The following is a 72089-nucleotide window of genomic DNA, read 5'->3' on the forward strand; positions in this document are numbered from 1 at the left end:
TTCAAAGTCACCCCAATTAGTAACGAGGGTGCCTTGTATTTGAAGCATAGGAGTTCTATTTTTGCTCCTCTTTTCTTTTGATGCATTTTTGCAAACTTTCTTTCACTTTTCATTTCATTGAACTCAAATCGATTTCTTTTTGTGCCCATTCCCTTTGATGACAAAAATGTGGTAGAACATGGATGAATGATGGAAGTATGCATGGTTTCAAGGGTCACCTTGGAATAAACGGTAGCCAAGGAGTTATCACACCACAAGGTACTCTTGACTAGGCTTTAATCCATGGGTCAAAGGATACTAGCATGACACATCCTAGGGTGTTTTACAAGTATTCTAACAAGCAAAGTCTTAAGAAGAAAAAGCATCTACTAGGGCCTATATACACTTGTCAAGCTTCCCAAGTAGACGGTTTCGCAAAATTTTCTAACATGCAACTACATGCCATGATGCAACTAACATATAAACATCCTAATGCATATGCTTCTACCAACTAATATGCCAAGTAAACTAAATGCAATCCTAAATTCACATTGTTTATACCGCATCAATCAAAATAAAGCCACATAGTCATTAACATAAAAAGGAAAAAGGAGATTGGAAAGATCATACCATGCGGTCTTCAATATCCTCATGTCTCGGATGTGGCGTAGTCGATCAATGTGAAAAAGGATGGACAAACACAATATATACAAAACAATATATACAAACCTATAATACAAAGGAAATGAACATGTTTTTGATTTTTTTCAATTTTTCAAATTTTTATGAGTTTTGTTTTTATGAAATTAAAAGACATGTTTTTGTATTTTTCAAAAATTTTCAATTTTTATCATTTTTGGAATATAAATTCCCATCCCCCACTTTATTTTGGACATTGTCCTCAATGTACATGTAGGAGTAGGAATAAAAGGAAATACATGTTTTTGGATTTTTGATTTTTTTGAAATTGAAGTACAAATGCAATATGATATGAATGAATGCATGCTCTAACTAAATGCAATTCTATATGAGATATATAACAAATGAATGCAATCTAAACTATATTATATGATGCATGATTAATGCTTAAGTCACCTATGATCAAACCTCCCCAAACCGATTTAAACACTATTTCTAGTGTAGAAAAGAATAGGATTGGTCATTAGTGACTATGCATGAATTCTAGTCTATATGCAACTATCTATATGAATCATGTGAGATATATTACAATGCAACTATATTATATGAACTAACTAATGTAAATGCAATATGATATATAATACAAATGCAAGCTACATGTTATACTAAATGCAATGTAAATATAAAAGAGAGAGGGAGAGATGGGTATCATACAAGTGGAAGTGGTGAAGTAGGCCTCTTTCACTCGTCATCCTCATCTTGGTCATAGCCATAACCATGAGAGCTTCTGGCTTGATCATGTCCCGGTGCTTGGCCCCAATATCCTCCTTGGTCAAAATCTCCTCCTTGACCCGAGTACCCTCCACCTTGGCTAGAATGCCTTCCATCGCCGCGACTCCTAGTTTGATCCCCATAATTTGGGAACAAGAGCTCCGGTTGTGCCCAAGAGGGCTTAGGACCATTGGGGTCAATATACCCTTGTTGAGCCATGTTATAGTATTGGGGGTAGAGGGCTAAGTAGTTGTCTTCCCTCCCTTTATGCACCCCAAGGTCCACTCTATTCATGAGTGCCATCAAATCATTAATACCCGGGGTGTTAGGGATTTCCGGTTGGAATGGGGTATGCGGAATAGGGTAAGGTGGGATAGGGACGTAGGAAGGTGGGCGCATTTGTATGCCCGGCCCTCCACGGGGTGGTTGACGGCGTGGCTCCTCCCTTTGAGGGGGATTTTCAAGAATTTGGATATCAAGGAGGTAGCTTGGTGGAGGAGAGTATGGACTCAATCTTGGGTCAATGCCCGGTATCTTCCATCCTTCAAGGATCATTGAAGTGCAACCCTTGGTGTACCATTCCACACTCCCATCTTGAGTGTAGTTGCACCATCGGTGACTATAGAAGATGGTGTGCTCATCAATCAAAGTCCTCCCTTCAAGAGGAATATAGGTCCCTCGGGCATTGAACCCGGGACAAAGGTGTTTAGCCAAAATTGTAATTAGACCTCCCATCACGAAGGTCTTAAGTTGAGATGTCCCTTGAGCAAAGTCATGGAACCTAGTGAGTATCTCAAGGGGCGCATTGAAGTTATAACGCCTCACCGCACGAACATTCAAATAAGACTCAAGAAAAGTCAAGTCGATGAGAGTACACCGATCTTGCTCGTACCTCCCATTGATGCACCCGGCTACAAAGCGTTCGGTGAATCGAATCACCGGATGTTGGATAGCAAATGTATAGCAACGCTTTATATGGGTAAAGTCCTTCTCGGAGATAGCTTTCCAAAGAAAATCCACATGAAAATTATCGGGCTTTTCGGTATAGGCGGTGGGTACTTGAAGACCAAAAACATAGGCAAATTCCTCAAGAGAAAGAACATGGTCTCGGTTGCATAACCTAAACTCCATGCCTAAATTGTTGCGGGCATCCGCTATAATGCGAAGGCTACTCAAGAACTCAAGGGTGAGACTAAGGTAAGTCTCTTCATGAGCATGAAAAAGGTCCCCAATGCCAAGGCCATTGAAGAACATCTCGGTAGGGTACCTTATCTTAAGGATTTCCAACACCCTAGTGTCAACAAATTGAGTAGGTTCGTATTTCTTACCTAGAAGCTCGACGAATTTTTCGCGTTGGTCGTCGGATAGGAAGATCACTTCTTGGAAGTTGTTGAGTTGTTCAATACCTCCCCTCATTATCACATCTCGTTGTGTTGAAGAGGATGATCCCTTGCGCTTCTTCGCGATCGATTCAATCAATTTCTTGGCCTTTCCCTTTGAACTCATGTTGGTGATTGGGGTGATGTGGGTGTTTTTGAGGATTTGGAGGTGATTTTGAGGATTGAAGAGAGTGTTTTAGGGTTTGATAAGATGAGGAAATGAGGGAGAAGGGGGGGTGTTTATATAGAAGAAGAAGGGAATCCGAACGGATAGGGTTGGACCTAACCCGTTTTTATCGCGTGAACAGTACAATCCGAGCGGATTGCAGACGGGACGGACGGATTCTCGATGGGGAAGACGGGCGTCTTCTGTAGAATCCGCACGGATTCTAGAACAGAGAAATCTGTTGGTTGAGAAGCAGGGAGAGGACGGGCGGATTTCGTTCGGGACGGACGTCTTGATCAGGACGGGCGGATTCTTGATAATCCGCACGGATTATAGCGCAGAATAAAATCTTGCTTCTGGACGTCATTTGGGACGGGCGTCCCGTGAAGAGGACGGACGGATTGTAAGCGACGGGCGGATTTCTTTGAATCCGCTCGGATTCTTTCTCAGTTTCAGCTTTTTCTTTTCCGTGGGCCCTGGACGGGCGGATTTGCTTGGATCCGAGCGTCTCTGCTTCTTTCTCTTTCTTCTTTCTTCTTTCGTGAAATGATAAACCCCTTTTTCACTGATTTTCTCCTTTTTCCTTATCTTTTTCTGAAATTTGCTCATAAATCATGTAAGATGACTCTCTCTCTCTTCTCTCTCATGCAAGAAATTAAATGCAACAATAAAATGTACAATATTATACAAAATAAAAAGGTTCAAGAAATATCTTACAAATGGTGGTTTGAGGTAGGACTCCACCAAACTAGTTCAATTTGTAGAAGTTCTTATCCATAGAGCTTAAGGCTCTTAGTAGAAGATCAAAAGCTTGTGAGCAAGCTCCAAACAAGCATAAGTATGGGTTGCTCCACTTGAACGCGAAATTTGGCCAAGGAAGCTTGTAAAATGCTCTTTTTCTTGTCTCCTCCTTAGCGTTAGAGCTTTCCCAATGTTTCAAGTAAAAATATTCATGATTCTTGTTAAGATTGAGCGTGAAGTGTGGTTCATTTTCATCCGTGGACTTCCACTTACCAACTTCTTCTTCAATTTTGGTGATGATGATAGCATTTTGATTCTTCAATCCTTCCAAGGTGGAAGGAGAGTTTTCATGACTTTGATGGTCGGATACCATAGGAGTTGAGATTATGGGTGCCAAATCTTCACAAGTAGCCTCACGAGCAATTTTCTCTTTGAGCTTTTTCACCAAATAACTCTTGTAAGACACTTTGGCTTTTTGAAGAAGATCTAACATATCCTCTTCAATGATCATTGGCTCCATGATAGGTGCCAAGTGGTCTTTATGAAGGACAAAGGAAGGACGTTCTTCTTCATGATAAGGTATCTCAAATGTCTCAAGGATAGGCTCCTCAAGCAAGGTGATATTGTGAATCCCTCCTCTAGGTTCATCATCATTGTCGCTATCTTCACGAGAATCATAAATGGGGGCTTCACTCTTCTTCACCAACTCATTCTCCAACACCTCAACATCTACTTCAAATGACACACCCTCATACTCACAGAGGTTAAGAACATTTGGTTTGCTCAACCTCATGTCTTCATCGTCAAACACAATACTCTCATAGTCACAAGAGCTCAAGGAACTTGGCTCCTCCCACTTTTCGTCTTCCATGTCAAATGTCACTACTTCAAACTCGCATTTATGCTCAATATCCAAAGAGCGGTGGTGAGGGGTTGCTTGGAATTCTTTTAATTGGGCAATTTGATTCCCCAATTCCTTTCTTTGGATAGCGATGTTTTTAAGAACATCTTCTTCTTTTCGGCTCTCTTCTAGCATTTGTTTGAAGAAGTTTTGTTGGTCTCCCATCATTTGGAGGATCATGTTTTGAATGGGTTCATTTCTTTGTTGTGGGTGGGTGTGAAAATGGTTGTATTGTGGCAATTGAAGTTCATTGTGAAATGGGTATTGAGTGGGTGGTTGTTGTTGATATTGGGTGTGGTAATTTTGGTGAGAAAAATTGGGGTAGTGGTTAGGATTTTCATTGTACAAATAGTAAGGCAGGTTTGTGTTGACTTGCTCCTCAAACTCCCCATACCCATAGTCATACTCAAAGAATCTACCACATACTCCATGTGTCAAGTCTTGAGTCATCATAACTAAGACAAGGAGATAACTACAAACATGGAAACTACACAAAAATGGTAAGAACAATCCTTGAGGAACAAGTTCCCCAAGGTGAAAGCACAATTAAAATAGACAAACAAGTAAGAACTTAATCACATAGCACCATCCCCGGCAACGGCGCCATTTTGATCCGGACGATGTCGTCACTCATCCAATCAAACACATTTATAATACTCAACAAACTACTAGTTAGCGGTAAGTCGAGGTCGATCCATGGGACGGTGTGCTTTGGGTTCTAAGTCTATCTATCTCAATTTATGCTAGTGTCACAATTTGGTTGGGTTTGTAGTTGTGTCTAAACTAATGAAAGTAACAAAGTAGAGCAAACAATGAACTAAGAAATGTAAACAATTGATTAAAGGTGCTAGGATGTCATGGGTTCATAGGGGATTCATGGTTTTGATCATACAAACATGTTTACAAGGTTGCAAGCAATTAATGTTGTGGAGGAACCGAGTTGGGTTATATCTTACGGTTCTTAGGAAGAGTTGGGTCCCGGAGCCGAATCGATTAGATTGTACAACACCTACAAGTCGACTTACTTTCCTCCTAATCAACTTCTATGCATGGTCTAACAAGACTCGAGTTGGTTTATATCTTACAAGTCAAGTTGAGTAGATAAGAGATGGTTGTAAATGCAAGGATTCATAGGCTTAGCATTTCATCAAACATAACATGTGCATAAAGTTGACATCACAACAAGCAAGCAATTTAATCATGTGAACATATTAGATTAAGCATGAATCAATCCCATGTTGGTTTCCCTTAATTACCCACTAATCCTAGCTAAAGAAACTACTCACTCATTATCATGGGAAACATGTCATTAATGGTGTCAATCATCACAACAAGTATAAACATGATAATAGAATGAAGAAATGAACAATAAAGATTAAAGAGTAAAGGAATTATACCAAACTTGAGATGATCCAAATAATAAAGCAAAGAATAATAGAAGAAACTTGATGATTGATGGAAGGTTGTCAATCTCCCAATAATAACCCAATAATCTTCAATTACCCAATAATAAACTTGAATGATAAACTTGAACAATAATTAAGGAGAGATTAATGTGTAATTTATGGAAAGATTAAAGAGTAATCTATTCTAATCTACTCCTAATCTAATCTAAAGAAGGATTTTCTACCCAAAAACAACATATATGAGATGCCCCTTAATTATTTACAAATGAGGTATTTATAGTGGAAATTAGGTGGATGCATTAGGGTTAACTAAGGGCTAAACTAGTAATTACACTTTTGAGATTTGAGCAAGGAGACTCCGGTATTTTTCGGAGGAAGGGAGTCTTTCTTTGAAGCTTTGAGAAGACGAAATCATGCTGTGAAGGAATCCGTGCGTATTGGGGTCGGGACGGACGGAATCTGGCAAAGGAATCCGAGCGGATTCAAGAGAATCCGGGCGGATTCTGGTGAATGAATCCGAGCGGATTCTGAGCAGGACGCTCGGATTGTTCAGTGGAGACGGGCGGATTTGGTACAATCCGCTCGGATTGTTCTTCAAAGATGGTTCTTCTTCTTTTCTTCCCTTTTTGCTCATTTCCATTTTATTCTTGCGAGATTGGTCTTTAGTCTTTGCTTCCTCTTCATACTAGTCCGTCTAATATCATCAATAAGCTTCCAAATATGCACGAAAGACGGGAATTTCCGCCTTATTATCTTCTTTTCTACAAAACATATGAAATGCGATAGAAAAGCAAATAGGAAGGTTTTGACGGATAAAATGGCCATAGAATGTTATAATAGTATGCAAAATAGGCTCAATTAGGGGACTAAATGTGCGCTAATTATGGTCACATCATTGCTCCGGCGTTGATGAGGCCGAAAGGCATGACCGTGTAGCAATATGTACCCCACTGTGTAGTAAACGCAGTTTTGTGCATGTCTTCCTCAGCCATTTTAATCTGGTTGTACCCGGCATACCCGTCCATGAATGATAGGAGAGCATGTTCGGCGGTGTTGTCTACCAGAATGTCAACATGTGGCAAAGGGAAGTCATCTTTTAGACTTGCCTTGTTCAGATCCCTGAAGTCGACGCAAACCTGAATCCTTCCGTCTTTCTTTGGTACCGGCACAATGTTGGCCACCTAGTCAGAGTATTCCGACACTTTGATGAACCCAGCCTTGAACTGTTTGTCCACTTCTTCCTTGATTTTTAGGGCCCACTCCGGACGCATCCGGCGTAGCTTCTTTTTTACAGGTTTAGCTCCGGTTTAATGGGTATCCGGTGCTCTACAATTTCTCTGTCAATCCCAGGCATGTCTTTGTAAGACCAAGCGAACACGCCCTTGTATTCGTGGAGGAGGTCAATGAACTGTTGTCTTTCCGAGGGGTCCAGGGTTGTCCCTATCCTAAGTTCTTGAGGTGTATTATCGGTTCCTACGTTAATAGGTTCGGTCTCCTCAATGATGGGGGTTCTGGTTTCCCGTTTGTCAATTTCTTTGGCTAAGTGAGGTGGGTAGTCATTCAAGTCAAATTCCTCATAGTCATTCAGAATTGCATTGCAGTTAAATTGAGACGAGTCATAAGCAAACTTAGCGTTCATTAAGTTGACACGAGCGAAAAGCTCGGAGAGGACAGACATCTCGTGGTCAGTCAGAGGCGACACAACAGAGGTAGTGGCCCCTGGAACAGGCTCCAGGTTGTCACCTTTCATGGGAGTGGGGGTGACCCTAATAGACTCAGCCTCTGAATTAGCCACGACTTTGTGATAAAACAGTGAGAAGGGGACCTTGACCGGGACATTAGGAGCGTTAGAAGCTATGACAGACTCTGACTCCGACTCAAACTCGGACTCAGATCCTTCTTCACTTCCCTCTTTGAACATAGGGCCTTCTCCAGTTGTTATCTTGAGAATGCAGCCTTGGCGATCGGTCCCCTTGACTGTCTTCCTCCAGCCTTGGGTAGCTTTCTCCGGGTCAGTATCGAAGATCAAGGAGGTTGGATCAAAGTGATTGTCTTTCAGGGCGATGTTGATGATGTCCTCAGAGTCGAGGTGTTTGACGTTATCTTCCCCAAAGAGGAGTGTGACAGCTTGTCCGTCAAGGCATGGTGACGGCTTGGACTCAGTAGATGCGGCTTCGATGTAGTCGGGGATAAAGTAGCAGTCCTGGAAGACTTCCACTCCCGGGTACCTAGCCTTGGCCACAGAGTCATAGATCGGTTCCGGAAAGCCGTGGTAGAGCTCGGACTCTCCCTCGGGGACAAAGTATCCGTTGAGAGTCAGGTGGTAGGGACGGAGGATAACTCCGTGCTTCTTGCGTTTTCGGATTAGGAGGTTCATCTCCCGGATATCTTGGTCAATAGGTTCGTACCACAGCCTAAAGGGAATGTTGGGGACCTTAGCCTGTTTCAAGGGAGGCAATGGGTCCTTTAGTGGATTGAGCGGCAAACCCGGGAAGTAACCCTGACGCATCGTAATATGGTTGACCGTGAGGTTGGTGAACGGGTCACACTCAGAGGTTGCCGATTCATCAGTTATGGCGTTTACGTCTTGGAAACCCCACATTTCATTGTCGTCCTCCTCAATGGCTTGGGAGGCTATCCCCCTTCTCATAACTGCTTTGATTGGGGAAACGGGAATCGTGATCGTTTTCCTGTTGAAGGGGACCCTGTTCTTTTGGTGGAGCGTTGATGTGATCGCTTTGACGGCGTGAATCCAGGGACGTCCCAGGAGCATGTTGAAGGACGCGTCGATGTCGACCACTTGAAAACTGGTTTGTCTTTCTAAGGGTCCGGTTGCGACGATCAAAGTGACTAGCCCAGCGACCTTGCGACGAGTGTCGTCGTAGGCGCGTACTCCTTGATTCATTGGGATCAAAGCAGATTCCTTGACACCCAGCCTGTGGGCAGTTTTGAGAGGAATGACATTCACGGCGGAACCGTCATCCACGAGGACCATTGGTATATTTTTCTGGAGGCATTGTACGGTGATGTACAGGGCCAGGTTATGATTGGCTCTGAACGGAGGGATATCCTCGTCGGAGAAGACGACCGGGTTACTCAGATCAGGGGCGTCTCTCGTCATGTGCGCCACTATTTCTTCTGGGGAAGAGGTGGAGGGCACGGTTAATTTTCCCAAGGCCTGCAGCAAGGACTGTCGGTGCTCAAAAGACATTTCAATCAGTTGCCAAATTTAGATTTCGGCTTTTGCTTTCTGGAGCTGTTTCAGGATTGAGTTCTCGGGGGCCTTTGGTTGAGTGTCCACCTCTGGGACGATTTGGCCATTCGTTGTTAGAACGACCGTTGGATTGTTCGGATTTTGATAGGGACGTCCGGATCGGGTGAGATGTCCGATTTCCTTCGTCCGCTTCCCTTTCCCTGGGAGGATATAGACATCCTCAACATCATCCCTCCATATGCCGTTAATTTCAGAGTCTCGAGGATACTTTGGAGGGGTATTCCTCGGTGGGTAGTTCTTGTGGGGAATATTTTTGTGAGGGCGATTTTTATGGGGGTAGTTATTTTGAGGGTAGTTATTTTGAAGGTGATTTTCGTGAGGTCTATGCCAGAATGGTCGCGGGAGCAATCCATCCTGGGGTGGGTAGTTTTGAATGCTTGGGGAATTCTCCCTTGGGCGCGGTGTTGGGGGATTGAAGATGAGTCAACGGTAGGCGTCGTCGAGTCGGGTGATTCTTTCAGAGAGGCTGGCTATGGCCTCTTCAACTTGTTGAAACATAGTGAGCATGGTGGCAGCATTAAACACAAACACTCCGTCTGAAGGATCCTTTTCCAGAACATTCACCTCGTCGTCAATCGGCAAGATGAGGCGAGAGTAGTCTAGGGTCGGCTCATCGTCAGAGATGGCGTGAATCCCCAAAGGATTCGTCTTGTTGTTTGGCTTAGTTGGTGGGGGTATAGGCAAATATCCCTTCTCAATCATGTCTTGAATGAGGTGCTTGAGTTTGAAGCAATTTTCGGTATCATGCCCCTTCCCTCGATGATACTGGCAGTAGGGGTTGGAGTTCCAAAATCGGGACTTCCTGGCGTCGGTCGGATCCGGGGTGGGTCTGATCGGTTGTAGCTTCCCTTGGTCCATGAGCCTTTTCAGGGCACTTGCATAAGTCGACCCTATGTTGGTGAACACTCTCTGGGGGCGCTCGGTCTTCTTGGCAGATGGTTCAACGAGGTTGACCTCATCAATCTTGTTTGTCTAACCGTAAGGGCGAGAACCGGTTGAGGTGGATCCCTGGTAACCCCTGCCAGGGGTCTTTGCTAAGACACCCTTTCGGAGGTCGTCCTCAATACGCGTCCCCAGAATCTGCAGATCTTGAAAATTTTTGATATTCTGATACCTCAGTAGGGTGGCATAAACCGGGCGGAGATTGTTAACAAATTTTTCCACCAGAGTTGATTCACTCGGCTTACTGACCAATTAAGTACTCACCCTCCTCCAGCGGGTTAGGAACTCAGTGAACCCTTCCTTGTCGTTTTGGGTTAACACCTCGAGAGTACGGGTGTTGGCCTGGATTTCGACGTTGTCGGCATACTGCTTGGCAAACTCAACTGCGATCTCATCCCAAGTAGTAAGGTTTTTCGGGTCCAAGGAGTAGTACTATTGGCGAGGAATCGGCTCCAAAGAGGATGGGAAGATCCGGTTAAAGAGCTCCTGTTTGACCCCCTTAATGGCCATGTAGTCTTTGAAAGCACGGATATGGTTGAGTGGGTCCTCCACTCCCTTGAACTTAGGCACATCAGTCAGGGTGAAATTGTCAGGTAACTGGTCCCCAACAGGCTCGAACCTTCGGTTGTTCTCAAGATGGATATTGTTACCCCGGGCTAGGAGCTGTTCTTCTAAGAGTTTCAGCCTCTTCTCAGTTTCAGTCAGAGGTGGGGTATTATGTTCCCCAGTTTCCTTGTTCTCCAGGGCGTCGATACGGGTCTCGACGCGATCCAGGGTGACCTTAAGAGCGGTAAGCAGGCTGGCTAGCTGATCAGTTGTGACATCTCTGTTGTTATCATTGTTGTTGCTGGACGAAGCTGAAGACGGGGCCATGGCTCTGAGGCAGAAAAACGGCTCACATTACAACTCAATCCGACATGGTTCCAAGACTGAACGCAGACAACAGAAAGGACGAGACAAAGATCCGACTCGACAAGACGGGGTAACCGAGTGTGGTCCCTCGGTGCTGACTCGATTTACGACGTGACGGTGTTTGACCGAACCTTTGACAGGAGTCCAATCATGACGGCGCGACGCCATTGGACGGGTCTCGTGGTGAGACGACTCATAAGTAAAGACTCATAAGTACGTTTGCTTTGACTCGATAGACACGAGGCGGAATTGGAAAGGTGGACCGAAGTTTTTGAAAATAGAAATTTTCAAAAAGATTCATTTGTCGCTTTTAATGGGCGGCTTCCGAAGATAGAAATCTCCGCAAGTCAATCAGTTGAAAAGGGTTGTCTTAAGTTTATTTTCAAAAGACGGTTTGAGTTTGAGTCGGCTCGGAAAACAGTGCATTGTTTCCCAAGACGGTTTTGAAATTCAAAATTGTATGTTTTGAAAATCGAGTTTGAAATGTTTGAAGAGGTCTTATGGTCCTCGAGATCTCGAAAGTGTCTCGAGAAAAGGGTGTGTGCTTTTCTCCGGTTTTGAAAGAGCCATTGTCGGCGCGAAACGGGTTAAAATCCGTGTCTTGACGCGGCGATTATAACGGCGTAAAAAGGTGATTTTGAAATGGTTATACAAAACCGGGTTTGAAAATCGTCATTACGACGGCCTAGAAAGGCGTGTTGAAATGGTTGTAAAAACCGGGTTTGAAAATCGTCATTACGACGGCCTAGAAAGGCGTGTTGAAATGGTTATACAAAACCGGGTTTGAAAATCGTCATTACGACGGCCTAGAAAGGCCTGTTGAAATGGTTATACAAAACCGGGTTTGAAAATCGTCATTACGACGGCCTAGAAAGGCGTGTTGAAATGGTTACACAAAACCGGGTTTGAAAATCGTCATTACGACGGCCTAGAAAGGCGTGTTGAAATGGTTATATAAAACCGGGTTTGAAAATCGTCATTACGACGGCCTAGAAAGGCGTGTTGAAATGGTTATAAAAAACCGGGTTTGAAAATCGTCATTACGACGGCCTAGAAAGGCGTGCAACGGTCGGCGAAAGACCGAGGTTTGAAATGGCCATTATAACGGCGCAAAGTGGTGTTTTTGAAAATGACACGGAAGGACTTATGATCAGATAGCACATAAGCACTCACAGTTTCATTATATTATGCATTATGCTGACACGGGTTTTGGCTTAAAAGGGTGGGTTACACACCAAGCAATCAAACCCCGATTTGCGAGAGGGATACCAATCCAAACAAAATGTGTAAGGAGGGTGCCCTAGCCTCATGCTCGAAAGTGATGAAAGCTCTTTGACGAAACAGAAATGTGTAACGTCAACGGTATGCTTGACTCAATCGGGATTCGAAACGCGGGGATGAAAAAACTCACGCCGACGAAGCGAGCCAATTGCTCGAAAAGGGTTAGGTTGTGGGCCCGGATAAGGAAACCCGACAGTGACCGTAATATCAATTAATTCATTCCAACCAAGACCTCGTTCGAGTCTCACCATCTAGGGATCACAAAGACGTAAGTGTCCTAGTTTTCCCCAGCGGAGTCGCCAATCTGTGGACATGGGCCACGTCTCGGTCTGTGGATTTGGGCCACCTACCGGTCCGTAGTCACGGGCCACCTGCACGCCAAGCCAATCTGTGGACATGCAGCGGTCTTTTGAAAGCCACGCTCGGCGGCGTAAAAATGCTTTCGACCGGATCGTTTTAGATTGGTCAGTTTCGTCTCGGTAAGTGTCTCGAAATGATTAGAGATGTTCGGAGTCGCCACCAAGCATTTGTGGGATGCCTGGAACCCGTTCGAATTCCACTTTATACCTCGGTCAAATCGAAGCACAAAGCAGCGTTTGACATAGGTACTAAAGATAAGTAAATCGTCCCTCTTTAGCATCCTATCTCTAGAATGACTCTCGTACGCCCTGGATAAGGTCGTCCACTATCCAAAGTTTCTGAGTAAGAGGTGAAGGTACGTATTGGGAAGCCCTTTAATCAGACACCCAATCCCGCACGCGTTTAGCGGCCTCTACTGATCGATCTTGGTTGGTTGAATGCAAAAGTTGATAAAATGGTTTAAATGCATGAATGCGCATCCAATGATTTAAACCTAACATGTGTGAGCTTTCTAAGTCGGTTGATTTAATCCAAGTATCAAGTATAAGATGTCGAGTTGGATTAAAGGTTAATTTGCATGCAAGACGGAAATTAAACATCCATTTATCGTATTAGGTTTAGGGTGCATAACATGATCCATTTGTCTTAGTAAGGCATTTTGCAAATATGGTTTTGGATAATCAAATAGTCATCTGATCCGTCCTATATCCGGGTTAACCGGAGTCGGGATCGTCCTAGACTAATGCTGGAAGGGAACAGGCCCTGTACCAGACGGCTATATGAGGCGCGAGCCAGCCGGCGGTGTAAGGGGCCTCCCTCTGGTTTTGAAAATGAGAAATCCGGAACCTGTTTAGGCGCGGGTTAGCCCACGGTTTATGTGCCGTGTTCTGACCTTTTAGAAAACGTTATAAAACGTGTTGAAAATGGGTATTTGAACCCGGTTTGATTTGAAGGGGTCGTTTAGACCGCATTTGTTGATTTGAAGAACTCGACTCGAATAATCATCATTATTTTGATAATATTCGGTGTCGGGTTCGATTTGACAAACTTGACATGAATAGTTTTGAAAATGATTATGGACTAATTGTTTTAAGTCCATTTGAATGTAATTAGTCGGTACTCATCATCATACCCGGGTTAAAATCCGGCATGGTATGTAGAACCAAGGATGACTTTGTGTTGGTGACTAATATGTTTGTTTGAAAATGTAAAGAAATGAAATAAAAGGCTTTAAAATACCTTTTAAATGTCATTAACCAAATATTATCACCGAAACACGGATTTAACCGTCATGGTATGAAGAACCAAGGGTGAAAAATGCTTTATGTTTAAAACATGTGAAATAAAACAACAAAGGTTCGAAAATACTTGAAATGGTGAAAACCGATTACAAATATGAAAAATGGATTAAGGGAAATGACGAGAACAAACACGGTTGATCTCTGGTCTGAATACCCCATTTAGGCGCGGCCTAGTTGGCGACCTAAGGGGCTTCTGCCTCAGACCAAAAATCAGTTTTGGCTCGTTTATTCCATGTTTTGGTTCATGTTATGCATGTTTTAGCATGTTAGAGTCATGAAACAAATTAAAACACAATAAAAGAGGATTTTTACACCCTCATACTTACATGTTTGGTTATGGCGAGTGACCGACGTAAGTGTAACAACTCGTTTGATCGGAAAAAACTCGGTTTAAAACCGTTTTGGTAAGTAAAAGAGTGTTTTAAAAGTTTAGTGATGGTGTAGTGGTCGAAGTGGTCGGTCAAGTGGTTTAATGCACGATGACGGTACCAAACAATGTGTAAGGCTCATGTTTACGATCGGTAGGTCGTAAATACGCGTCAGATTGTGACTTAAGAAGTCGAGTCAAGAATTTTAAGGGAGAAAAGAGGGGGAGGACACTCGCGTAAGTCTCAAAGGGGTGGCATTTGAGGGGTATTTATAGGAGAATGAGTGGTTGTGTGAGTTTTGAGCGACGTGGCCACCTGGGCTGCTCAAAGAGGCGCGAGCCACGTCGCGGGTCTTCGAGCTGTGTTGTCAGTTTCACAACAAACGCAATCATGATTTGTTCTATCCTAGGTTTTGTAGTCACATGTTTGAAATGTTTGGTTTTTTGTGGTTGACTCGGTTTGACTCGTTGTTGGAGTCGGGATTTTGAATTTTCGAGTCGGTTTTTGGTCCGGTGCCGATTTTGACTCTAGTTAGTGTCATTGTGACCCCGTCGCCGTGCATTAAACACTCCAGGTATTTTTGAAATGTTTTGAGATGTTTTATTTTCGAAATTGTTTTAAGTTTTCCGACATAAAGTTGTACACAAACTGTCGATCAAATGCCGCGATTCCAAAACATGTTGTAGTCCGATAATCATCGGGTGTTTGTTGGAGTCTCAGCAGATACTGGGTATCTAAAGAGGTAAGCCTAACAACATTCAGAATCCTCTTTTAGTTCTGATGATTACAAGTGATGAATCTACCTTAGATTGCTCACATCTTATCTCCTGAAAAGAAGAGGTGATCAATGGGATATGGACGGATAGCGAGGAATATGTCTACCTCCAGGATCTTCCCTTAATCAAGAGCGCCGAAAGCATCATAGATGAGATCATTGCCACACTGGGCACAGAAACCAACGCCAATCAGCAGAAAGGATGGAGAAAGTCGATCACGTGGACAAACAATCAAGGAAGACTCTTCAAGCTCACCACTGGACAAGGAGAGATGTTCAAAGGAGAACCAAAAGACGATGAATTCGAGTCAGAGTCAGAGTCGGAGTCAGAGTCGGAGTCTAGAGAAGTTCCTAGAGAGTCTCCTCCTGTCGTCATTCCCACTCCCCTTGTTTCTTCTAGCTTAGTATCAGATAGTAACAGTAGTTCGGGAAATGTCCCAGCGGCTGCCCCTTTACCGCCACTGACTACAGATCAGATGGCTTCTTTGTTTCAACTTTTCTCAAATTTTAATATGAATAAATCAGGTTATGCTTACTCTTCGTGTTATTTTGAATGCAATTCTGTTTACGATGATACTGAGGATGACCCAGACTCGATCGAGATACCTCCCTACATAGCCAAAGAAATACTACAAGAGGGGAAGGGGGACCAGTAATAGAGAACATTGAACCCATCAATGTAGGAACCGAACTAGAACCCCAAGAACTTAGGATAGGGACGATCTTGAGCTCTACCGAAAGGGCCAGTTTCATAGACCTCCTACACGAGTTCAAAGACGTTTTTGCTTGGTCCTACAAAGACATGCCAGGGATCGACAGGGACATCGCAGAGCATAGAATCCCAATCAAACCGGGTTTCAAACCCGTGAAACAGAAGCTACGTCGAATAAGGACAGAATGGGCTCTCAAGATCAAAGAAGAAGTCGATAAACAGTTCAAAGCCAGGTTCATCAAAGTTTCCGAGTACTCAGACTGGGTAGCTAACATAGTACCCGTACCCAAAAAGGATGGGAGAATCCGTGTTTGTGTTGATTTTAGAGACTTAAACAAAGCGAGTCCTAAGGATGACTTTCCTCTACCACATATCGACATATTGGTGGACAATACAGCAGATCACGCGTTACTAACCTTCATGGATGGATATGCAGGATATAACCAGATCAAGATGGCCATAGAAGATATGCATAAGACCGCATTCGTCACTCAATGGGGAACATATTGCTACACAGTTATGCCGTTTGGGTTAATTAACGCCGGAGCTACATACCAACGCACCGCAACTACGCTCTTACATAACATGATGCATAAAGAAGTTGAGGTATACGTAGATGACATGATTGTCAAGTCCAAGGATAGAGAGGGGCACATTGCGACCTTCGCAAATTCTTCTCAAGGCTACGTAAGTACAACATGAGGCTCAATCCTCAGAAATGCGCATTCGGAGTAACATCTGGTAAACTCCTGGGATACGTTGTTAGCCAACGAGGAATAGAAATAGACCCTTCTAATCCTCAGAAATGCGCAACCTCAAACGGAGAAAGAAGTTAGAGGATTCCTAGGCAAGGTACAATACATAAGTCGATTCATATCGAAACTCACCATGATCTGCGAACCTATCTTCAAGAAGTTAAAGAAAACAGATCACACCATGTGGGATGATGACTGTCATAAGGCTTTCGACCGAATCAAGGAGATACTAGCCAAACCACCAATGCTCGTGCCACCTCAACGAGATCAACCTCTTGGTTTATATCTCACGGTAACTGAAACGGCCATGGGCGCCATGCTAGCTCAAACCGTAGGAAAAGAAGAAAGAGCTATCTACTACCTTAGTAAGAAGTTATTGGAGTACGAGTGCAAATACACACCACTCGAGAAGACATGCCTCGCTCTTGTGTGGCCAACGAAGAAGCTACGCCATTACATGCTTAGCTACTCCGTCAAAATATACTCCAAAATGGATCCTGTCAAATACCTCTTCGAGAAACCCATTCTCAATGGACGCTTAGCAAGATGGACTTTGATGCTCTCAGAGTTCGATCTCAAGTATGTACCTCTGAAAGTTATAAAAGGGCGCGCTATTGCCGAATTCTTCGCAGAAAATCCCATTAATGATACACAAACAATAGACACCTGGTCGTTTCCGGATGAGGATATACTCCAAACCGATGTAGACTCCTGGGACCTTTATTTTGATGGAGCATCGAACTTAAGAGGATTCTGAATAGGAGTGTTGCTCATTTCTCTTGAAGGCGAGCATACACCAATCTCTGTCAAACTCGACTTCGAGGTGACAAATAACGCTGCAGAATATGAGGCTTGTCTCATTGGATTACAAGCACCAGTAGGTTTAGGCATCAAGAATATTCGAGTGCATGGGAATTCATCTTTGATCATCAACCAAATTACACGATCTTGGAAAATCCGAAGTGAAAGCTTAGCACCTTATCAAGCCAGAATAGACCAAATTGCCTAATTTTTCGATCAAGTAACCTACCTACACCTACCTCGAGAGGAGAATCAATTTGCATATGCTCTTGCAAAACTTGCATCTTTGATTAATATGCCGGATAGCATGGTAGAAATGCCTTTATGCATCGAACGACGGTCAGAGCCAGATTATGTGCACCAAATCACCGATGAAGAGGAAATCACAGAAGATCCATGGTTCCAAGCGATCCTAAACTTCAAACTCAATGGCACCTATCCACCGGATATGGACAAAAGGGGACAATGCGCTATATGCTTACTAGCTTCCCAATACGTTCTCATGCAAGGAGAGTTATACAAAAGAACTCCTCTTGGTGTAATCCTACGCTGTCTTGATCATTCACAGGCACGGAAAGTGATGGAAGAAGTCCATGATGGAGAATGTGGCCTTCACATGAGTGGACCCATGATGGCAAAGAAAATCACACGTTAGGGTATTATTAGACCACAATGGAATCCGATTGCATCAAATATGTAAGACATTGCCACAATTGCCAAATCTTCGGGAATGTGCAACATGTCCCTCCTTCATTGCTTTACACCATGACATCTCCGTGGCCATTTTCTGCTTGGGGAATTGACATCATCGGCAAGATCACTCCAGCCGGAATAGGAGGTCACTGTTTCATCCTAGTAGCAATCGATTATTTCACAAAGTGGGTAGAAGCGGCTTCCTACACCAGTCTTACGGCCAAGAATGTGGCAAATTTCATACAAAGCAACATCATCTGTCGATATGGCTGCTCTCATGAGATCATCAGTGACAATGGATCACATTTCCAAGCTGAGACTGAGCAATTGCTAGCCAAGTACAAAATCAAGCATCACCACTCCTCGCCATATAGACCACAAACTAATGGCGCAGTAGAGGCGGCAAACAAAAACGTTGTCACAATTCTCAAGAAAATGATTGACAACTATCGAGATTGGCCAAACAAGATACCTTTTGCTTTATGGGGATACCGTACTGTTGGAATAAGTGTCCTCCGACAATAATGCGATCACAACTGTCGATCACGATGATCACATGTTTAAATCTCATATTTAAGAATACACGTGGGAAGTAATATTTTACTGTCAACTGGTCCACACATATCGGTAATGATTGGCTGACTAGAGTTTGACATTACTGTCGTGCGACGGTGGTGATCAGTTGATCCCCTTAGGTCATACCTAAAGGGTGACACTCTTAATTGATTATTTAATTAATCGTATGTCGATACGGGTTAATTAAATTGCTTAAAATTGACGGACGATTTTGTGAGTATAATTGACATGTCTTATTGTAATTCGATTAAATAAGATACGGTCTAAGTAATCAAATTGTTTTATTACTTAGATAAAATTATTGTTTACGAAACAAATTGAAACTGAATGAATAATTTATTATAAATACAAGACGTTGTGATTTATAATTGATAAACCGTTTTGGTACAAGTAATTATGAATTACTAAGTCGATTTTGTATATGACATATTTTATTAATGCGTTGATTTTAGTATGATAAAAATACATTACAATTACACATGACTTGTAACATGTGACAATTGACAAATGACAAATATAAAATGAACCTCCCATTTTATAAGTGCCGAAAAAAAAATGAAGGGAGTATTAGGTTTAAAATTATGTTAATTATTTTAAGTGGAGAACAAAATAATTAGCTACCTAATTGTAGCCATGCAAGCCTACTTTCTTGGGAAGAAAATGTTCACCATGCATTGGCTCACCACACCTCCTCCCCACCGGTTTTTCAAAAGAGAAAAACATAGAGTTTTTCTCTATTATTCACTTCTACATATGATAATTTCTAGTGTAAGAAATCATCTCTAATTCTCTCTACAACTTATGAAATATTAGAGAAATATAAATCTCCAAAATCTTTCCCTTCTCTTGGCCGAATAAACAAGAGAACAAACAAATATTTTGGGTCAATTTTAGTAAGATTAATATTGTTCTAGTACTAATAATATTAATCTTTTAAGAGGTCATCTTGGGTATAAGTCTTTGGGAGGGATTGTAAGCTTGAATCCTTGTTCATCCAATATTAGGAAGCTCAAGAACAAGTAAGAAGGAGATCTTACTTGTGCCCAAAATCCGAAACTATCATAGTAAGGATTGATGATTTCTTCTTTACTTCTATTTATGTTTGCATGCATAAGATTTGTAATTATTTTATGACTAAATAATTTCTCACATATATGAATATGTAAATTTATGAGATTAATAATTCTAACAAGCGGTATCATGAGCCTTAGGTTGTTTGCATGCAAATCGGTTATTGTTTTTCCGAGTTATAAGATTAACAAACAAAACTTATAAATTTGTGTTTATTATGAAATACCACAAAATTTATTTGCATGTTAAAGTTTCTGGTCCTAAAATGTATTTAGGATATTTTGGTTTATTTATGGATTTTATTGTTCATTTTACATAATAATGGCATTAAAATGTGATTTTTATGATAAAAATGTCATTTTAGGACTAAAAATAGCTAAACTTCGATTTTTTCAGTGGGTTTTGGATATGTTTTCACATATATTATCTACTGATGGCCTGTAAATTTTCATAATAAAATGAGTTATATTGCTCGAAATATGGATTTTTCAATTTAAAATCGTATTTAAATGGGTAAATGGGTTAATATGAGTTATATTTCGAATCTGGTCAAAGAAATTTAGTATGTTGTCACATGCAATGTTACAAGATGTGTGTAAAATATTTGGCTATAATGAAGTCTTTATGTATGATTTATGAATTTTTGATGAAAAATCACATAAATAGTGACTTTAATTAGTAAAAATGCTAAAACATACTTCATGACTAAAGAAAAACGTCACATGTTGCATTTTATCATATATTTCAGATCTAAAAGTAAAAAATTGATAAAAATAATTTTTCTCATATTTTTATGGTGATAATTGTTTTTTTTTTTTGGAAAAGGTTAAGTATATTAATCATCATCTCAAAAGGAGTACAAAAATGGAGTATAACTCAAAATGTATCTAAGGTATAAACTATACAAAGCAACCATGCACAAAACAGTGGATACAAAAGACTATCTAATGTTCTGCAACCAACTTTCTTCCTCTCTAGTCAACTTGGACGTATTCCTTGCAAAAAACCGAGTACAAACATCTGAAATCAAGTTCTTGATGAGCACAGTAGGGTGAAGTACTTTTGAGTATAGCCTTGCCTGATTTCTTACACGCCAGATCAAGTAAATCAAGTGAATGTGACAAGCACAAATGATCCTCCTAATTAGAATGCTTCTTCTTCTCCCTCTTCTGTTCCAGTCAAGCAACTCCCTAGGATTAAACTGGACATTAAGTTTCAGCTGCAGTAAAGTAACATATCTGGAACTAAACTCACAGTCATAATAAAGATGATCATGGCTCTCATCCTCAGTAGAACAGAGGAAACACTTCAGATCAGACACTCCTCCCATACGAACCAGGCGATCCTTAGTGAGAAGTCTACCAAGCTTATAAATCCAGAAGATGAACGATGTCTTTGGGATATTCAAAGAATTCCAGCAGAGTTTATACCAGCTAACAGTAGGGCCAGGGCATCTCAGCCAATTGTAGCCTTCAATCACAGTATAATCAGTATGAGTTCCAAGCCAAGAACCTGTAGTATACGCAGATTTAAAGATGCACATAAGGTGAGCGATTTTTTTCCAAGACCAACTACAATCAGTAGGAGGATTGTAGTTAGTCCAGTGAACACCTTTCAAATAGACATGAGAGATCCATTTGACCCACAAATGATCCTTCTTAGACGCAATCCACCAAATATATTTGCCTAACAGAGCCTTGTTCCAATTTTTTGAATGTTTGAGCCCTAATCCTCCCTCACTTTTTGGTACACAACATTGATCCCATCCCACAGCAGGGGCACGCCAATATGTATCTTTACCCCCCCATAGGAAGTTCCTGTAAATGCTATCAATTCTGTTCATGATACTATTAGGAATGAGAAAGATGGTAGACCAGTAGGAATGAAGTGGCTGTAGCACTGCAGTCACCAAAGTGAGCCTGCCAGCATAAGAAAGGTGGGTTGCCCCCCAGGATCTAATTCTGGCAGTAATTTTGTCAGTAAGTTTCCTTCCTTCATTCTTAGTGAGCTTCTTTGATGAGATGGGAATCCCCAGATATTTGAAGGGAAGGTTACCTTTCCTGAAGCCTGATACTTGAAGAATATCAGTCATAATCTGATCAGGTACACCATTGAAGTAGATTTCAGTCTTCTCCTTGTTCAAGTACAGACCAGAAGCAGCCGAGAATGTTGCAAAAGATCTCAACATCCACATGATAGAGGTTGCAGTCCCTTTGGAAAAGAGAAGAAGATCATCCGCAAAAAGTAAATGATTCAACTTCAGAGGCCCACACATAGGGTGAAATCTAAAATCATCCTGTTGACCCACTACATTGAGAATCCTAGACAAATAATCCATGCACAAGGTGAAGAGAAGAGGAGACAAGGGATCTCCTTGCCTGAGACCCCTTTTTCCTTTGAAAAAACCAAAAGAGTTGTCATTAAGAGTTAAAGAGTAGGTAGGAGTGGTTACACAACTCATAATCCATCCAATGAATTTTTTAGGAAACTTCAGATAGGTGAGCATTTGCAGAAGGAAGTCCCATTCAACACTATCATAGGCCTTCTTTAAATCAATTTTAAGAAGACACCGAGGAGAAGCAACTTTCCTATTGTAAAGTCTCACTATGTCCTGGCAGATGAGGACATTTTCAACAATGTTCCTCCCTTTGATGAAGCCTCCTTGGTTGACACTAACTACCTCAGGTAGCACATCCCCCAGTCTAGAACATAAAAGTTTGGCAATACATTTGTAGATTGTATTGCAACAAGCAATAGGTCTAAATTCAAGGACACTAGTAGGATTGTTGGTCTTGGGAATAAGAGTAATGTTGGTAGTGTTTAATTGGTTCAAAAGTTGGCCAGATATGAAGAAATCAGAGATAGCAGCACAAATTCCAGGCCCCACAATGTCCCACGAGTCTTTAAAAAATTGGCTAGAATAGCCGTCAGGGCCAGGACTCTTATTGGATGGGATAGAAAAGAAGCAGAGTTTGATCTCCTCAGGTGAGACAGGTCTCAGAAGCCTTTGGGCCATTTGATCATCAACAACACTCCCAGTTCTAACCGTAGCTTTGTGAACCTTAACAGTGGGAGCACTCGTCCCCAGTAACCCCTCATAATAATTCAAAAAAGCTTGCTCAATAGCCTAAGGATCCTGATGTAAGACACCTTGAACATCCTTTATCTGGAAAATTTTGTTACTAATCTGCCTTTGTTTGATCTGACTATGGAAAAATATGGAATTTTCATCACTCCCTTTAAGCCAATCAGCTTTAGCTTTCTGCTGCAAATAACTTGATTTTGCTTTCTGAAGCAAGGAATAAGAATCAGCAGCCTCTCTCTCAGCATGACTGATATGAGTATCATAAGGACTAAGATGCAGCTGAGTTTGTAAGTCATCTAAAATGACTCTGGCCATATCAGCAGTACGTTCCACATCAGAGAAAGTGTTCTTGTTCAGAGTCCTCAATGGTAACTTGAGATTCCTGAGCTTGGTAACTACCTGATACATTTTTACACCCTTGACCTCCTTAGCCCATTCCATCTGAATGATAGATTGAAAGTTAGGAGCAAGACTCCACATGTTGAAATACCTAAAAGAAGATTTCCTGGTAGGAGCATCAACTTTCCTATAGCAAATGCAAGGACAATGATCAAACGTGCCCTCATTCATGAAGTAAGCATAGCTATCAGGGTAAAGGAACATCCAATCAATAGAAACTAGAAATCTGTCAATTCTTGAGAATACTCTAGTATCAGGCTCGTGCTTATTGTTCCAAGTGAAGAACGATCCATGAGCTTGAATATAAGTTACTTCACAGTAATTCACACAATGCCTAAAGTCTCTGAGTTCATTCCCATTCACTTCACTACCAAGCCTCTCATTATAATTAAGTAAAGAATTGAAGTCCCCACACACACACCAGGGTTTAGTGCAAATATCTTTAAGCTGTTTCAGGCTATCCCAAAGACTGAGCCTTTTTCCTTCAGTATTGAAGCCATAGACTACAGTATACCAGAAAGAATCCCCAGTACCAGAATCAGTGACCTCCACAGTAATATGCTGATCAGAGCTAGCAATATTCCTAACAGAAAAAATTTGAGGTATCCAAATGATCCAAACCCTCCCTCCAGGATGATGATTATTATTGTTAACTCCCTCCCAATAATGCCCAAGCTTATGCAGAGTAGTAAGAAAGTCTAACTCTTTTATTTTAGTTTCTACTAGCCCAAATAAACCAATCTTATTCTGAAAAAGGAATATTTTAATCTCCAATTGTTTATTTGGGTTATTCATACCACGAACATTCCAAAAGCCTAATTTATCCATTATCACTAGTTGAGGTGGAATCTAACTCCCTAACATCTTGCACAACATTCTTCCCTTTGTCTCTTTTGGGTGAGACAGCTTCAGCATAGGACTTTGTAGGACTGGTAGAGCTACTAACCACATGCTCCTGCCTAGAGACTTGCATAATTGGACTAACAACTGGAATTAAGTCAGAGTTATGATGTGTAGGACCTCCAAAAGGAGTCTCAGGCACAGCACCATGTGTCAGAGGAGGTTCAGAGGAAGCAGTGCCTACACCTGAGGCAACTAGAGGTGCCACTGGACCAGTATTTGGTTGCACTGCCCCAGCTGGGATACTAGTTGTCACAGACGCTTTGACTACTGGCCTCCACACAAGAACTACCCTTTGAGGGACAACAGCTTTCTTCTTACAAGCTTCCTTGGTATGACCAATACCTCGACAAACACCACATTGTACCGGCTTCCACTCATATTCCACACTAACAGATACATCCTCCCCTTTTTCATCTTTAAAAAATATCCTATTAGGAAACTCTTGTCCCACTTGCACTTCCACCATGAGACGAGCATATCCAATCCTGGTTTTATCCATTGTTGCAGAATCAGCCCTCACATACTTCCCTACTAAAGATGCAATTTTCTCTAAGCACTTCCTACCCCAGAAATTAAGGCCAAGTCCACACAGACGCACCCAGATTGGCACAACCTTGACTGGTTCCTTTGCTAAAGAAGCAGTCTCAGTCCATGGTTTGACAACAAGGGGCTTGTTCTTAAACATTGGGAACCCCTGTTTTAAAACCAGATCCTTGCATTCCATGGTAGGAAAGTGAACCAAGAAGGCTCCATTTGGTAAGAACGACACCTTATCAAACTTATACTTCCCCCAGATATTATTAATAAAACCAGATAATTGTGCCCATGGAGGGTTTCCCCCCAACACATAACATATGACAGCTGTAGACCAATACTCAATTTCTGGCTTAACATCATCAATGGTAATTAGAATGGAAGCAGGAGTCTTAGAAGGAGAAGGACAACGACGCTTACCCGTGACTGTTGTCCATCCTGATTCAACAACAGACACAGCTGCTTCCTCCGTCCCATCAGCAGACTCATCTTCATCCTCCGTTTCGACGGTAACTTCAACCACCTCATCAAGATCAAGAACCGGAATCCCCACAATATCGCTGACCGGACGAGTAGCCTTCGCATCAGCAGAATTGGGAACAGTCAGAACTCCTGAAGTAGCTGGGGGTATCACCAAATCAGATGGTTTTTCCATATCGTCACTAGTATCTAACCGCAAATTCTCAGTATTGTTAAAGGATAGACGCAATTTAGCTTTAGATTGTAATTTTTGTTTATTAAGAGAAGATTTGGATCGAGATTTCTTTGCCATTTGCAACTGAAACCCTAAATGTCTAGAGAGGATTTTCTCTCTCTAGAATTCATTCTCTCTTTTTGTGATTTATTATTCCTTCATATGGTGATAATTGTAAAAATCGATAAACCGCAACATTGATTTTCTCGATAAATTTTCAAAATTTTTAACCTAAGTTTTTGAACATTATGAGTGTCATGGTATTTTCTCCAGAATGTTCATGAGTTTAAATTTCAAATTTTGAAATTATTTGAAATTTTTATGATTTAATTTGAAGTTTATGACGTAATTTTGTATTTTAGGTCCATTCATGAACAATATTAAGAAATCTAGGTTAATTATTGTCAAATGTTAGTGGAGACTAATTTTGAGTCCTAAGATGGTTAGGGTAATTAACTTGTACATAAATATGATTTTATGTAATTATTGTGATTTTAAAAGGTTAAATCACGCAAATCCGTAAAAACCGATTAATATACGATATTGGCTCCTTAAAGGCGATTTAACATAAAATTTGGCATGTTCATACATATTATAATGCTGCATTTTATTTATGATTGTCATATTTTAATTTTATGTAATTTTTGAATTATGTAATTTTACTTAGTATGGCCTTAGTTTTAATTGATATTACCCGAAATGTATGGGAATATCGATTCGGTTGTAATTATTGTGATCTCGTATCACCGTTTTATAATTTAATAGATTTATTTTTATTTTTAATTACAAATGTATAATAGGAAATTATGTAATTTATTATGTAATTTATTAATTCCGGAGTTCCTTGAAGACGGTGCCACTTGAGAAGGCGATCCATCAAAGAATGTTGCCTTGAAATGCGTGCCAAGACCGAAGTTCAAGGGATCAAAGGAGTTGGTTTCCGAATTTGTAATAGTTTATTAGATTTACTATTCTAGGAAGGCCATACTAGGAATTTATTTATGCTTTGCATTTTATTTATATGTTGCATGCATCGCTAAATCGCCATAACTAAAACATGCATTATCATTTAATCGAGTTAATCGATCGTGTCAATTACAATTATCGTAGTTCACCGCTTTAGTTCACTTAAAACGTGATAGATAATTAATTGACATGACCTCTCGCTAAAATAAACAATTGAGACTTAGCCTTACCAAAAAGTAGAAACCATGAAAACCTATTTCGTGAGGGAGTGCACTCGGCCTTACAGGGATACAAACCTTGTTACGTAGGGGAAGTGGGTGATAAATGTCTATCCACCGAATTTATGTTAATAAAGGGTATTTCGGCACACCGTGCCCTAAGTTAATATGAATTTGGATCATGGGCACATTTATTCAAAATTTGGATTGAACTCAACGAAAGTATTCACGACGATTTCCGGATGTGTTTCGGGCTAGAGATAAATATTAATGTAATTTTATCGACCAAGAGTTCTAAAAGTAGAATCGATTAAAGAGTTAATCCACCGAGTCATGTTAATAAAGGGTATTTCGGCACACTGTGCCCCAAGTTAATATGAATTTGGATCTTGGAATCATTTATTATAGTTGGGTAGAGGTCACTATATAAATGTTCATATCTTGTTAAATTATTTACAAGTATGATTTAAAATGACAAATGTTAATATTTCCTTTTCCTCGATACTTGTAGTTCATTACAATGAATCCATCAAACGCTACTACATCGATAACTATTAATTCTTACCACAATGTTTTTGACGACGTTTGCTTCAACAATGATTTCGACACTACTAGAGAACTTTCTTTTGGGATAGGTTCGGATGGAAACATAAACTTCATCACTTATTCTAAACCTCCTACTACTACAAGATCTCTTGTGAGCCGGTCTCAGGAAGACCGCCTCATAAAATCTATAGGATCTTTGTCTTTAGAAGAGAAAGATGCCAAAACTAGTGGGAGCTCAAGCAATCAAGTTCTTGCTTCTAAGGGCAAAAGGTTCAAGAAGAAGAGAAAGAAAGGGAAAAACTTCAAACAAGTTGAAGATGAGTGCCATTATTGCTATGGCATGGGACATTGGCTTAGGAATTGTCCCGTATATTTGCGAAATATAAGGGAAGGAATCATCGTTCCAAAAGGTAAAATTCCTAAGGAAATTTATGTTATTGATGTAAATTATACTTCCACTACGACATGGGTACTGGATACCGGTTGTGGTTCTCCCCTTTGTAATCGTTTACAGGGGTTAAGAGACGTGAAGAGGCTTAGCAATGGAGATGTGGATCTACGCCTTGGAAATGGAGCTCGAGTAGCGGTCGAATCCAAGGGAACTTATGTATTAGCTTTTCCTAATGGATTTGAGTTGTATTTACATAATTGTTTTTAAGTGCCTACACTTTCTAAAAACATTATTTCAATCGCTATGTTGGACATGGACGGTTTTTGTTTTGTTATTAAAAACAATCGTTGTACTATTTCAAGGAACGACTTGGTTATAGGCCAAGCTCCTTCCATTAATGGAATTTACATTTTAGAAACCTCGAATCCGACTAATGACATCTACAACATTCAATCAAAGAAACTCAAATCAAGTGATCCAAGTGAATCGTTCATTTGGCATTGTCGATTAGGTCACATAAACGAGAATCGCATCAAAAGATTAATTTCGACTAATGTGATTACACCATTTGATTATCAATCATATGGAACATGCGAATATTGCCTTCTTGGCAAAATGACTCGTAATCCTTTTAGCGGTAAAGGAACTCGAGCAAGTGAACTATTGGGACTCATACATACCGATGTGTGTGGACCAATGAGTATCACCGCTCGAGGAAATTATGACTACTTCATAACCTTCACCGATGACTTAAGTAGATATGGGTATATCTATTTAATGAAGCATAAGAGTGAAGCTTTTGAGAAATTCAAGGAATTTCAAAATGAAGTAGAGAACCAATTGAACAAAAAGATAAAAGCACTACGATCCGATCGTGGTGGAGAATATCTTAGCCATGAATTCGATTCACACTTGAAAGGTTGTGGTATTATATCACAATTTTCTCCACCAGGAACACCAACTCAATGGTGTTGCCGAAAGGAGAAATCGAACCCTACTTGATATGGTTCGATCTATGATGAGTCAAACCGAGTTACCTAACTCGTTTTGGGGATTTGCGATTCAAACCGCAATAAAATCTTTGAACGTTAGTCCAACCAAAGCAATTGAAAAGACTCCATATGAGATATGGAGAGAAAAAGTTCCAGTTCTATCCCATATGAAAATTTGGGATTGTGATGCTTATGTCAAAATTAAAAATGACAATAAGTTGGCACCACGATCCGAAAAATGCATTTTTGTAGGATATCCTATGGCCTCCCAAGGCTATTACTTCTATAAGCCTCAAGAAAACAAAGTGTTTGTGTCTCGAGATGCTGTCTTCCTAGAAAGTGACTTTCTTTCTAGAAGACAGAGTGGGAAAAATTTTGAACTTGATGAAGTTCAAGAGCCACAAACCGAGGTAGAGACGCAAGAAGATGTTCCTTCGTCGTCTAACGCGTTTGTCCCTCCTCCACTAAGAAGAACGGGCCGAGTTATTCGCCATCCCGATCGATATGTGGGACTTATCGAAGAAGATGGAACACTCGATGTGTTGCTTTTAGAAAGTGACGAGCCCGCCACCTACAAAGCCGCAATCTCTAGTCCAAATTCCTTCTTATGGCTTGAAGCCATGAAGTCCGAAATGGATTCTATGCATGAAAACCAAGTTTGGAACTTGGTGGATTTGCCTAAAGGGGCAAGACCTCTTCAATGAAAATGGATTTTCAAGGTCAAGAATGGCATAGAAGGACATGATGATGTCTACAAAGCTAGGCTAGTGGCAAAAGGATTTACCCAAGTCCAAGGTCTTCATTATGATGAAACCTTCGCCCCCGTAGCCATGCCAAGATCCATACGGATTTTGTTAGCGATTGCCGCATTTCATGATTATGAAATATGGCAAATGGATGTCAAAACCGCTTTTCTAAATGGGCATTTAGAAGAGGAGGTGTACATGATACAACCCGAAGGTTTTGTCGATCCTAAAAATCCTAACAAAGTGTGCAAACTTAAGAGATCCATTTATGGTCTTAAGCAAGCATCTAGAAGTTGGAATCATCGATTCGATCATGTGATAAAAGAGAATGGTTTCACTCGAAGTGTTGAGGAACCATGTTTATACATGAAATTCAGTGGGAGCAATGTTGTGTTCCTAATCTTGTATGTCGATGACATAATAGTCATTGGAAATGACATTCCAATGTTGTCTTCTGTTAAGAAGTGGTTAGGTAACCATTTCCAAATGAAGGATTTAGGAGAGGCACAACGCATATTAGGTATCCGGATCCATAGAGATAGATCCAAGAGGATATTGGCACTAAGTCAAGACAAGAATCTTATGTTGATAAGATTCTTCGACGGTTCAGCATGGATAAACCAAAAAGGGGATAGGTACCTATGGTAACTGGGACGATATTGAGCAAGTCTCAATCGCCCTCCGAACCCCATGATGTTGAACGCATGAAGTTGATCCCTTATGCTTCCGTTGTTGGATCAATCATGTACGCCATGATATGCACACGTCCTGATGTCTCGTATGCCTTGAGCATGACGAGTAGATATCAAGGAAATCCAGGTGAGAGTCACTGGATAGCCGTCAAGAACATCCTTAAGTACTTGAGAAGAACTAAGGATTCTATCTCAGTGTTTGGAGGAGACACCGAGCTCCATGTTAATGGTTACACGGACTCAAGTTTGCAAACGGATAGAGATGACATGAAATCACAAGCTGGTTTCGTTTTCATGCTCAATGGTGGTGCTGTTAGCTGGAGAAGCTTCAAGGAAGCTGTGACTGCGGATTCAACAACGGAGGCTGAGTACATTACAAAGATCGGAAGCGCCAAGGAAGTCGTATGGATCGAGCAAATCACGGAAGGTCTAAGAGTAGTACCTACCGCCAATGATCCCATCACTCTCTATTGTGATAATAGTGGGACGATCTTCCAAGCTAAAGAGCCAAAGTCTAGTAATAGATCTAGACATGTACTTAGAAAATATCATGTAATTAGAGATTTCATTGAAAGAAAGGAAATTGCGATATGTAAGGTTGGCAAGGATGACAACATAGCCGATCCGCTCACCAAGCCTTTATCGCAGGCTAAACACAATGGACATATGGTGTCCATGGGTCTTAAACGTGTACCAAGTTTGTGTTAGATTTTGAAATGAAATAAAAGTGCTATTTTTGTTCATGTTCATAATCGCATTTGTCTTTTATCTTTTCCTTATACATTGTTACATCCAAACGGGTTGTAAAGACAATTGAACCCCGTTAAAGTGAACATGATTAGTATTGTATTCGCCCATAGTCACTTACATGAGGTGACGTCTCGAAGTGACTAGAGTGTGATGCGATTGATGGCAAGTTCAAGTGCCATGGAGTCATGTGAGATGACTAGTCGATCACATAGGCAGACTGTTAGGAACACTTTGTCGGGCCTTATGACCGCTTATAGAGTTCTGGCAAATTTATATAGTCTAGTCGTGGCGAGAGCTACTATAGTATTCTAATGAGTCGATTCTTTTGACTAAAGATTGTTCGCCTAAGGTGGCACAGTTTCAGATTAACTTTGATTTATGTTACTACAACCTTCGTAAATGGGGTCAAATGGGCATATTTTGGGTTATGATGGCTGTGGCTAGTCGAAGGGAATAAGTGCGATAGGAATTGTCCAACCCTTGTCAGGGTTATAACAATATCTCAGGGCCACTCGAGGAGTAATGAACTGGAAATGCGTGGCCACGCTCGGAAGGTATCTATGGTAGATAATTCCGGTCAATCAGTTATTCTCCAGATCGAGGAAACCACTCTCGATATGATCAATTGCAAGTACGATCCGAAAGACACCTTGCATTGAGTGGGAGATAGTAATAGGACAAGAGAATTGGTGACGCACACTTGTCGAGGACAAGTGGGAGATTGTTGGAATAAGTGTCCTCCGACAATAATGCGATCACAACTGTCGATCATGATGATCACATGTTTAAATCTCATATTTAAGAATACACGTGGGAAGTAATATTTTACTGTCAACTGGTCCACACAAATTGGTAATGATTGGCTGACTAGAGTTTGACATTACTGTCGTGCGAAGGTGGTGATCAGTTGATCCCCTTAGGTCATACCTAAAGGGTGACACTCTTAATTGATTATTTAATTAATCGTATGTCGATACGGGTTAATTAAATTGCTTAAAATTGACGGATGATTTTGTGAGTATAATTGACATGTCTTATTGTAATTCGATTAAATAAGATACGGTCTAAGTAATCAAATTGTTTTATTACTTCGATAAAATTATTGTTTACGAAACAAATTGAAACTAAATGAATAATTTATTATAAATACAAGACGTTGTGATTTATAATTGATAAACCGTTTTGGTACAAGTAATTATGAATTACTAAGTCGATTTTGTATATGACGTATTTTATTAATGCGTTGATTTTAATATGATAAAAATACATTACAATTACACATGACTTGTAACATGTGACAATTGACAAATGACAAATATAAAATGGACCTCCCATTTTATAAGTGCCGAAAAAAATGAAGGGAGTATTAGGTTTAAAATTATGTTAATTATTTTAAGTGGAGAACAAAATAATTAGCTACCTAATTATAGCCATGCAAGCCTACTTTCTTGGGAAGAAAATGTGCACCATGCATTGGCTCACCACACCTCCTCCCCACCGGTTTTTCAAAAGTTAAAAACATAGAGTTTTTCTCTATTATTCACTTCTACATATGATAATTTCTAGTGTAAGAAATCATCTCTAATTCTCTCTACATCTTATGAAATATTAGAGAAATAAAAATCTCCAAAATCTTTGCCTTCTCTTGGCCGAATAAACAAGAGAACAAACACATATTTTGGGTCAATTTTAGTAAGATTAATATTGTTCTAGTACTAATAATATTAATCTTTTAAGAGGTCATCTTGGGTATAAGTCTTTGGGAGGGATTCTAAGCTTGAATCCTTGTTCATCCAATATTAGGAAGCTCAAGAACAAGTAAGAAGGAGATCTTACTTGTGCCCAAAATCCGAAACTATCATAGTAAGGATTGATGATTTCTTCTTTACTTCTATTTATGTTTGCATGCATAAGATTTGTAATTATTTTATGACTAAATAATTTCTCACATATATGAATATGTAAATTTATGAGATTAATAATTCTAACACGTACATCTGTTAGGACGCCCACTGGGGCCACCCCTTTCTATTTGACCTACGGCATGGAAGTTGTACAACCAGTCGAGCTAGAAATACCATCCTTGCGTATTTTACTCGAAAGTCAAATCCCAGAAGCCGATTAGAAGAGGGATAGATATGAAGAACTCATCCTCCTGGATGAACGGAGATTGCGTGCATTACATAATGTGCAAACATATCAGGCACGTATCAAACGAGCCTTCAACAAAAGGGTTAAGCCAAGGAACATCAAAGAAGGAGACTTGGTCCTCAAATCAATTAGAGCTCTTTTACCTGTCGATTCACGAGGAAAATTCAAACCCAATTGGGCCGGGCCATTTCTAGTCAAGTCCATACTTCCAGGGGGTGCGGTTAGGATCACAGACTTAGATGGGAATGAATTTGCCAACCCGACAAACCTCGACCAACTGAAACGTTACTATGCCTAGAATAGGAGCAAAAACGCGCCTCGCGTAACCTCACGTGTCGCTCTTGTGGTACAAAATAAACGGCCCCTGGCCAAGCTGAAATAAGCTAATGTCATCTTGCTCTTGCATTTTGACAATTTGTCATCCTCATATCATCAAATAAACTAAAATGCATTTTAGGAGTAAGTGAAAGCTCATGCTTATTTTCTAAGTTCATTACAAGCTCTTGCTTAGAACAATTATTCTTTTACATTTACTTGAACTACGCGCAAGGGTTTGATTTCATTTTTTTTAATGAATACGTAGGAAATCCTTCACAGGATACAACCCATTAATTATTTTAAATGTAAATAGAAGGACATTTGCAAATGCATTTGGAATTCGACAAGAATAATGATAGAAAATCGTAACGGTTTCATAACCAATCAACCTCTTTTATTCCATGCCTTTTAAATAATAATATGCCACAAAATATAAAAAATAAAAATAGGCTAGGATTCTAAAACCCCACCTTCTTATTACAACAATAATAATAATAAATAATAATAAAGACTTAGGTTATTCTTCCATTTTCCCTTTGCCTTTGTCATTTTTATCATATTTCTTGTCCCGACCTCGAGCCGGACGTTCTTGCGCCACTTCAGACCTAATCACCAACGGTCTCTCTTGTGGTCTAGCCTTGCCATTCTTGTCAACCACCATCTCGACGGCAGGAGAAGTCCTCGGTTTCTTCGAAGGATGAACAACTCGAAACCCGGCTTCTTCCTCTCCCTCAGTCAGATGCTTCTCTTTCTCCTTTTCTACATCACGAACCTTATAGTCAACAGGCTCTCGTTTCCTCAATCTCTCGCGCTCCTCCGGAGTAGTAGCTTTCCTCCACCGCAGATAGGAATCCGACACCCATAGAGCACTAACAGAAGAGTTCAAGAACCACATATTTCTTTGAGCCCATTTGATGGCCCATTATCTTCGACTCTCAGTAGTAAGCGCCACGGCAGTCTGCAGGACAGTGTCCAGCTTCGGAATTATCTGCTTCAATCCAACCTGCCTCATCAACCTCTCCGGGAAGATGCATATCATAAAATTCAAGCCAGGAATGTGTACAGACCGGGTAGGATCCAAGGATGATACTCCAGTGACAGATTTAAGATGCCACCATGGTACGATCCATCTAATCAAGGGGCCATCGTCACTCTTAAATTTTTTTTCCCAATAGTTGCAGACTCGAGTGAAGTCCACCATGTAGAGCCTGGTCCTCATCGCGATTGAGCGAGCATGATAGGCAGGAACATTAACTGGGGGCTCGATCAATCGAAGACGTTCCATAAGCCAGACCTACCAAAAGCAGGTATTAGAAAAAAAAAAAAAAAGAAAAAAAAAAGAAGAGAAAAAGAGTTCTTTTACCTGCAAAATAATGGGACTTCCCAGATAAGGAAGGTCACGGTTGGCTTTCCTGTTATCTAACCCCAAAAGGATCTCTCCTAGACACAGGCAAGCTGGGCTCCTGCGCAGCTCCATTTGCTCAATCAGGCTCAAATAACGAGGATCACCTCTCAAATCCTCATCAACATGCCCCTGAAGGACATATATATGTAGTAGGCAAAACCCGAATGCCCTTCGCCTGGCAACATAAGAGATAGTGGGATCTGCCCTATTGATGAATCGATCAATGAAGTCCAATATTCGCACTCCCTTAGAGGTCACAAGACGGTCCACCTCAGCTCTTGTCAACCCAAGCAAATCCCTAAACTTGTTCTTATATCCCTGAGAAGTACAGGGAATAGCAGGAAAATGTTCCGGGTCCCAACCACCAATCGCAGCAATTTCTTCGGGAAATGGGCAAATGTCGCCCCCGGGAAGGCAAATACGTGATAATTCGGGTCCCAATAATCAAGACAAGCATCTAGGAACGGTTTGACCACCTTGATCAACTTCAAGCTCAAAAGTGATCCAAAATTATAAGCACCCATGTCGTGTTTCTCCACATTGGAGAACTCATTTGTCCATTCTTTTAGACGAATTTCGAGAGTATTCATGATGTATGCTTATTTTGAGAGCTTTATGTAATAAGACGAAGGAAAGACGAAAGAATTATGTGAATAAAACCTCCCTCGACGTCTCTATTTATACTAAAAGCTGTTTCCTAAAATCCGTCAGGACGGATACACTGGGGAACAGGCGCAGCACTTGCTGCGCCTCTTCAAACGGACGCAGCTCTTGCTACGCCTCTTCCTCAGCCTTCTTTCTGTGTTTTTCCGCGTTGGATCTTTCCTAATTCTTCAAATAATAATTTCCTATTCATACGGGTTATTATTTTGGTAAATCCGTCAAATTTCCATGTTTCGTGTTTCCTAATTCCACGGGCACGCATTTCGAGGCGATATCGACATTTTCGTCATCTTAGCACGCTTATCCATTTCCTTTTTTTAATTTTCTTTTGGGGACTCATTTCACCAATTTAATTTATTCATTTTCAAACTTATACATTTCTTTTTAATTTTCTTTTTGGGGAATCATTTCACTCCGTTCCACATTACATTTCAAACTTATATGTTTCTATTTTTCCTTTTTTTAGGGGGTAGCCCTCCCTACCGTCCGGTCATTTCCGGCAAATTTTTTTGCATTTTTTGTTTTGCGCTAATTTAGGCCATGTGTACAAATGTATGTTCTATGTGATTTCTGTGTAAATTTCGGCAGCATGACGGCATAAACCGTCATCTACCAAACCTGTTCAAAGCTAACCTGCAGGTACAAACAAAGCAACCCAACAACAAAGGCACTCCAGCCATCATATATACAACCAAGAGGGGATATGTACACCAAACTGGGGGCTCGAGCCCCAAAACAAAGTCCGAATGTCCAAAATATAGGTCCTAAATATGTACAAAATGTGCAGAATACAGCCGAAGACGAAAAAAACAACAAGCAAACTACTGCTGGTCGCCACCTAGCTCAGCAACTCTCGCCTCGAGAGCAGCAACCTCGGCGTCACGGACCTCGAGCTCCCTCAGCAGACGAGCTGTCTCCTCCAGAGACTGGGCTAGCTCTCGCTCCAGATCGCGCTCCCTATGCAAACGCAAGAATTGGCTTATGTCAATCATTTCAAAAATAAGAAAAGTTAGAAAATTCGAAAATGAAGTAAACGGAAGGTTCATACCTGACGTCCTCGACCTCTAACAAGTGCCTCGATGGAAGTAGCTCGCAGCCGGTTGGCTACCCTCCACAAAGAAGAGATTCTTAACGATTGGACAGACTCAAGCAAATGAGTTCTTACACAAAATTATACAAGTTAGGAGACTCGCCCTCCGAATCAGATGCTGCCACTCGTCCAAACCAGCATCTCTCACCGCCGCATCAAAGTCGCGAAGCTCGAAGATCGTCGTCATCCCCGTCGCGTCAGTGTACTCAAGGGTCTCGGGGTACTCTCGGGGCTCGATGCCCGCCGCCTCGACCTCTTGCAAAGTCAAATGATTTCCATTAACCGATGCTCATTCATCGTGTTTTGAAAATGATCAAAGTAAGAGTAAAACACTTACCACAACCGGCCAGTACGCCAACCTTCCATAGAGGAATGCCGAGTAGTCCTCACCAGGAAGAAGGAGGGCGTCAGCACCAACGCCTGCCAGGTCAGCCTCCCTCTCAGCCTCAGAAGGCTCCCTGAACATCGTCCAAGGAGGATCGATGGGAACCGTCAAGACATCCTGAGAGCACTGACGAGCCAAACGCTCGCCCAAGTACCACACAGAACCCATCGACGTCCTAAGCAGCAACCGGCTCGAGCTCCTAGGTCGAAGGACCTCAGCCACAAAGGGAGGAGCACCAGCGTAGTCCACCAAAGGCCTGGGCACCCACTAAGAATAGCAAACGAAGGGTCATTCTTATGATCAGTTCTAAAAGGAAAATGAAGAAAGACAAACAACGCAAGGTGAAATACTCTTGCCGTCCAACTGAAGAGCGTTCACCTCCCGTCGACAGATGTCGTGAAAGGAACGTCGGCTCCTCGTACGGCACATCACCCAATCCCTCACAACGGGATAGGCCCTCTCCACCGGCTCCGTCCTCTTGGGCGCGAGGCTCGGAAAGTAGGAGTACACCCACGCCTGTAAAACAAGATAGTCAACAACGATCTTTCGTGATTCGATAAGAAAAAGAAATGATCTTTCATGAAATGAAATGAAGGTTCATACCTCCAACAACAGTCCAGGGCCAACAGCGGCAGGAGAAGTCCCCTTCTCCATCAACTCCGGACGAACCATGACCCTCATAAAGCGAATGAGGACCGCAAAACCAGCAGTGACCCAGTCCCAACGGCCTAGGTCGCTCAGGTCAGAAAGAAAGGGGAGGAGCTTCGTCGATAGCCTCTCTCCCTTGTCTCCGAGGTAGATCGAAGACATGAACCACCAGAGCCACAAGTGGACTCTCTGCTCTGTAGTACAGGGAGGAGGAGCCGTCTCCCTCCCCTCGATCACCACCGACGTCGGGGTCTTCCCCGCAAAATAGTCCCGGACGTAAGAACTAGGCACCAACCCGGGTACCGCAGCAGCCTTCGGCATCAAGTTCCAGCCGATCAATCTCCTAGCCTCAGCCGAGTCTACCCTCATGGCTGTCTCCGGCCACTCCACTACCTCAGTCCCACACGGCAAACCAGAAATCATGCCGTAATCCTCTAACGTGACCCCCACCTCGCCAAAAGGCATGTGAAATGTGGAGGTCGTGTCCCAAAACCGATCCAAGAAAGCTCGGACCAGGCTGAGGTTAGCCCGAAGCTTCCTCCTCGTGATATCCCTCCAAGCCTGCACCAAAGCACCAAACGCTCCCCGCTCGATGATGGCTCGCTCCTCAGCCGACAGCCTCTCGTAGCACTGTTAGAGCTTGTGTCCTCCACAGTTAGAGTGATAACATATATAAATCTCTTATAGGTTCACAAGGGTATACTTAGTATTTTATCAGTTGATTAACGTTTACTTAATAACGGTTGGCTTGCTAGAAGTTTGACGTTATTATCATACAGATGGCGGTGATCAACTGGTCCCTAAAAGTCACACCTAAAGGATGTGTGTGAGAGATGTGATTGTATGAAAATATAATCACATTGATGCCTGACTAAAAGGGCTAGTCTATGTATTTGACTAAACAGTTAATCAATGTGATGATGAGACGATTATTTAATACAATTAAATAATACCAGCTAAGACGAATTAATTGTTAAATTCGTAAATTGAATATAAAGTGTTATATTTAATTAATGTATATAATGTTAGCTCAAACGAATTAAGATGTTAATTCGTAATTAAACGTAACCAGTTATATTTAATTAGCGGATTATAAATATGTTATATTTATAGTTAATGTATATATTATGCGAGATTGTCATAATAAAATGTTGACAGACCGGTATTAATAAATCGACTACAAACTGTTGTGTATAGACTTATTAATACATGTCGACATAAATGGACAATTGAGAAAATAATACACATTTTATACATTAGAAAACAACCAAAAATAAGAAGATTTTTCTCCTTGATTTTGTGGTTGTTTAAACCGAAATAAGAGAAAAAAAAGGGAAGAAAAATATCTTCCCCATTTTGTCTCCTTGGCCGGTTTTTAAGAGATTAGAAGGAGAATTCATTTCTCTAATTCTCTTGACCTAATTCTCTCATCACTCACACAAAAACCCTAAAAATTTAATAACAATTTTGGGGATCTATTCTAGCAAGAACAAGGGCATTTCTCATAGCATCTTGGGTGCAACGATTAGGAGAATATCGATTTCGATATTGTTCTTAGGCCGAATTTGCTAGGACTAAAGGTTAATTCTAAATTTCTACTCTTTTTGTTTATGTAAATTCGTTTATGACTAGTTTTTCATAATTATAATTTCGTTATAATCCGATTTTTAGAGGAAGTATACCGATATTTCCCACAAGTTGTATCAGAGCATAGGCCACGAAATTATTTTATATGATTTTCATAAATGGATTTAAACAAAATCAATTTGACAAAACAAATTCATTTCGGCCGAAATTTTTTTATTTGCCGAGAGCTATTTTTTTGTTTTTGCCGAAATGATTTTTGCCTTTTGATGTTTTGTTTCCATTTGATTTATTCATATTGTTGTTTTAATTTGTTAAGATGATAATATGATAAATTTGTAGATGTTTTGATTTAATAAGAATTAAATTGAAATGTAAATGGGAATTGTTTTTGTTTTATGATGATAATTTGTTTTTGCTATATAGTTTTTGGCATACATGATGTTAAATTGTTGTTTAGGATCATGATTCATTAATTTAAATGTTGATGATTATGCCAATCTTATTCTAATAGCAACTTTAAACGAATTTGTTCATCTAAATGTTTTTTGTTAAGAAAAAAAAAAGGGGTTGTTCTCGGTTTTTTAATTCAGCCGAGAGCACACAAAAAAAAAACCTGTTTTTTTTTGGGCTGTTTACCGAGAGCAGGAAAAAGAAAAAAAACTGTTTTTCCTTGTTTTAGGGCTAAATGCCGAGTTAAAGAAAAAAAAAACTGTTTTTTTTTAAAATGCCGAGAGCATTAGAGAAAAGAAAAAAAAAATTTGTTTTTTTGTTTTTTTTTATTTGCCGAGAACAAAAGAAAAAAAAAGAGTTTTTTTTTGTTTTGTTGGTTTTGTTTTGGCCAATATTGATTATACATTAAATTTATAATGTATGATTATTTGTTGTGAAAAGGTTCACAAATTTTTAGATACCTAATTATTTTAAAGAGGTTTAAAATAATGTTGGATTAATTCATATTACAAGTTAATATGTATTAAGATTTGAATTAATGTGAGTAATTGAGGAATTGTCACATAATTTGATCATTTAAATAGGTGGTTTGGATAAATTACTCTACATAATTAAGGAATTATGTCTTGAATGATTAATTTTATAGTTGATGCATTTTTATTTAGTTGAATGTTTTGTTGAATGGTTTATTTACGTACTTTTGCAATCGGTTGTAATTTGTAATACCTAGTGTGGCCTTAGTTAATTATGTTTTCGTAATGATGGAAACATAATTTTAATGTAATTTTGAGATCTCGTATCTCCTTTTGGTTTTCTTTAGTATTATGGTTTTGAAATTAGAATGTAAATAGGTTTTTTTGTAATTTTTAATTGTAATTTTGAGAAGACTAAAGATGGAGATTGGATTGCTCACTCCCGCTACATGGACCAAGATGAAACATCAAGACAAGCTTCTCGGGTCCTAGGAAGGATTCCAAAGTTGTATTTATGTTCATGTTGGTAGATAGGCCACACTAGGACTTTATTTTGTTTTACGTTTTTCCATTCTTATTGCTTATCTTCGCTTCATAATTAGTGCATCATATTCCGCCTAAACCAAAACACCTAATATGCATGAAAATTGACTCATATAGATTGAATGTTAGTTTTCATGGACATAAAGATGTCACAAAATTTTTAAGCCATCACCTTAGTTTATTCATTCTCGCATGCTAGATATTAGTTCACTTAAAATGAATTAAAATAAAGTTGATGGGATCTTCCTCTAAAACTGAAATTGAGACTAGTCTTTATAGGCCAAACAGCTATGAATCCCTTCTTCGTCGGTAGGCATATGGGACCTTACTCTCCATATGACCCCTTCTACGTTGGGTAAGTAGTTTGTGTTGACTTAGTTTACCTCAACATTATAATCCGAAGAGTTTCTCGTGATTATGATGGACTATAGATAGAATTTACAGAAATTTATCGACCAAGAATTCTAATAGTAGAATTAGCCAAGAGGTTGGCTTATCAATTTACAGATAATTGAGTCTTGGGATCATTTATATAATTCTTGAGGGAGGTCAATTGTATAAATGCTTGAGTCTTCGCTTATAACAGTTTTGCATTAGACTTAAATCATAACGATGAGTATGCTTATTATATTTTTCTTCTTTCGCAGTGTAGAATTCGTTTTATATTGATAATACTGTTACAACAAACACTACAAAAAGAAGTGGTTTTAGCTACAACAAAATTCCGTCGCAAATACATTAAAATCCGTCGCTAAATGGGTATTTGCGACGGAAAATGCGACTACTTCAAGTAATTGCACAATTTAGTAGCAAATCTTGTACTTTGCGATGGAAATTTCGTAGCAAAACTCTTAGCGACGTATTTTGCAATGGATTCTAAATTAATCAATCTTGATTAAGGTTGCAATTTACTTTTGTTTTCCATCGCAAATCTTTACAATTCCGTCGCAAAATTTTATTTATTCCATCGCAACTCCTAAAATTTCCATCGCAGATTTTATTCATTCCATCGCAAAACCTAATTATTGCATCGCAAACTCTAATTATTCTGTCGCAAACTTTATTTTTACAATCCCCGCATTTATTTACAGGCACCCCCCACCACATATTTTCAGACCTGAATCTGTACCTGTACCAATTTCTGTCCAGTAATATGCTCCAAATTTCTTACGGAACTGCCACAGAACAACCTGCATAACCAAAAAAAGGCTTTTCATACATAAATTTCAGCCTACATTGTTTTACAAACCGAGTCTTCTTGACAATTCAACAAACAAACAAAAATACTAGATAAGTCTTATACATACTCCAAGTCTACTAATTATCTAAAACCAACTCAAGCATCTAACAACCTAATATTTGAGTTGCAAAGTCACCCCCATATCCTCCATTACCATCATTATCATTAGCACGCCTATCATTGTGAGGTTGAGAGTTGGGATTACATGATTGAGTAGTTATGTGAATACCTTGTGAAGCTAGAGTTTGCTCCAATTGCAACGTCCATTGTTGCATGCTATTCAACTGCTATTTTATAGCTTGATTCTCGACGGAAAGCTTACTAACGAATCCTGGAGTGTAGGAAGTTGCTGATCCATGAGTTTTTGAAAGTAAGGGCTTGTCATAGTAGTAGCTCGTCGCCTTCCCCATGCCCCAAACTTCTCCCTTTTTGTCTTGATTGTGTCCTGGAAGAAGTTTTAGCTAATTAACAAAAATTTCAAAAAACAAAAGTTGGTCAAGTACGATTAGAGAAGGATGTAGGATAGTATACTATACCTTCGTGGCTCTATAAGCCAGCATCTCTTCTTCCTTTACTGAACCTTCCATCCACGTATTTTCCTTGTGCCTGCTCGGCAAACTAAATCCCTCAACCTCTCGCTACAATATTCTTCAAATCCAGCCTTAATTTCAGGTTCGTTATAGTTCTGATACTTTAATTGAGTTTACAAGAAAAATTAAGAGACATTAGTTGTAATAATAAATTCAAAATTGTCAGATCTAAGCTACCATTTATCCGTCGACTACGTACTTCCTCCTCTGCGATCATAGAGCTGCCCCGCAATTTATTAACCTTGAACCTGGACCTACCATTTTTAATGACTTCAAAAAGAGAATCAAACTGACCTGAATAAGATATATCATGTATTTACCTGGACCAACGCATATGCAACTGACCTGAATTACATATATGCATAAAATCACCTCAAGAAAGAACAAAAAGAGAATCAAACTTACCTGAATAAGATATATCACGTATTTAGCTGAATTATACCAAGCTGTTAGCCTCTACCAGAAAAAAAATCTGCTCATCAACAAAAATCAACCAAACTGATTTCCAACAATGATCTTAGGTTAGGGAGAGACAACAGAAGACAACTCTTAACAATTGCGGATGACATGTTATCAAAAACTTCAATATCGAACTCAAAACTGAAATTCGGACAACTGAAATTCATAGGACATCTTATATTGGTGCCCATTGTTACAGTTTTTATCACTTGTTCCTTTCATAAGAGTCTTACTTTGACCACTTACTCCTATTGGATTGGAAATACTACTTGCATAGTTGATTGTGAGCCAGTCTGCAATAGTCCCATCAAACTAACAATATCATTCTCTTGTCTGCCTACAACCACCAAAGCTCTATAACAACTTAGTTCATCTAAACTTTACTTTAGAAAATAGTGTTTGTTAAAAGTAGACCGCCAAAACCAGTAAACATTGGCAGAAAATAGCCTGCTTGATCATCCCAGGTGAAAAGAAAATTCATGTTAGTGACACATTTGCCACCATAAACAAAAGAAATGTTGAAGACATGGACATCTTAAACTAGATTACTAAGGAAAACAACACATAAGTCTCAGCAGAGTAAAAAGAAAAAATCATTTATAATCTGTAGATTTACCCTAACAATGAACCATTGTATACTAAAATCAAAGAGCTTACTCTATCCTACAATACTAACCTATGACTAACAACAAACAAAAGGTAGACCTTATAGATCCACGTGATTTTATAAAAATGGATGAAAAACTTGCCATTTACTAATTAAAAGAAGAAGAGAAGATAAGCCATTTACTAATTCTAATACTATTACATCGTTTCATCTATAAATCTTTCAGAATATCGTCATTATTTTTGAAAAAAGCCACACAAAAAAGCAAAAAAACTAGCAAAGACTAAAGCTTTATGTTTGAGATCCCTTACTATATAAAAATACTAGCAAATGAACAAAGAGTAAGAAGAAGAGGCAATGATAATGCCACGAAAGAAGTGACATTATAATCGACCCAATCGACAGCATTATCAAAATCTCTACTCATAAACTCCACCATATTATTAGGTATTGCAACCATCACTTCAATATCACATCCAATTTACGCATTCAAAATAACATCATCAGCTTCAAAACCATTTCTGTTGATCAAACCCATTATTTTTCCAGACGAGAAAATCAAATTCGTCAGTTCATCCGAATGTTCTGCATATTACTCCATCCGTTCCAACTATTTTTTCACCTTTGATTAAAAACTCCGTCAACAAATGACTAAGACAAAGAACCAAACATCTGGTATGCATACTTCTATTGACGTATTGAACACTAGAGAAATGCAATCACCAAATACCATTAATTAAGTTAAAAGTTGGTGATATATCTAAGAAATCCAAATCATAATAATGAGTAATTAATGGTTCAAGATTTAGGGCATAAAATCATAAAATTTGTAAAAATGATTGATACCCAAATGCTGAAACAGTCATAAACATGAAAGAGTTGATTTGGTGAATTAAAAAATCAAAAAGAAGAAGATTTTTAATTAGGGAAAAGGGAGAAGGAAAACAAAGCAAAAAAAAAAGAGAAAGGGAAACAAAGAGCTACCGCAGCTAGGACGACGGCGAGGACGATGGTGGACCAGAGCTAGCCGGGGACGATGGTGGAGGACGATGGTGGAGCGGACGATTGATGGAGGAGCATACAAGGGATTGAGTGCTTAAATTGATTTGGGGATAAATTTGGGGATTGTATTATGTCGAGTTAGGGGTTTGGGTGTTTTAGTTTTCCATTGCGATGGATTGATTAATATTGCGATGGACTAAGAGATTTAATCACTCTGTTTAATTGGGGTAGAGAGTTAATTAAAGTGGTCCATTACAAAATCCATCGCATAGGATTAGAGCCTATTAGAATTTTGGCCCGCGAACTATAGTACATCGCATAATCCATCGCAAATAAAGTAGTCTATCACAAAATCCATCGCAAATCAGTAATTAGCGACAGATTATTATTCCATCGCAAAAATTCTGTAGCTATGGCTTATTCTTTTTATAGTGAAATGGCTGGAAATAACGAAATCCCTATGCCAAGTGCCACACTTGGACGCGAGTCCTGGCTAAAAGCTTTCATGGACCACATGAATCAGTTCACACGACTGAAGAATGACGGGTCCAACTTTGCGGACTGGGAGGCATCATTACGGAATGCTGCCATTGCTAACGGTAAGCTCAAGTACTTAACTGAGCCAATACCGCCAAACCCAGGCCCCAATGCAAGAGCTAACGAGTCACTTGCTTATAGTGACTTCGTCATGGAAGCTGGTGCGATAAAGAACGTACTCATTTTTGCAATGGAAACCAATTTGCAAAGACGCTTCATTGCCCAAGGTGCAAAAAATATTTTCACCACGCTCACTAATGAGTTCTCAAAAGCACCGAGAATCGTTACTTATGAGCATACCTGTCGCTTCTTTGATGCGAAACTCCAGAAGGGCAAACCGGTTAGCCCACACATTCTTAACATGATTGAGAATGTCGAGAAACTGGAGGCACTTGATTGCAAAATCAGTGAGAGCATAGTCATTGACCGTATGCTTCATTCACTTCATGATGGTTTTGCCCTTTTCAGGGCAAATTACTACATGAATGACATGAAGAAAAGTCCTCATGAGCTACACTCACTTCTCGTATGCACGAGAAGAAGGATATGAAATTGAGTGGGAGCATGAAGCAAGATGTTCTCATGATTTCCAACAAGAATAAGGGTAAGGGCAAGGCTCACGGCGACCTCACTGTAGGAAAGCTAAAGTTTAAAAAGTCAGGAAACGGTAAGAGTGGGCCTGGTGAGACTAGTGGCTCACTAGGCAAGGCAAAGAGCAAGGACGGTAACGTTGAGTGCCACCATTGTCACAAGACTGGACATTGGAGGAGGAACTGTCCCGTGTACCGTGAGGACATAAAAGCAGGCCGCGTCACTCCTGTTGGTATGTCATCTTATATTCATATGATTGAGATTAACCATGCAAGTTTCGGAACTTGGGTACTTATACTGGTTGTGGTTCTCATCTGTGTAATCATTTGCAGGGCCTAAAAAACATCAAACCCCTCGCAAAGGGTGATGTGGACCTGCGAGTCGAGAATGGAGCACGAGTTGCTGCAGTCTCAATGGGAACATACCTAATCCAGCTCCCTAGTGGTTTTGAGTTATATTTATATAACTGTTACTATGTACCCAGTTTGTCTAAGAATATTATTTCTGTTTCCGTACTTGATAAAGACGGTTTTTCATTTTCAATAAAGGACAATAGCTGTATTTTCTCTTTTAATGAAATGGTTTATGGCAAAGCAGTTTCCATGAATGGACTTTATATCTTAGATCAAACCACGGATATATTACATGTGAATAATAAGAAATTAAAGGTTGGTGACAAAGATCAAACTTATCTATGGCATTGTCGAATGGGACACATAAATGAAACATGTGTAAAGAAACTCATTGAGAATGGGACTATTCCCACATTCGATTTTTCTTCATTTGGCACGTGTGAATCATGTCTTATCGGCAAAATGACTCGAATTTCCTTCAAAGGTGTTGGAATGCGCGCTAGTGACCTATTAGGGCTCATACATACTGATGTATGTGGACCTATGTCAATCACCACTAGAGATGGCTATAGATATTTTATCACTTTCACGGACGATTTGAGTAGATACGAATATGTCTACTTAATCAAGCATAAAAGTGAGTCCTTTGAAAAATTCAAGGAATACCATAATAAGGTTGAGAACCAACTAGCAAGAAAGGTTAAAGCACTCCGTTCAGATCGGGGTGGCGAATATCTTTCAAATGAGTTTGATCAACACCTTAAAGACTGTGGAATAGTTTTACAGTTAACTCCACCTGGAACACCTCAATTAAATGGTGTGTCCGAACGGAGAAATCAAACACTACTTAATATGGTTCGATCCATGATGAGTCACACGGTAGTACCTGATTCATTATGGGGTTTTTCTCTTTTGTCAGCTGCTCTTATACTTAACCGAAGTCCGTCTAAAGCTGTCGACAAGACTCTATATGAAATGTGGAAGCGAACGGTCCCTAACTTGTCCTTTATTCGGGTTTGGGGCTGCGAGGCTTATGTCAAGTGGAGACACGAGAATAAGCTCGGCCCGCGATCGGTCAAGACATACTTTATTGGTTATCCAAAAGGAATGTTTGGTCATTACTTCTATTCGCCTACCGAACATCGAGTTTTTGTTGCGGCTAGTGCAAAGTTCTTAGAGAAAGAATTTCTCGAGAACAAGTCAAGTAATAGAACCTTCGAGCTGTCGGACGTTCAAGAACCAACAAGCGAGGAACAGATGGAGGAAGTTGTTCCTTCAACTGATGATACGGTTAACATTCCTCAGGAACCTAGGAGGTCGGGTAGAGTCTCTAATCCTCCAGACAGATACATTGGTATGGTCGAGGAAAATGACGTTTTGCTCCTAGAGAGTAATGAACCTGCTACCTATAAAGGTGCCATGGCCTGTTCCGGCTCAAAGCTATGGCTTGAAGCCATGCAATCCGAGATGGGCTCCATGTATAAGAATGACGTATGGGATCTTGTTGATTTACCTAATAAGGTACGACCTCTACAGTGCAAATGGCTTTACAAAATAAAGCATTCTGTAGACGGGCAACCAGATACCTATAAGGCACGACTAGTGGCAAAAGGTTTCACTCAAGTGCACGGATTGCATTATGATGAAATTTTTGCACTCGTAGTTATGCTGCGTTCCATTCGGATAATCTTAGCGATTGCCGCTTTTCATGACTATGAAATTTGGCAAATGGATGTGAAAACCGCCTTCTTAAACGGTTATTTAGAGGAGGAGTTGTACATGATACAACCCGAAGGTTTCATAGATCCTGAAAATCCTAAGAAAGTGTGCAAGCTTAAGCGTTCCATTTATGGACTTAAGCAAGCTTCTCGGAGTTGGAATCATCGTTTCAACCAGGTGATAAAAGAGTATGGTTTCACTCGATCGGTCGAGGAACCATGCTTATATATCAAGTCGAGTGGGAGCAAGATTATTTTCTTGATATTGTATGTCGATGACATACTCTTGATTGGGAATGACAGTCCTCTCTTATCTTCGGTTAAAGGATGGTTGAAGAACCATTTCCTGATGAAAGATCTGGGTGAGGCACAACGCATATTGGGAATCCGTATCTATCGAGATAGATCACGACGGATGTTATCATTGAGTTAGGAGTCTTATTTAGATAAGATTCTTGAAAGGTTCAGCATGACCAACTCCAAGAAGGGGAACCTTCCAATGACGTCTGGGATGCATTTGAGCAAGTCTCAGTCACCCATGACACCTGAAGGGGTCGAGCGCATGAGTCGTGTTCCTTATGCATCATCCATAGGATCAATCATGTATGCCATGATATGCACACGTCCAGGCGTGGCATATGCATTGAGTATGACGAGTCGGTACCAAAAGAATCCAGGTGAAACACACTGGATAGCTGTTAAAAACATCCTTAAGTACCTACGGAGGACTAAGGATTGGGTATTGACTTATGGGGGAGATACTAAGCAATGTGCAATCGGTTACACAGATGCTAGCTTCCAAACAGATCGAGATTATTCTAAATCTCAGTCTGGATTCGTCTTCACTCTTAATGGTGCTGCGGTCAGCTGGAAGAGTTCCAAACAAGATGTTGTAGCAGATTCTACTACTGAATCCGAGTACTATGCCGCTTCAGAAGCAGCAAAGGAAGCTATATGGATGCGTCAATTCTTACAAGGACTAACCATAGTTCCTAGTTCGAATGACCCTATAACTATCTATTGTGACAATAAAGGTGCCATGTTCTAGGCTAAGGAGCCTAAGTCTAGCAATAAGTCTAGACATGTACATCGGAAGGCTCACCTGATCCGTGATTACGTGGAGCAAGAGGAGATAGTGATTGACAAGATAGCTTCGGATGACAACATCGCGGATCCTCTCACTAAACCATTGTCATAAGATAAGCATGAAGGGCCGTTATTTCCATGGGAATTAAACGTGTTCCTGAGTTGTACTAGTTGATTATGGATTCGATACATTATCCTTTTCATATGCTATTTATAACTTCATCGTTTTATTTCATATTTTGTTTTTCATGTGGATTGTACGACAACATTGAACGCCACAAAGTGAACTGAATTACATTATATTTGTTTTGGTCCGTAATCGCCTACATGAGCTGATAACTCTGGCTATTATTTTGTGAAGTTGATTGATGGTGGGTTCAACGAGCCATAAGTCAAATAGTTGGCTGATCGATCACAGATGCAAGTTATAACGATACCTCGTAGGACAAATTGTGACAACGTAATGGAGTCCTAAATGTTTAAAAACATTCGGTGCCAGGTCGTGGATTGGACGTCCATTGTGTTCCTAGAGTAGATTATTTTGACTATCGACTGTCTCTTGAGATTAAGGCAGTTTTTGGGTGACTTTGGTTTCTTTCTCATGGTCGACCGTAACTGGAGGCTAAGCATATTTTTTCTGGGTCATTTCATACTGTGCTTATATCTGCAGGATTCGAGTTGAAGAAAATATCCAACCTTTATCAGGTTTAGTTATTTCTCAGGGTCACTCGAGGAGTTGTAACTGAAATGCATGGCCATGCTCGAATGATGATTCGTTTATCAGTTAAGTTACTCTCTAGTCGGGAAAACCACTCTTGATATTGATCACTTGTAAAATACGACCTTTGTGAATACGGATTTTGCAAATTGTTTTACATTGAGTGGGAGAAATTTTAGGATATGAGAGTCGGTTATCGCACATACACTTGTGAAAACAAGTGGGAGTTTGTTGGAACTTGTGTCCTCCACAGTTAGTGTGATAACATATATAAATCTCTTATAGGTTAACAAGGGTATACTTAGTATTTTATCAGTTGATTAACATTTACTTAATAATGGTTGGCTTGCTAGAAGTTTGACGTTATTATCATACAGATGGCAGTGATCAACTGGTCCCTAAAAGTCACACCTAAAGGATGTGTGTGAGAGATGTGATTGTATGAAAATATAATCACATTGATGCCTGACTAAAAGGTTAGTCTATGTATTTGACTAAACAGGTAGTCAATGTGATGATGAGACGATTATTTAATACAATTAAATAATACCAGCGAAGACGAATTAATTGTTAAATTCGTAAATTGAATATAAACTATTATATTTAATTAATGTATATAATGTTAGCTCAAACGAATTAAGATGTTAATTCGTAATTAAACGTAACCAGTTATATTTAATTAGCGGATTATAAATATGTTATATTTATAGTTAATGTATATATTATGCGAGATTGTCATAATAAAATGTTGACAGACCGGTATTAATAAATCGACTACAAACTGTTGTGTATAGACTAATTAATACATGTCGACATAAATGGACAATTGAGAAAATAATACACATTTTATACATTAGAAAACAACCAAAAATAAGAAGATTTTTCTCCTTATTTTTGTGGTTGTTGAAACCGAAATAAGAGAAAAAAAGGGAAGAAAAATATCTTCCCCATTTTGTCTCCTTGGCCGGTTTTTAAGAGATTAGAGGGAGAATTCATTTCTCTAATTCTCTTGACCTAATTCTCTCATCACTCACACAAAAACCCTAAAAATTTCATAACAATTTTGGGGATCTATTTTAGCAAGAACAAGGGCATTTCTCATAGCATCTTGGGTGCAACGATTAGGAGAATATCAATTTCGATATTGTTCTTAGGCCGAATTTCCTAGGACTAAGGTTAATTCTAAATCTCTACTCTTTTTGTTTATGTAAATTCGTTTATGACTAGTTTTTCATAATTATAATTTCGTTATAATCCGATTTTTAGAGGAAGTATACCGATATTTCCCACAAGCACCCCATCGCCGTCGTGTAGCCCGAGAACGATCTGATGTTCCCGGCCTCCTATTTGGATTCGAAACAAAATCTATCTTTAGCTTGAATGAAGAAGAAAAGGAATAACAAAAAGAAATGAAAGAAGATGAGTGACGAGTGATGAGTTCGATTTACCAGGCTCTACACCGTCCTGTAGGACAGGTGACCCTCTGCAGCCCAAAGTAGGTGCCTGCTGTCCCAAGTCTCAGCCCACGCAGGTGCTCCCCTCAGCTGGCGACCGCCCCGTCCAACGTTGGCCCGTCTCGGGGCCTCCTCCTCCTCAAGAACGTCCTCCTCAAGGACCTCGTCCTCAGCAGCCGTCACCGCGGCGGTAAAAGCCTGCTCTAACACCTCCTCAAGCGTACGAGAAGGGTCAAGAGCTGTGTCCACGTCCATGGGAGCTCTCCCTGACGTAGAAGCCTCATCACCTATAAAATTAAAGTGAATTTGGGCCGCGTCAAATGACGACAAGCCTTAATTAGGGGATTTTCGAGTTTTCAAAGCTCCGAAATCGCTCTTTTCTCGCCATCTTTGGCCATTTTCCCACAAACCTGACCGCTCATGTGGTAATTTGGGTCAAGTCAAGCCTAAGTTGAAGCCTAGTCATGGGTTCGAGTCGGAATTTCGACAGCATTTCGTTATAACGGCGATTATGCCCTAGGAAAGTGTCCTGAAAAAGCCGTCACAAATCAAAATTCCGAGATGATAGGAAGTTTACCCATTATACAAGGATTCCAAATATCAAGTTTCGTCACAAATGGGCAATCCTAAGGCTATTTTCGAAGCGATTTACGGTTTAGCTGTGAGACCGTCTCAATTTCACTCAAGTGCTCAAAACTCAACGAAAATTCGAAACAAATACCTGGTTATGATCCTTATACTACCAATTAGCCATTTATAAGGTCAATTTTGTAGGCAAAATCATTTGGGGGAAAAGCCCCAAATTTTCGACGTAATTAGGGTTGAAAACCCTAATTTGTCGGTCCAATTTGATCAATTATAGAAGATTAATGCAAAACATAATACACATACCTCGATTAGTCATGGCAAATGCAAGCTATTGATCAAATTTTGTGAAAAATGGTTGGAATTTGAGAGAGAAATTAGGATTTTGTGTTTCGAAATAATGAAACAAAACCCCTGTTTTATCGGGTTTTACTCAGGAATGCCACGCCCAGGAAAAGACGCAGCGAGTGCTGCGCCTCTTCCAAGGGACGCAGCTCTTGCTGCGCCTCTTCCTCAGTTTCCCTCCATATGAATTTTTGTAATTCGTTATAAGTTTGTTATTTTGTGGGCCCATCTTTGGTGCGCCTCTTCCTTGATGTCATATCACATATTTGGTCCGTTTGACATTTATTCTTCGCCCGGACCCGTATTTCCAAGCCAACTGCAAATTGTCGCCATATTTTTACCAAGACCTTGCTTGTCACAACGAGCGAATATTCTCTGACAGGTGTTTCGACACACCTTTATTATGTTCCCCCAGCGAGAGTTCACGACAGACAATCGTCCCTCTCGAGACATGGAGATCAGTTCCCGATTATGTTCCCCCAGCGAGAGTTCACAGGATAGGCAATCGTCCCTCTCGAGACATGGAGATCAACATCGACCCCAAGCTCTTCCAAAGTTTGTTTGAAGCCGACCCAAGCAGATTTCTCCCAGCAGTTCCTGACTACGTCATGCTGCCTCCTCCCAATATCGCGTTTTGTTTCCCCTTGAGTTTCAAGGAATTTCAGGTATGATCTCTTCTTATGGCTAGCGAGCCTCCTTACGTAGTCTAATGGACTTTAAACGACCCTCCCCGATAGTCGTCAGGTTGTAATCTTCGATTGACCTGATGGCTATACTTTGACTTTCGCCTTGTCCAAGCCTCAATCAAAGTGGGGGCTCTGTAGATACCTCATTTCCGCACCTCCCGCAAACCACCCGGTGATGATTGGGCCGCATGTTTGGTATACGGAACGATTTGTGACAGTTCGTAAGTTTATCGTCAAGTGATCGCTCAAACACTTGTGTCTACCTCTTAATTGTCATCTACGTGCCGATACGGTCGTTTTGGCAGTAATTAGAGTATATTTGGAGTCCGGGTCAAAAAACCGTCTTCATTTTCTAATAACCGAGTCAGAATGTTCTGGAATGTTCCGGATATTTCTATTCCATATTTTTCAATCTTTTGATCTTTGGTAACATATCTCCCGTAATATTCACACAAAATATTAAGGAAACGAGATTAATCCGCTATTCCATAATAGAAACGCGGAAATCTTTCTTCCGCAGGAGGAAACCACTTAGGAAAAGACGCAGCAACTGTTGCGCCTCTTCCAAGGGACGCAGTGCCTGCTGCGCCTCTTCCTCAGTCCTTTTTGAAGGAAAAGTAGATCTATATACTTAGCATATTCATATATGTTGTAATTTAATTCGTCATAAAATTAATGATTGATCTTATGCATGCAAACATTAAAACAAAATAAGGAAGAAACATTGTTCTTACATTGGAATTTCGGTTCAAATGGGCACAAAAGAGATCTCCTTCTCTTTTGTTCTTGAGCTTTCCTTTTGGATGAACAAAGATCCAAGTGTAGGATCTCTCCCAAGGAATAATACCCAAAGCTTACTCTTAATTAAAATTAATATTATGAATACTAGTACAATATTAATTTTATGAGAAAATGACCCAAAATGATTTTGGTTTGGTCTCCTAAAATCGGGTAGGAGAGGAGGAGAGGAAGAGTAAATATTTTTATCTCTCTAAAAATATTTTTATGAAGTGAATGAATGAAAAATTATCACACACCCATGCATATAGTGAATGATCAATTTTTAAGCAAAAGAACTTTTGTTCTTTTGAAGAGGAAACCGGGTAGGGGAAGAGGAGGGAAGAAGGAAGAGCCAATGCATGCTCTTGTTGTTCTTCACCATGTAAAATAGGTTACAAGGCTAGTCTATTATGTAAATGATTTTGTTTTCCACTAACTTAATCAAACACAATATTTAGCCTAAACCTCCTCCTTATTTCGGCACATATGGATAATATGGATTCCATATTATTTTTGTCAATTATCAATATGTCACATGTCATATGTAACATAAATTTGTTATGTATTTTTATCATATTAAAAATCAACGTATTAATAAAAATACGTCATATACAAAAATCGACTTAGTAATTTCATAATTACTTGTACCAAAATATTTTACCATTTATAAATCACAACAGATTGTATTTATAATAATTCATTCAATTTCAATTGTTTCTTTAAACAATAATTTCATCCGAGTAATGATATAATTCGATTACTCAGACCGTATCTCATTTAATCACATTTCAATGTGATACGTAAATTTTACTTCCAAAATCGTCCGTCAATTTTTCAAGTAATTTAATTAACTCGTAACATTATACGATTAATTAAATGATCAATTAAGAGTGTTGCCCTATAGGTATGACCTAGGGGATCAACTGATCACCACCATCGCACGACAGTAATGTCAAACTCTAGTCAGCCAATCATTACCGATATATGTTGATCAGTTGATAGTAAAAATACTTCCCAATTGTATTCTTTAGAATGAGATTTAATAATGATATTTAAATCATGTGATCGCACCATTGTTGAGGACACATTTCCCAACAATCTCCCACTTGTCCTCGACAAGTGTGCGTCACCAATTCTCTTGTCCTATTACTATCTCCCACTCAATGCAAGGTGTCTTTCAGGTCGTACTTGCAAGTGATCATATCGAGAGTGGTTTCCTCGATCTGGAGAATAACTGTTGACCGGACTTATCTATCAAAGATACTTTCCGAGCGTGGCCACGCATTTCCAGTTCATTACTCCTCGAGTGGCCCTGAGATATTGTTATAACCCTGACTAGGGGTGGACAATTCCTATCGCACTCATTCACTTCGACTAGCCACAGCCATCATAACCCAAAATATGCCCATTTGACCCCATTTACGAAGGTCGTAGTAACACAAATCAAAGTTAATCTGAAACTGTGCCATCTTAGGCGAATAGTCTTAAGTCAAAAGAATCGACTCATTTGAATACTATAGTAGCTCTCGCCACGACCAGGCTATATAAATTGCCAGAACTCTATAAGCGGTCATAACGCCCGGCAAAATGTTCCTAACAGTCTGCCTATGTGATCGACTAGTCATCTCACATGACTCTATGGCACTTGAACTTGCCATCAATCGCATCACACTCTAGTCACTTCGAGACGTCACCTCATACAAGTGACTATGGGCAAATACTATGTTAATCCGTGTTCACTTTAACGGGGTTCAATTGTCACTACAACCCGTTTGGATGTAACAATGTATAAATTAAAGATAAAAGACAAATGTGATTATAAACATGAACAAAAACAACACTTTTATTTCATTTCAAAATCTAACATAGACTTGGTGTACGTTTAAGTCCCATGGACGCCATATGTCCATCATGTTTAGCCTGCGATAAAGGCTTGGTGAGCGGATCGGCTATGTTGTCATCCGTCCCAACCTTACAAATCGCAATTTCCTTTCTTTCAATGAAATCTCTTATTACATGATATTTTCTAAGTACATGTCTAGATCTATGACTAGACTTTGGCTCCTTAGCTTGGAAGATCGTCCCACTATTATCACAATAGAGAGTGATGGGATCATTGGCGATAGGTACTACTTTTAGACCTTCCGTGAATTGCCTGATCCACACAGCTTCCTTAGCGACTTCGATGCTACAATGTACTCGACCTCCGTTGCGAGAATCATGATTCTGACTTCCTTGAAGCTTCTCCATTTCAAACACCACCATTGAGCATGAAAACGAAACCCGACTTGTGATTTCATGTCATCTCTATCTGTTTGAAAACTTGAGTCCGTGTATCCATTAACACGCAACTCAGTGTCTCCTCCAAACACTAGGATAGAATCCTTAGTTCTTCTCAAGTACTTAAGGATGTTCTTGACAAAGAATCTAGTGACTCTCACCTGGATTTCCTTGATATCTACTCGTCATGCTCAAGGCATACGAGACATCAGGACGTGTGCATATCATGGCATACATGATTGATCCAACAGCGGAAGCATAAGGGATCACCTTCATGCGTTCAACATCATGGGATTCGGAGGGAGATTGAGTCTTGCTCAATATCGTCCCGGTTACCATAGGTACCAAACCCCTTTTGGATTTGTCCATGCTGAACCGTCGAAGAATCTTATCAACATAAGACTCTTGACTTAGTGCCAATATCCTCTTGGATCTATCTCTATGGATCCGGATACCTAATATGCGTTGTGCCTCTCCTAAATCCTTCATTTGGAAGTGGTTACCTAACCACTTCTTAACAGAAGACAACATTGGAATATCATTTCCAATGAGTAGTATGTCATCGACATACAAGATTAGGAACACAACATTGCTCCCACTGAATTTCATGTATAAACATGGTTCCTCAACACTTCGAGTGAAACCATTTTCCTTTATAACATGATTGAATCGATGATTCCAACTTCTAGATGCTTGCTTAAGACCATAAATAGATCTCTTAAGCTTGCACACTTTGTTAGGATTTTTAGAATCAACAAAACCTTCGGGTTGTATCATGTACACCTCCTCTTCTAAATGCCCATTTAGAAAAGCGGTTTTGACATCCATTTGCCATATTTCATAATCATGAAATGCGGCGATCGCTAACAGAATCCGTATGGATCTTAGCATGGCTACGGGGGCGAAGGTCTCATCATAATGGAGACCTTGGACTTGGGTAAATCCTTTTGCCACTAGCCTAGCTTTGTAGTCATCGTCATGTCCTTCTATGCCATTCTTGACTTTGAATATCCATTTGCATTGAAGAGGTCTTGCCCCTTTAGGCAAATCTACCAAGTCCCAAACTTGGTTTTCATGCATAGAATCCATTTCGGACTTCATGGCTTCAAGCCATAAGGAGGAATTTGGACTAGAGATTGCGGCCTTGTAGGTGGCGGGCTCATCACTTTCCATAAGCAACACATCGAGTGTTCCATCTTCCTCGATAAGTCCCACATATCGATCGGGATGGCGAATTACTCGACTCGTTCTTCGTAGTGGAGGACGTACAACCGTGTTAGACGACGAAGGAACATCTTCTTGTGTCTCTTTCTCGGTTTATGGCTCTTGAACTTCGTCAAGTTCAAAATTTCTCCCACTCTGTCTCTTAGAAATGAATTGACTTTCTAAGAAGACAGCCTCGCAAGACACAAACACTTTGTTCTCTTGAGGTTTGTAGAAGTAGTATCCTCGAGAATCCGAGGGGTAACCTACAAAGGTGCATTTTTCGGATCTTGGGGCAAGCTTGTTGTCATTCTAGGTTCTGACGTAAGCATCACATCCCCAAATCCTCATATAGGATATATTGGGAACTTTTCCCGTCCACATTTCATATGGAGTTTTCTCGGTGGATTTAGTGGGACTATTGTTCAAAGATCTAATTGCGGTTTGAATCGCAAATCCCCAAAACGAGTTCGGTAACTCGGTTTGACTCATCATGGATCGAACCATATCAAGTAGAGTTCGATTTCTCCTTTCGGCAACACCATTGAGTTGTGGTGTTCCAGGTGGAGAAAATTGTGATATAATACCACAACCTTTTAAGTGTGAATCGAATTCAAGGCTAAGATATTCTCCACCACGATCGGAACGTAGTGCTTTTATCTTTTTGTCTAATTGGTTCTCTACCTTATTTTGAAATTCCTTGAATTTCTCAAACGCTTCACTCTTATGTTTCATTAAATAGACATACCCATGTCTACTCAAGTCGTCGGTGAATGTTATAAAGTAGTCATAATTTCCACGAGCGGTGATACTCATTGGTCCACATACATCGGTGTGTATGAGTCCCAATAGTTCACTAGCTCGTGTCCCTTTACCACTAAAAGGATTACGAGTCATCTTGCCAAGTAGGCAATATTCGCATGTACCATATGATTGATAATCAAATGGTGTAATCACATTAGTCGAAATTAATCTTTTGATGCGATTCTCGTTTATGTGACCTAATCGACAATGCCAAATGAACGCTTCACTTGGGTCACTTGATTTGAGTTTCTTTGATTGAATGTTATAGATATCATTAGTCGGATTTGAGGTCTCTAAAATGTAAATGTCATTGATAGAGGAAGCTTGGCCTATAACCAAGTCGTTCCTAGAAATAGAACAACGATTGTTCTTAATGACAAAACAAAAACCGTCCATGTCTAGCATGGCGATCGAAATAATGTTTTTAGAGAGTGTAGGCACATAAAAACAATTATGTAAATACAACTCAAATCCATTAGGCAAAGCTAAAACATAAGTTCCTTTGGATTCGGCCGCTACCCGAGCTCCATTTCCAAGGCGTAGATCCACATCTCCCTTGCTAAGCCTCTTCACATCTCTTAAACCCTGTAAATGATTACAAAGGTGAGAACCACAACCGGTATCTAGTACCCATGTCGTAGTGGAAGTAAAATTTATATAAATAACATAAATTTCCTTAGGAATTTTACCTTTTGGAGTGATGATTCCTTCCCTTATATTTCGCAAATATACGGGACAATTCCTAAGCCAATGTCCCATGCCATAGCAATAATGGCACTCATCATTAACTTGCTTGAAGTTTTTGATTTTCTTTCCCTTCTTCTTGAACCTTTTGCCCTTGGAAGCAAGAACTTGATTGCTTGAGCTCCCACTAGTTTTGGCATCTTTATCTTCCAGAGACAAAGACCCTATAGATTGTATGAGGTAGTCTTCCTGAGACGGACTCACACGCGGTCTAGTAGTAGTAGGTGGTTTAGAAGAAGTGATGAAGTTAAGATTTCCATCCGAACCTATCCCAAAATGAAGTTTTCTAGTAGTGTCGAAATCATTGTTGGAGCAAACGTCGTCAAAAACATTGTGGTAAGACTCAATAGTTATCGGTGCGGTAGCATTTGATGGATTCATTGTAATGAACTATAAATATGGAGGAAAAGGAAATATTAACATTTGTCTTTTTAAATCATACTTGTAAAATATTAACAAGATATGAACATTTATATAGTGACCTCTACCCAACTATAATAAATGATTCCAAGACCCAAATTCATATCGACTTAGGCACGGTATGGCCGATGAAACCCTTATCAATATAACTCGGTGGATTAACGTTTTAATCGATTCTACTTTTAGAACTCTTGGTCGATAAAATTACTCTAATAATTATCTATAGCCCAAAACACATCCGACAAGGGCACGGTATGGCCGATGAAACCCTTATCGAAAAACTTTTGTTGAGTTCAATCCAAATTTCGAATAAATGTGTCCATGATCTAAATCCACATCAACTTGGGCACGGTATGGCCGATGAAACCCTCATTAACATGAACTCGGTGGATTAACATTCATCACCCACTTCCCCTACGTAACAAGGTTTGTACCCCGGTAGGGCCGAGTGCACTCCCTCGCGAAATAGGTTTTCATGGTTTCTACTATTTGGTAAGGCTATGTCTCAATTAATTGTTTTAGCGAGAGGTCATGTCAATTTATTATCTATCACGTTTTAAGTTAACTAAAGTGGTGAACTACGATAATTCTAATTGACACGGTCGATAAACTCGATGAAAGAAGATGCATGTTTTAGTTATGGCGATTTAGCGATGCATATGACATAAAATAAAATGCAAGCATAAAAATAAATAAATCCTAGTATGGCCTTTCCTAAAAAAAAAGAAAAACTATTTAACTATTACATATTCGGAAACCAACTCCATTGGTCCCTTGAACTTCGGTTGTGGCACGCATCTCGAGGTAACACCGTCTTTAGGTATCGCCATCTTGAAGAAATACGTCTTTGGGAACTCCGAGATAAATTAAATTACATAATAAATTACATAATTTCCTATTATACATTTGTAACTAAAATAAAATAAATCTATTAAATTACAAAACGGTGATACGAGATCACAATAAAATTACAACCGAATCGATATTCCCATACATTTCGGGAAATACCAATTGAAAACTAAGGCCATACTAAGTAAAATTACATAATTCAAAATTACATAAATAAAATTATGACAATCATAAAGAAAATGCAGCATTATAATATGTATGAACATGCCCAATTTTATGCTAAATCGCCTTTAATTAGCCAATATCGTATATTACTTGGTTTTTACGGATTTGCGTGATTTCAACATTTTATAATCACAAAAATTGCATAAATTCATATTTATGCATAAGTTAATTACCCTAACCTCTTAGGACTCAAAATTTAGTCTTCACTAATTATTTGACCATAACTAACTCATATTTATAAAATTGTTCATTAATGGACTAAAGAATTACAAAAATAAGCTATAAACTTCAAATAAATCACAAAATTTCAAATAAATTCAAAATTTGAAATTTAAACTCATGAACATTTTGGAAAAATACCATGACACTCATAATGTTCAAAACTTAGGTTAAAAATTTCGAAATTTTCCGGAAAAACAATGTTGCGGTTTGTCGATTTTTTAATAAAATAATCATAAAAACATGGAAAAATTATATTCATTAACTTTTCAATTTTAGATCTGAAAAAGATAATAAAATGCAACATTAGACGTTTTTCCTTAGTCATAGATTATGTTTTATTAATTTTTCACTAATAATGTCACTATTTATGCTATTTTTCTTCAAAATCCATAAATTATGCAAAAAGACTTCTTTATAGCCAATTATTTTACACACATTTTGTAAAATTTCATGTGACAACATACTAAATTTCTATGACCAGATTCGAAATTTATCTCATATTAACCTATTTTTCACCTAAATCCGAATTTAATAATGAAAAATCCATTTTTCGAGCATAACAAGTCCAAAAATTATGAAAATTTACAGGTTATCTCAAAATAATATATGTGACAACATATCCAAAAATCACTGAATAATTCGAAGTATAGCTAATTTTAGACCGAAAATGACATTTTTACTCATAAAATCATATTTAAATGCCATTATTGTATAATATGAACAATAAAAATCCGTAAATATAAACAAAATATCCTAAAACATTTTAGGACTAGAAATATTAACATGCATGAATTAATTTCGTGATATATCATAATAACACAAATTTTACAAGTTTTATATGTTATTCTTATAACTCGGAAAAACTTTTAACCGATTTGCATGCAAACAACCATGGCTCTCATACCAATTGAAGGAAAAGTAGATCTATATACTTAACATATTCATATATGTTGTAATTTAATTCGTCATAAAATTAATGATTGATCTTATGCATGCAAACATTAAAACAAAATAAGGAAGAAACATTGTTTTTACATTGGAATTTCGGTTCAAATGGGCACAAAAGAGATCTCCTTCTCTTTTGTTCTTGAGCTTTCCTTTTGGATGAACAAAGATCCAAGTGTAGGATCTCTCCCAAGGAATAATACCCAAAGCTTACTCTTAATTAAAATTAATATTATGAATACTAGTACAATATTAATTTTATGAGAAAATGACCCAAAATGATTTTGGTTTGGTCTCCTAAAACCGGGTAGGAGAGGAGGAGAGGAAGAGTAAATATTTTTATCTCTCTAAAAATATTTTTATGAAGTGAATGAATGAAAAATTATCACACACCCATGCATATAGTGAATGACCAATTTTTAAGCAAAAGAACTTTTGTTCTTTTCAAGAGGAAACCGGGTAGGGGAAGAGGAGGGAAGAAGGAAGAGCCAATGCATGCTCTTGTTGTTCTTCACCATGTAAAATAGGTTGCAAGGCTAGTCTATTATGTAAATGATTTTGTTTTCCACTAACTTAATCAAACACAATATTTAGCCTAAACCTCCTCCTTATTTCGGCACATATGGAAAATATGGATTCCATATTATTTTTGTCAATTATCAATATGTCACATGTCATATGTAACATAAATTTGTTATGTATTTTTATCATATTAAAAATCAACGTATTAATAAAATACGTCATATACAAAAATCGACTTAGTAATGTCATAATTACTTGTACCAAAATATTTTACCATTTATAAATCACAACAGATTGTATTTATAATAATTCATTCAATTTCAATTGTTTCTTTAAACAATAATTTCATCCGACTAATGATACAATTCGATTACTCGCATCAGTATCTCATTTAATCACATTTCAATGTGATACGTAAATTTTACTTCCAAAATCGTCCGTCAATTTTTCAAGTAATTTAATTAACTCGTAACATTATACGATTAATTAAATGATCAATTAAGAGTGTTGCCCTATAAGTATGACCTAGGGGATCAACTAATCACCACCGTCGCACGACAGTAATGTCAAACTCTAGTCAGCCAATCATTACCGATATATGTTGATCAGTTGACAGTAAAAATACTTCCCAATTGTATTCTTTAGAATGAGATTTAATAATGATATTTAAATCATGTGATCGCACCATTGTTGAGGACACATTTCCCAACACTTTTATGCGTATTTTTTTGTATCTTTTCGAGATTCACTTCCAAAGTTTCTCCGAAAACCCTAGTTCTTTCGTGTGATTAGTATAAATAGAGACCTTCGACCTCACATATTTCTCACGCGAGTGTCCGCCCTTCTCTTCTCCCTTTGCATTCTAGACCACGTTCTTACTTTTTGGCGTCTACGTGCTTGAACTTTCGACCACGTAAGCTCGGATCTTTCTGAGTACCAGCCTCGTTTTGCATGACCGACCAATTTGACCAACTCCACATCAATCAACATTTTAATCAATCTTATTCGTTTTCCTCCTAGAGGGCACTTTCGTCGTACATTCGAGTCGAGCATCACTAAACGCTAACTTAGTTCATCTCGTTTCGTCAAACATGTAAGTCTGAGGGTGTAAATCCTTCTTTTGTTTATTGTTCTTTATTTATTGTAATCACAATTGTAAGATTTATGTCGAATTATTCTTAAAACCGATTTGTAAAACCTTATTTTAAAACCCTTTTTACGGATTATCAGAAGACAACCGTCGAGAAAGGACGCAACAACTGCTGCGCCTCTTCGAAGGGACGCAGCACCTGCTGCGCCTCTTCGTGAGGCTGCCGCAGTTCCTGCTTCCTTTCTTCTTCCTTCGTCTTTTGTTCGTCCTTTTGTTTTTCGTTTTGTTATCAATTGTTCATTGTTTCATTAACATAAAAATTTGAATATGATGTGGTTCCGGCTTCACAGCCAGAACTCAACCCAGGAACAGACGCATCGACTGCTACGCCTCTTCCAACGGACGCAGCTCTGCTGCGCCTGTTCCCGGTTGATTTCTGTTCCTGAACTCCCGTTTCTGCCTTGACCTAGTTTATTAATTACGTGTTTAATTAACTATTAATTGTATTATCACCTATGCTCTGTTCGTTTATTCACTTATTCTTTCTTTTCTAAAACCATCCGTTTTAGGTGTATTTTCGACATAAATCAATAAATCCGATGTAATTATTGTAATTTTCCTTTATTGTATTTCTTTTATTGTATTGCTTGTATGTTTTCACATGCAATTAACCTAAATTTCTACTTCAACATTAATTGTATGTTAAATTAATTGTTTACCGACTTAGTAAATTCTCACATGCTAGGATAAATTTATTTGATGTTGCATTGCATGCATATAAACCGTCATCATATCGAGTATAGACAACTTCCCTAATCATTAGTAGAGGCCGTTATCGAGGCGGGCGGGATTAGGTGTTCGATCAAAAGAGCTTCCTAATACGTACCCTCACCCCTTACTCCAGATCTCTGTGAACATCCGTGTTCATTGGCATCCACGAGAGTCATTCTAGACATAGAATGCTAAGGGTGACGAGTGCTTAGTGTTCATGTCATTACTTTGTGTCTTGACATGACACGAGGTATTCGAACGTTTTCCAATTTTCCACAATAAATTGGTGGCGACTCCACAAATGCAAAACAAACAAAGAGGAAAACTTGCTTCGCTTTTCGCCCCCGTGGGGTCGCATCCACACTCATGTTCCCAGCCTCCTATATCGATTCGACGCAAATCTATCTTTAGCCCGAAGTGAAAGAGAAATGAAACGGCAAATGAATAAGTAAAGAAAGATGATGAGAGAATAACAAGATTGAGATTTACCAAGCTCTTCACCGTCCTATAGGACAGGTGACTCTCCGCTGCCCAGATGAGATGTTGACCATCCCATTTCTCAGCCCACTGGGATGCCCTCGCTAGCTGGTGACCGCCTCGTCCGACGTTGGCCCGCCTTGTAGCCTCCTCCTCAATAGCCTCCTCCTCGGTAGCCTGCTCAGCAAACACCGCCTCTAGCACCTCCTCGAAAGTAAGAGAAGGGCCAAAGCCAGCATCTACGTCCATGGTAGCCCTCCCCGACGTAGAAGCCTCGTCACCTGCAAAATTAGAGTGAATTAGGCCGCGTCAAGTGACGACAAGCCTCGGTTAAGGTATTTTCAAGCTTTCAAGCTCCGAAAATAGCCCTTTTCTCGCCATCTTTGGCCATTTATTTCGAAACCCGACCGCTCATGTGGTAAAATGGGTCAAGGCAAGTCTAAATTCGAGCCTAATCATGGGTTTAGGTCGAAATTTTGGCAGCATTTCGTTATAACGGCGATTATGCCTTAGAAAAGTGTCCTGAAAAAGCTGTCACAAATCAAAAATCCGAGATGGTAGGAGGTTTACCCATCATACAAGGATTCCAAATATCAAGTTTCATAGCAAATGGACAATCCTAAGGCCATTTTTGAAGCAATTTACGGCACAATTGTGAAACCGTCAAAATTCTATTCAAATGCTCAATACTCAATGAAAATTCGAAAAGAACACATGGTTATGTTCCTTACACTACCAATCATCCATTTCTAATGTCAATTTCACGAGGAGAATTCATTTGGGGGAAAAGCCCCAAATTTTTGAGTTATTTGGGTTGAAAACCCTAATTTTCTCGACTCAAATCAAGCAAAATGCGGATGTTAATGCAAGAATAGGACACATACCTCGATTAGTCATAATTAATGCAAGCTTTTGATCAAATTTTGGCAGAATGTCGATGGAATTTGAGAGAGTTTTAAGAGAATTTTGTGTTTTGTTATTATGAATAAACACGGGTTCTGTCGAGTTTTTACTCAGACAGGGACGAACCCAGGAAAAGATGCAGCAGGTGCTGCGCCTCTTTCAAGAGTCGCAGCTCTTGCTGCCCCTCTTCCTCAGCATCCCTCCAATTCGATTTTCAAAAATTCGTTATAAGTTCATTATTTGTGGGCCCATCTTTGGTGCGCCTCTTCTTCAACACCATACATCGTGTATTTGGTCCGTTTGATATTTATTCCTCATCCGGACTCGTACTTACGAGTAGACTGTGAATTGTCACAGTACTTTATCAAGACTTCGCTTGCAACAACGAGCGAATTTTCTCTGACGGTGTTTCGACACGCCTCAATTATTTCCCTAGCGAGAGTTCATGACAGCCGATTTTTCTTCTCGAGACATGGAGTTCGCTTGAGACCGACGCAGGCAAATTCAACCTCAAGTTTTGTCGGAGTTCGCTTGAGACCGAAGCAAGCAGATTTCCACCCAGCAGTTTCTACCGACGTCCTGCTGTCCTTCAATATTACGTTTTATTTCCCCTCAAAGAAAGAAGTCTCAGGTATGATCTCTTCTTATGGCTGACGAGCTCCTTACGTAGTCTAATGGACTTTAAACGGCCCTCCCCGATAGTCAACAGACTCTAAAATGTTCCCGACGACAGGTCCTTGGCTCATACCCCTTGAGCCGCCTCGCGTCGCCATAGTCGTCAGGTTGTAATCTTCGATTGGCCTGATGGCTATACTTTGACTTTTGCCTTGTCCAAGCCTTAGTCAAACTGGGGGCTATGTAGATACCTCGTTTATGCACCTCCCGCAAGCCACCCGGTGATGATTGGGCCGCATGTTTGGTACACGGAACGATTTATGACAATTCGTAAGTTTATTGTCAAGTGATAGCTCAAATACTTGTGTCTACTCCTTGGTCGTCATATACGTGCCGTTACGGTCGTTTTGACAGTAATTAGAGTTCATTTGGAGTCCGGGTCAAAAACCGTCTTCATTTTCTAATAAACCATTAAAATGCCGAGTCATAATGTTCTGGAATGTTCCGGATATTTCTATTCCATATTTCAATCTTTTAATCTTTTGGCAAAATATATCCCGAAATTATATTTTAAGCAATAAGGAAGTTGAGATCTACCGCAATTCCATAATAGAAACGCGGAAAATCTTTCTTCGGCAGGAGGAAACTCCTGGGGAAAGGACGCAGCACCTGCTGCGTCTCTTCCAAGAGCCGCAGTGGTTGCTGAGCCTCTTCCCCAGCTCATTTCTGCGTATTTTAAGATCTTTTTGTAGGTTATCATCCGTATAATACCCTTTAATTGTAGGATTATAACGCAAAATTCATATGTAAATTTTAGTCATAAAACGAAAAACATGATGAAACGATTAAGATATAGAATTAACCTTCGGTCCTAGTGCAATAAGGCAATGAGAGATCAAATTAGACCTCCTCCTAAACGATGCACCCAAGATAGTCCGAGATATGCCCTTGTGCTAGATCAATTCCTCTAATTGCCTTTGCAATATTGAGAGGATAGTTTTTGTGAGTTGTGTTGGATGTGAGATCCGGAATTCAGGAGGCACAATTCCCAAAAACCCTAATTTTGATTAGCAAATGAATTAGGTTTGAAGTGAAAGGAGAAAGCTCTCCTTATGGCCTCTCTAATTCGGCCAAACCGTGGAGAGGGAGCCCATATGGGCTTTTCATTTTCTCTTCACTTAAACTCGTGGTCCGGTCCATGACTCGCTAAGTGTATATGACGCGGTTTCATTATAAACTGTTATCGGTTATCGGAAATTAAGGCATCAACTAATAATACGGGTCAGTTGAATTCTTAATACATGTCCGACAAAACAGTATTGTATAATTATATTCAATACACATTTAATTAAATATAAAACGCTTATATTTAAATTTACGAATTAATCAGTTAATTAAGCCTTTTGGCCCATGATATTTAATCCGTATTAAATAAAATATCTCAACATCACATTTTGACTAATTATTAGTCAAATAACTCAGACTAACTGGTTAGTCAAATTTGGCATCTACATGACTGTATTTTCATACCGTCATATCACTCAAGACGTATCCTATAGGTGTGACTTTTAGGGACCAGTTGATCACCGCCATCTGTATGACAATAACGTCAAACTTATCTAGCAAGCCAACCGTCAAACTTATCTAGCAAGTCATAAAACGAAAAACATGATGAAACGATTAAGATATAGAATTAACCTTCGGTCCTAGTGCAATAAGGCAATGAGAGATCAAATTAGACCTCCTCCTAAACGATGCACCCAAGATAGTCCGAGATATGCCCTTGTGCTAGATCAATTCCTCTAATTGCCTTTGCAATATTGAGAGGATAGTTTTTGTGAGTTGTGTTGGATGTGAGATCCGGAATTCAGGAGGCACAATTCCCAAAAACCCTAATTTTGATTAGCAAATGAATTAGGTTTGAAGTGAAAGGAGAAAGCTCTCCTTATGGCCTCTCTAATTCGGCCAAACCGTGGAGAGGGAGCCCATATGGGCTTTTCATTTTCTCTTCACTTAAACTCGTGGTCCGGTCCATGACTCGCTAAGTGTATATGACGCGGTTTCATTATAAACTGTTATCGGTTATCGGAAATTAAGGCATCAACTAATAATACGGGTCAGTTGAATTCTTAATACATGTCCGACAAAACAGTATTGTATAATTATATTCAATACACATTTAATTAAATATAAAACGCTTATATTTAAATTTACGAATTAACTGGTTAATTCGCCTTTGGCCCATGATATTTAATCCGTATTAAATATAACATCTCAACATCACATTTTGACTAATTATTAGTCAAATAACTCAGACTAACTGGTTAGTCAAATTTGGCATCTACATGACTGTATTTTCATACCGTCATATCACTCAAGACGTATCCTATAGGTGTGACTTTTAGGGACCAGTTGATCACCGCCATCTGTATGACAATAACGTCAAACTTATCTAGCAAGCCAACCGTTATTGATAAACGTGGATCAACTGATAATAATACCAAAAGTATGCCCTTTGATCCTTTTAGAGGTTTATAAGTCCTTGCACTAACTGTTAAGGACACCAACCCCAACAAGCTCCCACTTGTCCGTACAAGTGTATGTGCAATGACGTTATCCGCACTAACTGGAGGACACAAGCTCCAACAAACTCCCACTTGTCCGTACAAGTGTATGTGCGATAACCGATTCTCATATTCATTTAAAAATTTCTCCCACTCAATGTAAAACAATTTGCAGATCTGGATCCGCAAAGGTCGTATTTTACAATCGATCTGTATCTAGAGTGGTTTCCCCGACTAGAGAGTAACTTAACTGATAATACGAATCCGTATCCGAGCATGGCCATGCATTTCAGTTACAGCTCCTCGAGTGGCCCTGAGAAATATCGAGTACCTGATAAAGGCTGAATATTTCCTTCAACTCGAACTCCTTCCGATCTAAGCACAGCATGAAATGACCCAGAAAAAAACTACTTGGCCCCCTGTTACGGATGACCGTGAGAAAGAAACCAAAGTCACCCAAAATCTGCCTTAGTCTCAAGAGACAGTCGATAGTTAAAAGAATCGACTCTTAGGATCACCATGGAGGTCCTATCCACGACCGGGCAACGAATGTTGTAAAACATTTAGGACTCCACGTCGATGTCACAATTGTGTCCTACGAAATATCCGTATAAATCGCCTCTGTGATTGGTTAGACAACCTGTTGACTTATGGCTAGTTGAACCCACCATCAACCAACGTCACAAAATAATTGCCAGAGTTATCAGCTCATGTGGGCAATTAAGGACTAAAAAAAATATAATGTTCTTGCAGTTCACTTTGTGGTGTTCAAAATTTGTCGTACAAATCCACATGAAAAACAAAATATATAAAATATCAAAACGATGATGTTGTATAGAGTACAAAAGCGAATGAATCTAATCCATGAAAGAGTACTACAACTTAGGAACACGTTTAATTCCCATGGAATTAACGTGCCCTTCATGCTTATCTTGTCGTAATGCTTTAGTGAGAGGATCTGCTATGTTATCATCTCAGTAGCAATCTTTTCTATCACTCTTGTCTTTTTGCTCCACGTAATCCCGGATTAGATGAGCTTTCCGTTGTACATGTCTAGACTTGTTGCTAGACTTTGGCTCCTTAGCTTGGAAGATGGCACCACTATTGTCGCAATAGATGGTGATCGGGTCATTCGAACTAGGCACTACAGATAGCCCATGTAAGAATTGACGCATCCATATCGCTTCCTTTGTAGCTTCGAGACGCGGCATAGTACTCGGACTCGGTCGTAGAATCTGTTTAACATTTGTTTTGAACTCTTCCACCGATCATGCAGCGCCATTAAGAGTAAAAACGAATCCAGGGCGAGATTTCGAGTCATCTCGATCCGTTTGGAAGCTAGCATCTGCAGAATCGGTTGCGCGCATAGCTTTTGAGAGCCTCCATAAGTCAATGCCCAATCTTTAGTCCTCCGTAGGTACTTAAGAATGTTCTTGACAACCAACCAATGTGATTCACCTGGTTCTTTGTTGGAATCGACTTGTCATACTCAATGCATATGCCACGTCCGGACGTGTGCATATCATGGCATACATGATAGATCCTATTGCCGAGGCATAAGGTATCTGTGCCATGCGCTCTTTCTCTTGCGGTGTCTCTGGTGCCTGAAACTTGCTCAAATGCACCCCTGGGGACATGGGAAGGAACCCCTTCTTGGAGTTAGTCATACTGAATCTCTCTAGGACTTTGTCTATGTAAGACTCTGGATCGAGAGATAACATCCGTCGTGATCTATCTCGATAGATACGGATGCCTAGAATTCTCTGTGCCTCTCCCAGATCTTTCATCTGGAAATGGTTTTTCAACCATACTTTCACCGAAGTTAAGAGAGGTATGTCATTCCCAATCAGGAGTATGTCGTCAACATACAATATTAGGAAGACAATCTTGCTCCCACTCGACTTGATATATAGACATGGTTCCTCGACCGATCGAGTAAATCCATTTTCTTTTATCACTTGGTCGAAGCGATGATTCCAACTCCTTGATGCTTGCTTAAGTCCATAAATGGAACGCTTAAGCTTGCACACTTTCTTAGGATGTACTGGATCGATGAAACCTTCAGGTTGTACCATGTACAACTCTTCCTCCAAAAAGCCGTTTAAGAAGGCGGTTTTCACGTCCATTTGCCAAATTTCATAGTCATGAAAAGCGGCAATCGCTAAGATAATCCGAATGGAACGCAAAGATGACTACGGGTGCAAAAATCTCATCGTAGTGCAAACCTGGCACTTGGGTGAAACCTTTAGCAACTAGTCGTGCTTTGTAGATATCTTGTTGACCTTCCACAGAATGCTTTATCTTGTAAAGCCATTTGCATTGAAGGGGACGAACCTTAGCAGGTAAGTCAACAAGATCCCACACGTTGTTCTCATACATGGAGTCCATCTCGGATTGCATGGCCTCAAGCCATAGCTTTGAGTCGAATCTGGTCATGGCACCTTTATAGGTTGCGGGTTCACTACTCGTTAAGAGTAGAACGTCATCTATGTCATGTTCCTCGACCATACCGATGTATCTGTCCGGAGGAATAGAGACTCTTCCCGACCTCCTAGGTTCCTCAGGAATGTTAACCGCAGCCGGGATTGAAGGAATAGGTTCCTCCAATAGTTGCTCGGTATTTGGTTCTGGAATCTCCGACAGGTCGAAGGTTCTATCACTCTTTGCATTCTCGAGAAATTCCTTCTCTAAGAATGTCGCACTAGCCGCAACAAAAACACGTTGTTCGGTTGGCGAATAGAAGTAATGACCACGTGATCCTTTGGGATAACCTATAAAGTATGTCTTGACCGATCGCGGGCCGAGCTTATCTTCAGGTCTCCACTTGACATAAGCCTCGCAGCCCCAAACCCGTATAAAGGACAAGTTAGGGACCGTTCCCTTCCATAGTTCATATGGAGTCTTGTCAACAGCTTTAGACGGACTTCGGTTAAGTATTAGAGCGGCTGACAAAAGAGCATAACCCCATAATGAATCAGGTAAAACCGTGTGACTCATCATGGATCGAACCATATCAAGTAAAGTTCGATTTCTTCGTTCGGACACACCATTCAATTGAGGTGTTCCAGGTGGAGTTAACTGTAGGGCAATCCCACAGTCTTTGAGGTGATGATCAAACTCGTGAGAAAGATACTCGCCACCACGATCTGAACGTAGTGTTTTTATCTTCCTACCAAGTAGGTTCTGTACCCTATTTTGGTATTCTTTGAATTTCTCAAAGGATTCACTTTTGTGTTTCATTAAGTAGACATAGCCATATCTACTTAAATCATCCGTGAAAGTGATGAAATACCTATAGCCTTCTCGTGCGGTGATTGACATAGGACCACATACATCCGTGTGTATGAGCCCTAATAGGTCAGCAGCGCACATTCCAACACCTTTGAAGGAAATACGAGTCATCTTACCGATGAGACATGATTCACACGTGCCAAATGATTGAAAATCAAAGGCCGAGATAGCTCCATGTTTGATGAGCTGTTTTACGCGTTTCTCATTAATGTGTCCCATACGGCAGTGCCATAGATACGTTTGATCTTTGTCACCAACCTTTAACTTTTTATTCATTACGTGTAATATTTCCGTGGTCTGATCTAAAACATAAATTCCGTTCATGGAGACTGCCTTGCCATAAATCATATCGTGTAAAGAGAAAATGCAAGCATTATTTTCTATTACAAATGAAAAACCAAGTTTGTCAAGTGCAGAAACTGAAATAATGTTTTTTGAAAGACTAGGAACATAATAGCAATCATATAATGATAACTCAAATCCGCTAGGAAGCTGGATCACATATGTCCCCTTTGAGATGGCAAAATACTCTTGCTCCATTCCCAACACGCAGTCCACCTCACCCTTTACGAGGGGTTCGATGTTTCGGAGCCCCTGCACATGATTACACAGATGAGAACCACAACCAGTATCTAGTACCCAAGTTCCGTAACTTGCATGGTTAATCTCAATCATATGAATAAAAGTAGAAGAAGAAGACATACCAACAGGTTTAACACGACCTGCTTTTAAGTCCTCATGATAAACAGGACATGTGCGTCTCCAATGCCCGATCATGTGGCGGTGATGGCATTCCATGTTATCTTTCTTGCTCTTTGTCGCGCTTTGATGAGTTACTCGACTCACCAGGACCACTCTTACCCGAGCCCGACTTCTTGAACTTCGCCTTACCTCTCGCTAGGTTTGCCGAGCTTTGCCCTTACCCTTCCCTTTATTTGACACAACGAGAACATTCTGTTTCATGCTCCCACTGAACTTCAT

At 39.7% G+C, this 72089-nt stretch overlaps 1 protein-coding gene across 1 annotated transcript; it reads right to left on the reverse strand.

The window, feature by feature from the left end:
• Positions 1 to 22930: 22930 nt before the first annotated feature.
• Positions 22931 to 24082, reverse strand: LOC141640663 (uncharacterized). The gene has a single exon (XM_074449372.1). It carries the CDS (start codon positions 24080 to 24082, stop codon positions 22931 to 22933), a length of 1152 nt encoding a protein of 383 aa, XP_074305473.1.
• Between the last annotated feature and the right edge of the window lie 48007 nt (positions 24083 to 72089).

This window comes from Silene latifolia, unplaced genomic scaffold (genome assembly GCF_048544455.1).
Source record: "Silene latifolia isolate original U9 population unplaced genomic scaffold, ASM4854445v1 scaffold_96, whole genome shotgun sequence".
Taxonomy (NCBI): Eukaryota; Viridiplantae; Streptophyta; class Magnoliopsida; order Caryophyllales; family Caryophyllaceae; genus Silene; species Silene latifolia.

Excerpts from the sequence above, each read along its gene's own strand:
- LOC141640663 (XM_074449372.1), bottom strand. The coding sequence starts at position 24,082 with ATGAATAACCCAAATAAACAATTGGAGATTAAAATATTCCTTTTTCAG.